General features: G+C 35.5%; 3 protein-coding genes, 1 non-coding gene and 1 pseudogene across 4 annotated transcripts; all 5 read left to right on the forward strand.

The window, feature by feature from the left end:
- The first annotated feature begins 13,863 nt into the window (after positions 1 to 13,863).
- Positions 13,864 to 13,971, forward strand: LOC148562668 (small nucleolar RNA R71). Its single transcript, XR_015887078.1, has one exon. It is a non-coding gene; the product is annotated as a small nucleolar RNA R71 (small nucleolar RNA).
- A 12,779-nt stretch (positions 13,972 to 26,750) lies between these two features.
- On the forward strand, positions 26,751 to 29,065 carry LOC107604949 (NADPH-dependent aldehyde reductase-like protein, chloroplastic). The gene is made up of 2 exons (XM_016306666.3): positions 26,751 to 27,213; positions 28,533 to 29,065. Exons 1-2 carry the CDS (start codon positions 26,846 to 26,848, stop codon positions 28,939 to 28,941), a joined length of 777 nt encoding a protein of 258 aa, XP_016162152.1. The 5' UTR covers positions 26,751 to 26,845; the 3' UTR covers positions 28,942 to 29,065.
- Positions 29,066 to 34,343: 5,278 nt separating this feature from the next.
- LOC107604948 (NADPH-dependent aldehyde reductase-like protein, chloroplastic) lies at positions 34,344 to 35,555 on the forward strand. The gene has a single exon (XM_016306664.3). The coding sequence runs from the start codon at positions 34,619 to 34,621 to the stop codon at positions 35,426 to 35,428; it is 810 nt and encodes a 269-aa protein (XP_016162150.1). The 5' UTR covers positions 34,344 to 34,618; the 3' UTR covers positions 35,429 to 35,555.
- A 5,562-nt stretch (positions 35,556 to 41,117) lies between these two features.
- On the forward strand, positions 41,118 to 41,725 carry LOC107647353 (uncharacterized). The gene is made up of 2 exons (XM_016351431.1): positions 41,118 to 41,397; positions 41,481 to 41,725. Exons 1-2 carry the CDS (start codon positions 41,118 to 41,120, stop codon positions 41,723 to 41,725), a joined length of 525 nt encoding a protein of 174 aa, XP_016206917.1.
- Positions 41,726 to 66,219: 24,494 nt separating this feature from the next.
- The window catches only part of LOC110263483 (protein CLP1 homolog), a 15,589-nt pseudogene continuing 9,719 nt past the window's right edge, over positions 66,220 to 72,089 (forward strand).

The following is a 72,089-nucleotide window of genomic DNA, read 5'->3' on the forward strand; positions in this document are numbered from 1 at the left end:
CTGCGAAAATCAGCGTATTAGAAATCACAACCAGCAATTTCTGGGCTGTTTTTGGCCTAGTTTTCAGCCCAAAACACACAGATTAGAAGCTATAAAGTGAGGAAATCCATCCATTCATTGATTGAACTTTCATATTCACAATTATTAGGTTTTAGATGTAGTTTTTAGAGAGAGAGGTTCTCTCCTTTCTCTTAGGTTTTAGGATTAGGATTTCTCGTAATTTTAGGATTGCTTCTTCAATTCCAAGTTCAATGTTCCTTTAATTTATATTCTCTTCTACTTTTATTCATTCTATTACTTTAGTTTGTTTATTTTTCCAAATTAGTATATGGATTCCTATGTTTAATTTGATTCAATACAATTCGAGGTATTTCAGATTTAAGATTTCTTTCTTTTATTTATGTTACTGCTGCTTCCAATTTAAGGCATTTTTATTCGAGTAGATTTTCTTCCCTTTTTGGCTTTGGTTAAGTAATTGGTGACACTTGAGTTATCAAACTCAGCAGTTGATTGAAAATTAGAATTCTTGATGGTTGATTTGGATCCCTCTAAAGCTAGTCTTTCCATAGGAGTTGGCTAGGACTTGAGGAATCAAATTGATTAGTCCACTTAACTTTCCTTTATTTAGTAAGGGTTAACTAAGTGGGAGCAATAAACAATTCTCATCACACCTGATAAGGATAACTAGGATAGGATTTCCAGTTCTCATACCTTGCCAAGAGTTTTTCTAATTAATAATTTATTTTCTTCCAATTAATCATTCTTTCATTCAAGGCTTTTTATTTTAATTATATAAAATCTCTTGTTAATTTTCATTGCTTTAATTTATAATTATTTATTTGCCCATTGCCCAAACTCAACATTCCCCAGAAAACTCATAACCAATAATAAATACACCTCCCTGCAATTCCTTGAGAAGACGACCCGAGATTTAAATACTTCGGTTATAAATTTTATTGGGTTTGCTTAAGTGACAACCAAAACTTTTGTACGAAAGGATTCTCTGTTGGTTTAGAAACTATACTTACAACGTGATTATTCTTATAAAATTCTTTACTGGCAGAAGTCCGTTCGTCAAAGCCACAACGGCGATTGCGAGGAACAGTTGATGGGGCCGACACAGGGGGCTAGTGGCACACGTGTTCGAAGGGGAGGAAGAAGGGGCTGTTGGACGACATCGGGGAGGAAGAAGGGGCGACTGGACGACATCGGGGAGGACGGAGGGCGCACGGGCGAGTGACAAGGCGGTGGAGGGGGCGCAACGGCAATGGACAATGTTGTATAAGGGGCGCAACAGTCACGGCTTTAGGGTGGGAGAGTGATTAGAGCTGGAGGTCAGATTAAAAGTTTATGTTCGATTGTGTGTATTTCTAAACCTAATCCTAATTTTTGGTATTTCAAAATCATGATTTTTGAAATGTTCAAGTTAGCTGCACGTTGAGTTAGTTTCATAGACTTTCTCTAGAAATAATAAAAGAAAGTCTTTGTTTTAGATATTTACAAAACAAAATGTTGAATGACCAAATGTTTATTATTGTAACATTGATTATATACATTGTAACCACTTTTCAAATTTTTATACTTCATGTGTCCTATTATTCAACCTCACTTTCACTCTATTTTACTTCCATCAGATTCATTTTTCCAAATCTTTAATTGCAATCCTTAGTTTTGGTTCTTATCAATTAATCCTACAACTAACGATCATGATAGTCACGTGATAGTTCTCTTCCTCCTTAATTTTGCTATTGTTTCTCTGAAACTTTTTCTTCGCAAAATTGTTTCTTCTTCACTATCATCTTCTTCCAAATTCATTATTGTAATCATTGTTCAAGTCAGAATTTGTCTATGAATTTTATCGCTATATGGATTGTACCTCAAGTGACACAAATTAAACTGCAAGGGTTTTCATCTTTGCCTAATTAGTTATTCTGATTTATTAGCGTGTTTACTTTACTTGATTAGTTTGTTTTGATATTTGATTTATGTTATTGCAGTTCGTTTCTTATGAGTTTAACAATTTATTTTTTATGGAAATTTTCGAGTTTGTATTTAACGAGTTTGTTTTTACTGTTGTTATTTTTCTATTTACTGGAAGTTATTTTTAGGATTAATCTCTACATACAAGTGTTTTGCATTTACAAGTTTTACAAGTATGAACGAAACCTACCCATTAAACGCGCTGCTTGTTACGTGCCTTTCTAACAGAATTTTAAATCAATTCAAATCAATCAACGCACAAATATATAACTTCCATTTTTCAAAAGATTTCGTTTCTTTTTTCAAGTTTCTTGCCAAATTTGTTGGATCTCCTTCATGCGTTCTCTCTTTGCTTCGTTTTTTTCGATTTTCATGGTTTTTGAAATCAAGCTTTGAAATTGTTTTGAAGATAATGGAACTTCAGAAATATACCCAAACGATTACATAAATACACCCAAACGGTTACAGAAAGGATTACAGAAATACACCCAAAGGATTACAGAAATACACCCAAAGGATTTAAGAAATACACCCAAAAGATTTAAGAAATACACCCAAAACAGGAGAAGACAGTATATTTCTTCTTGAAATCTTTTAATGTTTTGCTGGTTAAGGATGAGGCATATGGCAGAGACAATCTAGAAGAAAAACCTAGAAGAACAGTAAAACAGTACCTTGAATAATGTTTCTTCTCTTTTTTTGGTGATTTTTTATGGAGATTTGTATCTTTTTTTCTTGATTTCTTCTACTCTTCGCGATGAGTTGGAACGTTTCTGCAGAATCGTAGTAGTTTGTTTTGAATGTCCCTTGAATCTTGATGGTTTGCGTTTTGATTGAGGAAGAAGAGGAAGAGTGAACGTGTTGTGGAAGGGGCACGTGTTTTTTTCTTGATGGTTTGCGTTTTGATTGAGGAAGAAGACGAAGAGTGAATGTTGAAGGAGCGCGTGTTTTTATTTTTTTGGACTTGAATCAACTTGTATAACTTGTAAGCCAAAAAGGCTTGTATGTGTAGCAGGCCTCTTATTTTTATGTGTGCTGTTAGTTAACTTTGCATTTGGTAACTAATCAATTCTATGTTTAGAGGTTAGTTATTTCTGCATTTTCTTGTCTAACATTGTGTTTGAAGGTAAATACACATTTTTAGAGAGAGATATAGGAATTAAACTCAGAATTTTTTTGATGATAAATATAAAAAATTTACAACAATAAATTATATTTTTAAAAGTAAATTAATAGACTTTTTAAGAGAAACAACACAGGAAATAAATACAATTTTTTTTATGATAAACACATAAACTTCTAAGAGAAATGCACATAAAATAAATACAAAAATTTTTTTTTATGAGAAACACATAAAACTTTTAAGAGGAACAAGAAAAAATTACCGATATTATTTTAAGTTAAATACGAAATATTTTTTTTACGATAAAACACAACTTCTTTAAAAGAAATATAGAAAGAAAATACCGATATTTTTTAACGATAAATACATATTTTTTTTACGACAAATACAGAAATTTTGAAAGACTAACATAGATAAAAGGGTAAATCACACAAATAAAATGATTCCAGCTCAAAATTAAATAGATGTCCTAAACTAGAATTGGTTACACGCTATGTCCTGAACACTTCTATATAAATCGAATAAAATTGATTTGATTTATGCTATTTACATGTAAATCAAATTAAGTTGATTCGATTTACTATGTATGTTATGCACAAGTAGTAAATCAAATCAAGTTGAAGAATAGAAGTAACTCATAACGTCATCAAAGTGTTTGTTCTACACTTAATTTTACAAATTAAATGATAATTTAATTGACATAATATTTTAATTATTTCTCAAATTACATATTATATATATATATATAGTTGGTCTTTTTATATTGTATAACTATCTGTTACTTCTGGCTGGAAAATTTCAAGGTTTAATTCTTATGCCATCTAGGAGGGCTATATTTTATAATAACTTTTTCAACATCAAAAATTCCGATGATGATTATTTATATGCTAAAGAGTTAAACAATGATTTTTAATAATGAATTTTTAAAAATCATTTACTATTCCGTTTTAAATACATAAGTTTGTAAAAATATAAATTTTCTAGAATTTGAACAAAAACACAAAATTTGGATTTCTATTCTTATTTGTTTTGATTTTTTTTTATATTTTATTTGAATCCAAATGGAATGTATTTTCTTATTGACATTTATGTTTTAAAATTAATGAATAATAAATAAATGATTAACTTAATGTCAATAATCTATATAAGTACGAATCAAGTTTTGATTCGATTTACTGTGGTTATCCTACACAAGTACTAAATCGAATTAATTGATTTAATTTACTACTTGTGTAGCACATATATGATAAATCAAATCAACTTGATTCGATTTACTACTTGTGCATAACATACATGGCAAAATCGAATCAACTTGATTCGATTTATATGTAAATAGCATAAATCGAATTAATTCGATTCAATTTATAAGAGGTGTTTAGGATATGACATATAACCAATTCTAGTTTATAACATTTATGTAATTTTAAATTAAAAACATTCTATTTGTGTGATTTATCCCAAAAAAAGTTAGAGGAGAAAGCAAAAAAAAAAAATGTTTAGAAGCAAAACTTTAAAAATTTTAAATAAGCATAGAAATTTATTGATGAAAATATATCACTTTTGCATATTTTTTATTTTGCATTTTTTTCCTTCTCTCCTCCTTCTCATCTTTTTCTTTGTTTCTTTTATTCTTTTTTTTATTTTTCTATTTTTTTCTCTTTTCTCTCTCTCAAAAAATAAAAAAAAAGAAGAGAAGATGCAAAAAATAAAAAAATTTTAAAGCAAAAAAAAGAAAAAGAAGTAAGAGCAATAGAAAAGAAGAAAAAAAAAATGCATCCACAATAATAACAGAAAAAATATAAGTTTTTTTTTTTTGTCAAATAGATTGGACAATCTCTCGTTCTAGGCATTTCAACCTCACCCACACTACACTTAGTTGCTCACACGTACAATACTTAAGGATTTTATCCACTGCTTGGCCTAGCCAAATCTCCACTACTTGGTCTAACCAAATCTCGAAATCAGGTGCTGAGGTGCACTTATTGCAAGATATACATGATGATCATTAGACTAAGGCCTTGTGCATGAAAAAGAATGAAATTAAAATGTGTGATTTTTAAGCACATTTATTTGGATGGTTTTTGTTAGGCCTATAAGTTAATAAATTAACTTGACTCTACTTGGTTACTAAAAGGATTTAGTTATACAAAAAGATTCTTCTCCAAAGTACATTTTTTTCATGGACTTTAATTAAAGAATAAAAATCCAACCCAACTCTATCTATTTTTACAAAAAACAACGCAATTATTTATAAAAAAAAATCCTTCAACTCCTAATCTTATTATTTTGGAACAATATGAATTATTTGTTAAAAAAATTCATAAAATAATTATGAGAATTTATCTGTGGGAATTTTTTTGTAATATATGAAATTTTAAATTTTACAAAATTCTTTCTAACAATAGAACCAATTACTGCCATCACTATCAGTCTACCACTATCTTTTTTGCCCTCATCATTATAATTTCTATTTCTACTTTTTTTATTGTGCAGTCATACTTTATCATTATCATTATTTCTTCTATCACAATCAACGCCAATATCACCACCACCACCATCAACATTATCATTCTCTTCTCTCATGTTTTGTTGGAGGCTCAATTTTTTAATATTGTAAAGAAATGTGTGTTTTTTAACATTATTTTTTTATATGCGTGTTTAACACGGCTATGGATTTAGATTTTGCTTTTCAAAAGATGAAAAACATCATTGCCATATTGCGTGTATTAATATTTTTAATAAACTAAAAACAAAACATTATTTCCGCTTTATGAAGAAAAATAATTTTTAAAAAAAATTTGAAATTGAAAATGGCAATGTCGTTTGTATGACAAGAACAAATATAGGTAACACTTTTTATAAATGGCAGGAATCTATTTGTAATCAATGTCATTGAATCAAAATAAGATGAAGTGTAATAATTGAATGTAAAAAAACAAAAATGTATAAAAAATGCTGCACTTTGGAAAAGTAATAAAAATAAGAGTAATTCTCCACATACAAGTGATTTTCAATACAAGTCATACAAGTCATTTATATTCACGTCGTTTCACGTTTTTTTTTGTGCCTCCTTTTCTTTTTCTTCTTTCTCCGTGCTTCCTCTTCCTCTTCCTCTTTCTCTTGTTCTTCTTCTTCTTCTTCTTCTTCTTCTTTCTCTGTGTCTCTTTTTCTTCTTTTTCGTAATTTTTCTCTCTCGTTATCATCGTCATCAACACCACCTCTTCCTCCCTCTTTTTTTTATTGAAATTTCTTCTCCTCTTTTCGTTTTCTCTTTCTCCTTCATCAAAATCACCAAAAAAATGAAGAAACATTATTCAAGGTACTGTTTTACTGTTCTTCTAGTTTTTTTTCTAGATTGTCTCTGTCATGTGCCTAATCCTTAACCAGTAAAACATTAAAAGATTTCAAGAAGAAATATACTGTCTCCCCCTATAATGGGTGTATTTCTTAAATCCTTTGGGTGAATTTCTTAAATCCTTTGGGTGTATTTCTGTAATCGTTTGGTTTATTTCTGTAACTGTTTGGGTGTATTTCTGTAATCATTTGGATGTATTTCTATAATCATTTGGGTGTATTTTTGTAATCGTTCGGGTGTATTTCTGAAGTTCCATCATCTTTAAAACAATTTCAAAACTTGATTTCAGAAACCATGAAAATAAAAAAAAAACAGAAGGAGATCGAAGGCAAAGAGAGAACGCTTTTCCATACAAATCATACAAGTCATTTATATTCACGCCGTTTTCACGTTTTTTTGTGTGCCTCTTTTTCTTCTTCTTCTTTCTCCGTGCTTCCTCTTCCTCTTCTTCTTCTTTTTCTTCTTTTTTTTTTCTGTGTCTCTTCTTCTTCTTTTTCGTAAAAAAAGAAACGAAGATGAAACACGCGAAGATGGCTCAGTAACGCGCGTGTTAGGCCCAACTTGTAAGACTTGTAAACAAAAATGACTTGTATGTGTAGCACTCCTCTAAAAATAATTACTTGAGTGTCTTCTTTAGTCTTGACATTTTGATATAAGTAGGGTTTGAAGAAAAGTTTGGAAAAGTGATGGAATAAAGGGAGGGAGGACCAAAGAAGATGGTTTGTGGAGAAGAAAAAATGAAGGGAAGTGAACAGGATTGAGGTGTTTCAGCAACGAAAAGAAAGAGTGTCACACATGCATGAAAACAAAACGTTATTGACGTTTTGTGAAAAAACGGTATTGTGGTTCTACATCTCAACGGCGTCGCTGTTTTGGTCGTTAACTCGAACGCCTCCCACAATAATATATTACACGTCGTTATGATAATTTAAACATATAACTCCACACTTCTTCAAATATTTTAAAAAAAAGTTTTCCTTGTTGGATGCTATTTTTTTAAATAGTCTTTATAATGTAATTTTTTTTTATAATTGGTAATAATTTTTTGGTGTTTGCTACGGTACGATGATAAATTCATATGTATCGATACGTTTAAAATATAGACAAGTAATAACAAGCCACGTGGAATTTATTTTCCACATCAGCATTTAATTTATTTTGTTTAAAATATATATTATATCACCACTTTTACTAAAATACCCTTTTAATTAAATAAACATAAAAAATATTTTTTTATTTAATTTTATAAAAAAATTTTAAACATCTTTACTCTATTTGATTAGATAAAAATACTCTTTTAAATTAATCAAATTTTAAAATTCATCTCATCCTAATTTTATATTTTTAAATAATTTAAACAACAAAACAAAAACATATTTAAAAAACAAAAATAAAAAATAAAAAAATATTTGTGAAATCTGGGTTTCAGAGACCTCTTCATCTTCTCAAGTTCTTCACTCTTCTTCGTGTCTCTCTCTCCCCCTGGAGATCGGCCTCTCTCACCGTGGCGTCACTGTTGCTCTCTGTGTCGTCATCGTCTTGCACATAGTCGGGCGCCTTCGTTGCGCTCTTCGTCGCCGGCGGCAAAAGCAGCAGGTCTTTGGGCTCGTCGTCTTCTTGCTTCGAGTCTCGCCGTCAACCTCCTTCGCGCAATCAGAAGCTGCTTCATGATTTGTTCAGTTCTAACAAAGGTAGGATTTTATTGTTCCAAGTTAGTTGAAACTTGAAACCGTGACGCTGATGTTTTTTTCCCTTTTCATTAGAATCATCGAAACCAAAGCTACACACTGTTAAAACCAGTGTTCCTCCTTTGTAGTTTCCATCATTCATTGCAAGTTTTTCTCTATTTTCTCGCACACCATTCTCCATTCCTTCTGGTACGCGGAATCGTGATTACACTTTAATTATGTAAAGTTCATTGCTCTTTCTTTCCCTGGAAATGGCGCAAAAAACATGATGCCAAAACCACGGTTCACAACTCCGTGTAACTGACCAGCAAGTGCACTGGGTCGTCCAAGTAATACCTTACGTGAGTAAGGGTCGAATCCCACGGAGATTGTTGGTATGAAGCAACAATGGTCACCTTGCAAATCTCAGTTAGGCAGATATAAATTGATAATGGTGTTTTCGAAAATAATATAATAAAATAGGGATAGAGGTACTTATGTAATTCATTGGTGAGAATTTCAGATAAGCGAATGGAGATGCTTTTCGTTCCTCTGAACCTCTGCTTTCCTGCTATCTTCATCCAGTCAGTCTTACTCCTTTCCATGGCTGGCTTTATGTGATACATCACCACTGTCAATGGCTACTTTCGGTCATCTCTCGGGAAAATGATCCAATGCCCTGTCACGGCACGGCTAATCGTCTGGAGGCATCACCCTTGTCAATGGCTTCATCTTATTCTCTCAGTGAAAATGGTCAACGCACCCTGTCACGGCACGACTATTCATCTGTCGGTTCTCGATCATGCTGGAATAGGATTTACTATCCTTTTGCATCTGTCACTAACGCCCCGCAATCGCGAGTTTGGAGCTCGTCACAGTCATCCAATCATTGAATCCTACTCGGAATACCACAGACAAGGTTTAGACCTTCCGGATTCTCTTGAATGCTGCCATCATTCTAGCTTACGCCACGAAGATTCTGGTTAGGAGATCTAAGAGATACTCATTCAGTCGAAGGTAGAACGGAAGTGGTTGTCAGGCACGCGTTCATAGGGAATGATGATGATTGTCACGTTCATCACATTCAGGTTGAAGTGCGAATGAATATCTTAGAAGCGAAATAAGATGAATTGAATAGAAAACAGTAGTACTTTGCATTAATCTTTGAGGAACAGCAGAGCTCCACACCTTAATCTATGGAGTGTAGAAACTCTACCGTTAAAATTACATAAGTGAAAGTCCAGGCATGGCCGAGAGGCCATCCCTCAAACGTGATCTAAGATAGCATACAACTGATCAAAGATACCTAATACAATAATAAAAGGTCCTATTTATAATAATCTAGCTACTAGGGTTTACAGAAGTAAGTAATTGATGCATAAATCCACTTCCGGGGCCCACTTGGTGTGTTCTTGGGCTGAGCTTGAGTGTTGCACGTGTAGAGGTCCTTCTTGGAGTTGAACGCCAGTATTTGTGCCAGTTTGGGCGTTCAACTCTGGTTTTGGATCCTTTTCTGGCGCTAGACGCCAGAATTGGGCAGAGAGCTGGCGTTGAACGCCAGTTTGAGTCGTCTAAACTTGGCCAAAGTATGGACTATTATACATTGATGGAAAGCCCTGGATGTCTACTTTCCAACGCAATTGGAAGCGCGCCATTTCGAGTTCTGTAGCTCTAGAAAATCCATTTTGAGTGCAGGGAGGTCAGAATCCAACAGCATCAGCAGTCCTTCTTCAACCTCTGAATCTGATTTCTGCTCAAGTCCCTCAATTTCAGCCAGAAAATACCTGAAATCACAGAAAAACACACAAACTCATAGTAAAGTCCAGAAATGTGAATTTAACATAAAAACTAATGAAAACATCCCTAAAAGTAACTAGATCCTACTAAAAACATACTAAAAACAATGTCAAAAAGCGTATAAATTATCCGCTCATCACAACACCAAACTTAAATTGTTGCTTGTCCCCAAGCAACTGAAAATCAAATAGGATAAAAAGAAGAGAATATACTATAAATTTCAAACTATCAATGAAACATAGCTTCAATCAAATGAGCGGGACTTATAGCTTTTTGCCTCTTGAATAGTTTTGGCATCTCACTTTATCCATTGAGGTTCAGAATGATTGGCATCTATAGGAACTCAGAGTTCAGATAGTGTTATTGATTCTCCTAGTTCAGTATGATGATTCTTGAACACATCTATTTCATGTGTCTTGGCCGTGGCCCTAAGAACTTTGTTTTCCAGTATTACCACCGGATACATAAATGCCACAGACACATAATTGGGTGAACCTTTTCAGATTGTGACTCAGCTTTGCTAAAGTCCCCAATTAGAGGTGTCCAGGGTTCTTAAGCACACTCTTTTTTTTTTTTGCTTTGGACCTTGACTTTAACCGTTCAGTCTCAAGTTTTCACTTGACACCTACACGCCACAAGCACATGGTTAGGGACAGCTTGGTTTAGCCGCTTAGACCAGGATTTTATTCCTTTTAGGCCCTCCTATCCACTGATGCTCAAAGCCTTGGGATCCTTTTTATTTCCCTTGCCTTTTGGTTTTAAGGGTTATTGGCTTTTTCTGCTTGCTTTTCTTTCTATTATTTTTTTTCGCCTATTCTCTTTTCTTCTTTTTTTTTTCTGTAAGCTTTGTTCTTTGCTGCTTTTTCTTGCTTCAAGAATCATTTTTATGATTTTTCAGATTATCAAATAACATGTCTCCTAGTCATCATTCTTTCAAGAGCCAACATATTTAACATTCTTAAACAGCAACTTCAAAAGACATATGCACTGTTCAAGCATACATTCAGAAAACAAGGAGCATTGTCACCACATCAATATAATTAAACTAAGTTCAAGGATAAATTCAAAATTCATGTACTTCTTGTTCTTTTGAATTAAAACATTTTTCATTTAAGAGAGGTGATGGATTCATAGGACATTTATAACTTTAAGACAAAGTTACTAACTATTGATGATCATGTAATGAAGACACACACATAGATAAGCACATAACATAGAAAACGAAAAACAGAAGAAATAAGAACAAGGAATGAATCCACCTTAGTGATGGTGGCGTTTCCTTCTTGAGGAACCAATGATGTCCTTGAGCTCTTCTATGTCTCTTCCTTGTCTTTGTTGCTCCTCCTTCATTGCTTTTAGATCTTCTCTGATTTCATGAAGGATGATGGAGTGCTCTTGATGTTCCACCCTTAGTTGCTTCCAATAATTGTGTGGAAGAAAATGTATCCCCTGAGGTATCTCAGGGATTTCTTGATTTGCAGTCAAATGTTCTACCACTGAGCTATAGACCCTTGATGGAAGCTTTTGTCTTCCCTTTCCTCTTTCTAGAGGTTTCTTTGGCCTTAGGTGCCATCAATGGTTATGGAAAAACAAAAAAGCTATGCTTTTACCACACCAAACTTAGAATGTTGCTCGCCCTCGAGCAAAAGAAGAAAGAATGAAGAAGATATGGAGGAGATGGATGGGAGTGTGTATTCGGCCATATGGGTGGGATTGGGTGGGAGAGAGATGTTGAATTTTGAAGGTAGTGGGTGTATGGATGTGAGTGGTAAACGGAAAACAGAAGGGATGATCATGAATGGAAAGAGAGATGATGAGGTAGGTGGGGATCCTGTGGGGTCCACAGATCTTGAGATGATCCTGTGGGGTCCACAGATCCTGAGGTGTCAAGGCATTTACATCCCTGCACCAATTTAGGCATGTAAAATGCCCTTGCACACAACTCTGGGCGTTCAGCGCCAGGTTGGTGCCCATTTTAGGCGTTCAACGCCCATTTGTGTGCCATTTCTGGCGTTGAACGCCAGAACCATGCCTGTTCTGGCGTTCAGCGCTCAGAAGCTGCCCATTTTGGGTGTTCAGCGCCAGAACCATGCTCTGTTCTGGCGCTGAACGCCAGACAGATGCTCCTCCAAGGTGTGATTTTTCTTCTGCTGTTTTTGATTCCGTTTTCAATTTTTATGTTTATTTTGTGACTCCACATGATCATGAACCTACAAAGACATATAACTAAGAAAAATATAGTTAGATAAATAAAAATTGGGTTGCCTCCCAACAAGCGCTTCTTTAATGTCAATAGCTTGACAGTGGGCTCTCATGGAGCCTCACAGATGTGCAGAGCTTTGTTGAGACTCTCCAACACCAAACTTAGAGTTTGATTGTGGGGGCTCTGGTTGACTCTGCTTTGAGAGAAGCTTTTTCTGCTTCTTCTCCATGGTTGCAGAGGGAGATCCTTGAGTTTTAAACACAAGGGAGTCCTCATTCCATTGAAGGACTATTTCACCTCTGTCAACATCAATCACAGCTCTTGCTGTGGCTAGGAAAGGTCTTCCTAGGATGATGGATTCATCCTCTTCCTTTCCAGTATCCAGGACTATGAAATCAGCAGGGATGTAAAGGCCTTCAACCTTTACTAACACGTCCTCTACTTGTCCATAAGCCTGTTTTCTTGAACTGTCTGCCATCTCTAATGAGATTTTAGCAGCTTGCACCCTATAGATTCCCAGTTTCTCTATTACAGAGAGGGGTATGAGGTTTATTCCTGAACCAAGGTCACACAGAGCCTTAAAGATCATGGTGCCTATGGTACAGGGTATTATGAACTTTCTAGGATCCTGTCTCTTCTGAGGCAATGTCAGTTGATCCAGATCACTTAGTTCATTGATGAACAAGGGAGGTTCAACTTCCCAAGTATCAATGCCAAATAGTTTGGCATTCAGCTTCATGATTGCACCAAGAAACTTGGCAGTTTGCTCTTCAGTAACATCCTCATTCTCTTCAGAAGAGGAATACTCATCAGAGCTCATGAAGGGCATAAGGAGGTTCAATGGGATCTCTATGGTCTCTAGATGAGCCTCAGAGTCCTTTGGTTCCTCAGAGGGAAGCTCCTTATTGATCACTGGACGTCCCAGGAGGTCTTCCTCCTTGGGATTCACGTCCTCCACTCCCCTTGTAGGTTCGGCCATGGTGCTTATGTCAATGGCCTTGCACTCTCCTTTTGGGTTCTCTTCTGTATTGCTTGGGAGAGTACTGGGAGGGATTTCAGTGATCCTTTTACTCAGTTGGCTCACTTGTGCTTCCAGATTTCTAATGGAAGATCTTGTTTCATTCATGAAACTTACAGTGGCCTTAGACAGATCAGAGACTAAGTTTGCCAAATTAGAAGTATTTTGTTCAGAGTTCTCTGTCTATTGCTGAGTGGATGATGGAAAAGGTTTATTATTGCTAAACCTGTTTCTTCCACCATTATTAAAGCCTTGTTGAGGCTTTTGATCCTTCCATGAGAAATTTGGATGATTTTTCCATGATGAGTTATAGGTGTTTCCATAAGGTTCACCTAAATAATTTACCTCTGCTATTGCAGGGTTTTCAGGATCATAAGCTTCTTCTTCAGAAGATGCCTCTTGAGTACTGTTGGATGCAGCTTGCATTCCATGCAGACTCTGAGAGATCATATTGACTTGCTGAGTCAATATTTTATTCTGAGCCAATATGGCATTCAGAGTATCAACTTCAAGAACTCCCTTCTTCATAGGCGTCCCATTGTTCACAGGATTCCTTTCAGAAGTGTACATGAACTGGTTATTAGCAACCATGTCAATGAGTTCTTGAGCTTCTGCAGGCATTTTCTTTAGGTGAATGGATCCACCTGCAGAAGTGTCCAATGACATCTTTGATAACTCAGATAAACCATCATAGAATATATCTAGGATGGTCCATTCTGAAAGCATGTCAGAAGGACACTTTTTGGTCAACTATTTGTATCTTTCCCAAGCTTCATAGAGGGATTCACCTTCTTTCTGTCTGAAGGTTTGAACATCAGCTCTAAGCTTGCTCAGCTTTTGAGGAGGAAAGTACTTGGCTAAGAAAGCCGTGACCAGCTTATCCCAAGAGTTCAGGCTGTCTTTGGGTTGAGAATCCAACCATAATCTAGCTCTGTCTCTTACAGCAAAAGGGAAAAGCATGAGCCTGTAGACTTCAGGATCTACTCCATTAGTCTTAACAGTATCACATATCTGTAAGAATTCAGTTAAGAACTGAAAAGGATCTTCAGATGAAAGTCCATGAAACTTGCAGTTCTGCTGCATCAGAGAAACTAATTGAGGTTTCAGCTCAAAGTTGTTTGCTCCAATGGCAGGAATGGAGATGCTTCTTCCATGTAAATTGGAATTAGGTGCAGTAAAGTCACCAAGCATCTTCCTTACATTATTATTATTTTTGGCTGCCATCTCCTCTTCCTGTTCGAAAATTTTTGAAAGGTTATCTCTGGATTGTTGTATTTTAGCTTCTCTTAGTTTCCTTTTCAGAGTCCTTTCAAGTTTTGGATCTGCTTCCACAAGAATGTTCTTATCCTTGCTCCTGCTCATATGACAAAGAAGAGGGCACATAATAATAATAATAATAATAGAGATCCTTTATACCACAGTATAGGGATCCCTGTGTGAGTAGAAGAAGAGGGGGAGACAAAGAATGTAATATAATGGAAGAAACACAACTGTGAGGAGGGTTGAGATGTGAGATGAGATGTTAGTAGATGAATAGAATAAGATGAGAGAGAAGGAATTTTTTGAAAATAATTTTTGAAAAAGAGTTAGTGATTTTTGAAAATAGTTTTTGAAAAATGTTAGTAATTTTCGAAAATTAAGATTTAAAAATTAAAATAATTAATAAATTAAAAAGAAATTTTGAAAAAGGGAGAAGATATTTTCGAAAATGAGAGAGAGAGAGAGTTAGTTAGGTAGTTTTGAAAAAGTTAAGAAACAAACAAAAAGTTAGTTAGTTAGTTGAAACAAATTTGAAAATCAATTTTGAAAAGATAAGAAGTTAGGAAGTTAGAGAAGATATTTTGAAATCAAATTTTTGAAAAAGATAAGAAGATATTTTTGAAAAGATATGATAGAAATTAGTTTTGAAAAAGATTTGATTTTTAAAATCACAATTAATGACTTGATTCATAAGAAATCACAAGATATGATTCTAGAACTTAAAGTTTGAATCTTTCCTAACAAGCAAGTAACAAACTTCAAATTTTTGAATCAAAACATTAATTGTTATTGTTATTTTCGAAAATTTGGTATAAAAATAAGAAAAAGATTTTTGAAAAAGATTTTTGGAATTTTCAAAAATAACTAAGAATTTTGAAAAAGATTTGATTTTTGAAAAAGATTTTGAAAAAGATAAGATTTTCAAATTGAAAATTTGATTTGACTCATGAGAAACAATTTGATTTTAAAAATTTTTGAAAAAGTCAATCCAAATTTTCGAATTTGATGAGAGAAAAAGGGAAAGATATTTTTTTTATTTTTGAATTTTTATGATGAGAGAGAAAAACAACAAAAAGACTCAATGCATGAAAATTTTGAATCAAAACAATGAATGCATGCATGAATGATATGAATGTCAAGATGAACACCAAGAACACTTTGAATGTCAAGATGAACATCAAGAACATACTTTTGAAAAATTTTTGATGCAAAGAAAACATGTAAGACACCAAACTTAGAAATATTTCATGTTTAGACTCTAAGAAACGAAAAATGCACATGTAAAACAAGAAAAGACACAAAACATGAAAACATCAAGATCAAACAAGAAGACTTACCAAGAACAACTTGAAGATCATGAAGAACACTATGAATGCATGATATTTTCGAAAAATGCAAGATGCATATGCAAGTGACACCAAACTTATGATATGACTCAAGACTCAAACAAGAAACACAAAATATTTTTTTTTTTGATTTTTATGATTTTCTAATTTTTTTAGATTTTTATTTTATATTTTTCGAAAATTATTTAGAAAGAAAGAAAAATAAGGATTCAAAATTTTTAATATGAATTCCAGGAATCTTATGCTCTAAAGCTCCAATCAAAGGGTCAGGCATGGCTTAATAGCCAGCCAAGCTTTAGTATGTAACTCAAACATGACACGCCTGACATTCCTTACATTCAACAGTCAATTGGCTAAGAAAGATAAAGAAGCTCTTCTCTTGAGTATAAGAATTGAGACATGGCTTTACAGCCAGCCAGGCTTCAACATGCTTCATGAAACACTAGAATTCATTCTTAAAAATTCTGAAGCCATAGAATAATTTATTTTTGAAAACATTTTTTTTATTATATTTTTGAAAACTTTTTTTTTTCGAAAACAAAGGAGAAAATTTTGAAAGATTTTTGAAAAATTTTTGAAAATAAAATAAAAAGAAAATTACCTAATCTGAGCAACAAGATAAACCGTCAGTTGTCCAAACTCGAACAATCCCCGGCAACGGCGCCAAAAACTTGGTACGCGGAATCGTGATTACACTTTAATTATGTAAAGTTCATTGCTCTTTCTTTTCCTGAAAATGGCGCCAAAAACATGATGCCAAAACCACGGTTCACAACTCCGTGTAACTGACCAGCAAGTGCACTGGGTCGTCCAAGTAATACCTTACGTGAGTAAGGGTCGAATCCCACGGAGATTGTTGGTATGAAGCAACAATGGTCACCTTGCAAATCTCAGTTAGGCAGATATAAATTGATAATGGTGTTTTCGAAAATAATATAATAAAATAGGGATAGAGGTACTTATGTAATTCATTGGTGAGAATTTCAGATAAGCGAATGGAGATGCTTTTCGTTCCTCTGAACCTCTGCTTTCCTGGTATCTTCATCCAGTCAGTCTTACTCCTTTCCATGGCTGGCTTTATGTGATACATCACCACTGTCAATGGCTACTTTCGGTCATCTCTCGAGAAAATGATCCAATACCCTGTCACGGCACAACTAATCGTCTGGAGGCATCACCCTTGTCAATGGCTTCATCTTATCCTCTCAGTGAAAATGGTCAACGCACCCTGTCACGGCACGGCTATTCATCTGTCGGTTCTCGATCATGCTGGAATAGGATTTACTATCCTTTTGCATCTGTCACTAACGCCCCGCAATCGCGAGTTTGGAGCTCGTCACAGTCATCCAATCATTGAATCCTACTCGGAATACCACAGACAAGGTTTAGACCTTCCGGATTCTCTTGAATGCCGCCATCATTCTAGCTTACGCCACGAAGATTCTGGTTAGGAGATCTAAGAGATACTCATTCAGTCGAAGGTAGAACGGAAGTGGTTGTCAGGCACGCGTTCATAGGGAATGATGATGATTGTCACGTTCATCACATTCAAGTTGAAGTGCGAATGAATATCTTAGAAACGAAATAAGATGAATTGAATAGAAAACAGTAGTACTTTGCATTAATCTTTGAGGAACAGCAGAGCTCCACACCTTAATCTATGGAGTGTAGAAACTCTACCGTTAAAATTACATAAGTGAAAGTCCAGGCATGGCCGAGAGGCCAGCTCTCAAACGTGATCTAAGATAGCATACAACTGATCAAAGATACCTAATACAATAGTAAAAGGTCCTATTTATAATAATCTAGCTACTAGGGTTTACAGAAGTAAGTAATTGATGCATAAATCCACTTCCGGGGCCCACTTGGTGTGTGCTTGGGCTGAACTTGAGTGTTGCACGTGTAGAGGTCCTTCTTGGAGTTGAACACCAGTATTTGTGCCAGTTTGGGCGTTCAACTCTGGTTTTGGATCCTTTTCTGGCGCTGGACGCCAGAATTGGGCAGAGAGCTGGCGTTGAACGCCAGTTTGCATCGTCTAAACTTGGCCAAAGTATAGACTATTATACATTTCTGGAAAGCCCTGGATGTCTACTTTCCAACGCAATTAGAAGCGCGTCATTTCGAGTTCGGTAGCTCCAGAAAATCTATTTTGAGTGCAGGGAGGTCAGAATCCAACAGCATCAGCAGTCCTTCTTCAACCTCTGAATCTGATTTCTGCTCAAGTCCCTCAATTTCAGCCAGAAAATATCTGAAATCACAGAAAAACACACAAACTCATAGTAAAGTCTAGAAATGTGAATTTAACATAAAAACTAATGAAAACATCCCTAAAAGTAACTAGATCCTACTAAAAACAATGTCAAAAAGCGTATAAATTATCCGCTCATCACCTTCTTCGACCTCATCGCCACAAAGAATCCTTATATTCTCGCTCACCCACTTCGCTAGATCACACTGTCATTTGAGCTCAGCAGCTAAAAAAATCGATTTTCGATTTGTGGGGTTTGTTCAAAATGGCGTCTTTCACACATTTAAGATTTCTCTCTCTCAGAAACAATACCAAAATTCAGAGGCTGCCTGCTTCAATTTGCAAACTACTAAATTTGCGATCTTTGCTTCTTGATGGGTGCACAAAGCTTGAAGTATTGCCACAAGCCCACAAGAATTGAGAAATTTGATCAATCTCCAACATCTGGGGATAACCACAAAGCAATTTGTTTTGCCTGAGAGTAACATTGCAAACCTGAGCTCTCTTGAATATTAATGTATTAAAAAGTGTGACAAGTTGGAGTCATTGTTTGTAGGGAGAAAGTTGCCTAATCTTTGAACTTTGGAGGTTGATAGTTGTGAGAGGTTGAAGTCTATACCACTTGATATTAACCATTTTCCTCAATTGGAGACGTTGGTAATCAACAAGTGTGGTGATTTGGAATTCTCTGAGGAAGTACCTGAGATTAAAAGTCCTTTATCTTCATTCTTTGCCACAGCTGGTGGAGACCTTGCCTAGTTGTTTTCAAGGATCGGCAAGCACATTAGAAACTTTGGCTATTAAAGAGTGCATCAGGATGGAGTCACTTCCTGAATGGCTGTCAACTCCAAGTTCATTGAAATCTCTTCAAATAACAAATTGTCCTAATTTGAAGTCTCTCCCCAGTAACCTTCATCGCCCAGCAATTAAATCATTTCAAATCAGTGATTATCCTAGATTACAGAAGATGTAGGTTGGGTTTGGTAAAGCTTTTACTTTTTAAAAGCTGCAGCACTTGCGTTTGGTAAAATCAAATTAAAAATGACTTTTAATAAGTACAAGCACCACAATTGTGTTTAGTAAAACAGCTTTTAAAAGTTAAAAAAATTATAATAAACATGTTTATAACAAAAAATAATTTCTTTTTTCAAATTTTTTAAAAATTTATATAATATTTTAAAATAAAACAATGTTAAAATAAAAAATTCATAATAAACATAAATATAATAAATAAATTCTTTTATTTTTTAACTTTAAAATTTTATATAAGTATCATAAAAATTTATTTTATCCTAAACATCATTACTAAAAATACTAAATTACCTAAATCACTATAACCTAATTTTTTCCACCAATCAAACTTGATGCTATATTATTTCGAACCATCTCCATAGTTTCAAGAAACTCATCTCCAACTTTTTCAACTCCATTTTCAGCTTCACCTTCATCGCCATATCCATCTTCTTCTTCAAGCTCAACATCCATCTGATCATATTTTTTAAACTTACGATCACTTGTAGAATAACGTCTAATGTAGTTATGCAGAGCCATTGTTGCAATAACAATTTGAATTTATTTTTTATAGCTAAAACTAGGCATATCTTGTAAAATTTTCCATCTCTTTTTCCAAACTTCCAATGTACGTTCTATCACGCTTCTAAGTGAAGAATGAGCATAGTTATATATTTCGTAGTATCCAGAAGGTCCATTAACACGACGAAATTCTGGCAAATGATATGTTGCTCCTTTGTATGGTCCTAGATAACCTTTCTTTTTTGGATAGCCTGCATCTACTAAATAGTATTTACCTGTATATTATTAAATGAAAGAAAACATGATAAGAAATTAAATCTATATATGGAGTATATAATTTAATCTTAAAGATAATCAAGTATTACCTGGTGGAGGTTTTGGAAAGTTCAACTCAGATGTACCAATTGCATGTAAAAATACTCTTGTGTCATGAGCTGTCCCTTCCCAACCGGCCAAAGCAAAATTAAATTCCATATCAAAATTACATGCAGCCATAACATTTTGGGTTGGAATTCCTTTTCTACCAATAAATCGAATTTAGTCTTCAGTAGACACAATCACTGGCACATGAGTTCCATCTATAGCACCAATTGCATCCTATGATTAACATGATTAGAATATCAATTTTACAAATACTATAAAACAAATTTAATACGAACACATGCAATGAAAGATAATAATTTTTTTGTAATTATTTATAATATTTTTTAAAATAAATAATATATAAATTACCTTAAAGTGAGGCCAATATCTATCATCATTCCTTAATTTTGTAGGCACTTTTTTAAAATCACGATCCTTTGGTTGTATAATGTCTATGGCCATTTTGCACACAGCTTGTAGCACTTCTTCAAATTTTCGACTTATTGTTTCACCGAAATGTTGAAACCGCTCCTTAGTTGACTTATTTGAGTTTCCACCTCCTAGTACAAATAGGAACATTGCTAGCATTTCTGCAGCACTTATTCTCCTTGAGGCACATAAACCATAGTTTGTTTCCAAATCATAGCATAGTCTTTTGAAAACATCTTTTTCCATCCTAAACATGCTGCAATAACGACTATTATTCCCTTCTAATATCTCTTTAAGCCATTTGTTTCCTGTTTGTGTAGAAGTCATACATGGTCTTTTATAGATATACTTATTATAATATTGGAAGACCAAACATATTGTGGAAGTTAAAACTCGATCAAATTCTTCCTCTTCCTCTTCATCATAATCAATTTCCATATTCCAATGCACTGTATAATAACTATATTAAAAGAAAGAACACAAGGATTAAAAAAATAGAATAATATATCAAGAAATGAAAGTCTTGTAATTTTTATTTGCAATAAAAAAGATCAAATAAAATAAACAAATCCAAGCAAATGAATGTAAATAGCAGACACAACTCATGGTTTATAAAATGAATGTAAAAAAATCTTAAAAAAGCTTTGTAAATAAACTGTTCTCCTTCTCCTCTTGGACATTCTTTTCGTTCATTAACCACGCAACTTTGACTTCTTTATGCTTTAAGGCAACGAACAACTCTCTTTTATCTTTATCCAAGAAGAGTCGAGTTGCAAACATATAAATTTGTCCAAGTGGATCTATATCCGGTATAGCATCCAGTTCTTCTATTGCTTGAGTTATACTAGGTCCCAAAGTATCATTTTTATTGGAGCTCCTACGTTCCACAGCCTCACAAAGTCTATCAATTTGGTGTGATAATTTCTGAGCACCTCCAACTTTTTTTGCTTTCTTGTAAGTATTAGCATTAGTGAAATTTTCCCTTTTTCTTTTAATGTTTATAATACTAGACTCAGGCTCTATATCAGAATCCTCACTATCTTCAAGTTGTGTATCTTTCTCAATTGAAGAAGGAACTATTCCGGAAGATAGAGTCCAAACATCTTCTCCTGTTGCAGCTGTTCTTTGAAACATCCTATCCAATGTTGCCTCAAAATCTGGATGAATCCCTTCTTTTATAAATTTTTTAGCCTTTGGAATAACCTACATAAAATATTGATACATAGTACTAATTTTATATATATATATATATATATATATATGTATGCTACTATGCTTACCAAACTAAGCTTAAGAATACTAACCGCTAATTTTTTAGCCCACCACTCTTCACTTGCATCAATTGTCTTTTTAGCAGAATCCCATCCAAGTCCAGTCTCGTTCCCTTTCAATTGTTTCCAATTCTTCCAATCTACTTTCAACTTATTCCATTTGTTTCTCAATTGTTTTCTATTATATTCTTTTCCCGTAGCTTTTGTGAATTCAGCTATCAATTGTTTCCAACCTTTGGTATCAAAATGTGTGTCCGGTTTGCTATCAGCTTCAATACTTTTCACACACAAAGCACAAAAGATATCTACTAGATTTTTGTTCCATTGTGCAATTTCTTTTCCATCATTTTTTTCTTCAGATGTGATCAAATTCATTGTTGTAACCATCAAAACTTATCATATGATAACAAAAATTATTCCATAAGTTCATACAAAAATTGAAAGATTGAAAACAAAGTAAATCATAAAATTTTAAGTCACGTATATCTAAATACTTGTTATGTGTTACATAATAATAAACTTTATAAAATATTATTATCAATTAATAAGACTAATAAACATACAATATTATTCTATTATAGTAGGCCAATAATAACACAGGAACCAGATATATTATAAAAACAAAAGAATCATAGAATAATTAATTAACATTACTTGGAAAAAAAATCACAAGAAACAATAAACTGATAATATGATTCATGAATCAAATTTTGGAGTTCTAATTGAATTAATTAACACTTTATTTTGATACTAACTCAAATTTTAGAGACTAATAATTAACATATTTACTTGATTTATTCTCTGTACTAATATAAATAGATTTATCATTAGTTAATAATAAAATTTATATGTAATCCAATGTTAGTACTGGGTACGATCATTACCCACCTATATATATTGGCTCACCTTTACAGATCATAAAAAATAGGACACTTATCTCAAATAAATTACTCTTATGATTATATATCTATATTTATATATGTATATACATGTTGTTATTATAATTTGGACTAATGTTCATGCAAAGAAAATTTTATGATTGGTTTTCATAAACCAGATCAACCTCTTCCCGTTTCAAAGAACAGAGAAAAACAAATATAATAGATCTACTGAAAAAAAACAAAATTAACGCAAAAAAAAAAATAACATAAATAGATAGAAGTTCATACCTAATATGTGATAGAGATATATTTGTATTGAAATTTGTGAAGATTAGGTTGAAAAATAAAAAATATATAAAAATTGTGTTAGAATTTGTGAAGGTTAGGATGAGAAGTTAGAAATATACGAAGATTTTAATAGCAATATAATAGTGGAAAATATGTGCGGGAAAATAAAAAAAATTTGATAAGCATAAGCCAGCTTTGAAAAGCTCCCTCCTAGGTGCTTTCAAAAGCACCCCTAACTTTTAAAAGCCGTAAGCACAAGCACTTGGATTTTTTAATTTACCAAACGCAAAATAACGTGCTTGTGCTTTTAAAAAGCACAAGCACCTCTTGAAAAAGTTTTACCAAACCCAGCCGTAGACTATTGGCAGGAGATACCTAACATCAAGAAGACATCATAAAAGGAAGATGAAGAAAAATTGGAGAAAGATCTAAGACTTGATGGCCGAGATTAAACTATAAGTGACTTTGTTTGTTCATGTTTTCCATTTTGTATAGTTGTTGTTTTTGTTTTCCATAATGTACACTTGATCAGAACTGCACTTGGATTGTCTGTTTGATATACAACATTATGGCAACATCTCTTTTAGATTCGTGTCTTCTATTCCTGTATGGTTATTTTTCCATCAAACTCCAATTCAAACACTCCTGCTTGCCACCTTTGAAATTTGCTACTAATTAAATGTAAAGTTACAACCTCGGGGTCAGGGAGGGACATCTATGAGAAATCAAGCTTTTTTCTTAAAATTTCTTTTAACCAATATCTTCAACATGTTTGAGTAAATAGACCATGATCATTGAGAAATTATGGAAGAATTTGGATAGCACTATTTGATTTAATGAGAACTAATGCAGGGTACTAAGTAGTTGTAAATAGACGTCCCTCCCTATATGTGGAGGGTTTCGGCCGGTGCAAGTTAGCGGCTGTGCAAATTAAAGTCTGTGCCAGTTTCCTCAGTTAGAAACTTTGATAATCGGCAGTTTTGACAATAAAGAATGGCTTATTAGATCTGAGGATATGAATGTTGTCTTGAGGTTAAAAACCATTATTCTTTTTTATATGGATCCCTTGCCTCATTTTCTCCAACAATATGCAAGCACGTTACAAAATTTGGTGATTGGATGGTGCTACAAGCTGGTGGTACTTTCCAAATGGCTGTCGAATCTGAGTGCTTTAAAATTTCTTTATATCTTTGATTGTTCAAAATTAATGTCTCTTCCCAGTGATATCCACCGCCTAACAAGTCTCCAAGTTTTGCGAATCATAAGTTGTGCTGAGTTATATAAAAAATACGGGCCGCAAGTTGGAGAGTGCTGGCCCATGATATCTCACATCAAGCATATTGACATTATAAAGACATGGAGTAGCTAATGGAAGATGAAGAAGAATAGTCTTAACAACCTGGATTGAAGTCAAAGTGCCTTTTGTTTCTTCATCAGTTTCGAAGTGTACACTATTGTTCTTGTTTTGTTTTGAACTATATGTCTACTGATTTTTTTAAGTTTTTATATCTTCTTTTGTAATTCAAGATGGTAATTCAAGAAGTCTGGTTTAGTGTTGACTCTAATAAAATTCTGTACAAAGTAGACATTAAGTTACAATCTCAAGGAAGGACATGCATGCATGATATTATCTTACTTGCTGAAACATATTTGAGTAAATAGTTAGCACTAGTAATTGAAAATGTGGAATTTCTCAAGAACTTGGATAACATTTTATTTGGTAAGATGATTATTAGGTGGGTACGTGCACCGCAAAAGAATAGCAGCACAAGCAGAAACAAATTTGGCATGTGTTGCTATGCTTTATCTTTCCCCATTATATTGCACCGTTTCTAACTGTTAAAATTTTTATTTAGTATAAGATAGTAGACTGCATAAGTTTGCAACTTGAAAATTAAAATCTTGACATGAATAAATGAAAATCTTGGTGAAATATGCATTGGAACCTGAAGTTGTGTACTTAATTGACAATTCAGTGTCCTTTTTGGATTTGATGAATGAGATGCAAAAGATCATAAGTTCAAGCTAAACCAGATTAGTAGTGAAAAAAAAGGGGATGACAAATAATTAGCATTTAACAATTTTTTACTGGAGAAATCTTCAAAGTTCATCAAACAAAGCACTTTGTAGCAGAACTAAATTGGAGATCATGAAATTTCAATGTAATATATATAACTAAATAATGCAGTTTGGACTAAGAAACACTAATTTTCAAAAAGAGTCCATAAAAAATATAGTGCATAATAATTTTTTAAGTAAAAGAGATGAAACTAACAACTCTTAATAGTCCATATGCGCACAATTTCGATGCTTGTTTCATGGCTCTCCAAATGCTAGAAATGGATCTAAAATTAAGATGTATCAGATGCAGCAGAATATGATCACTAACAGAATTTGAAATTCACCACTACGGGGCAAGAAAAGAAAAAGAGTGTTTGCTGAATATGAGCAATGGTGCATAGCTGATCCGCAAAGCAGCGACGTTGAGTTGCAGGCAGCGCTGAATTGGGCTTGTGGAAGTGGAGGTGCAGATTGTAGCAAAATCCAAGTGAACTAACCATGCTTTCTCTCATTGCATTGAACGCAGCTGCAAAAGTTGTGTAGCTTTGGTTTCGATGATTCTAATGAAATGGGAAGAAAACATCAGCGTCACGGTTTTAAGTTTCAACTGACTTGGAACAATAAAATCCTACCTTTGTTAGAACTGAACAAATCATGAAGCAGCTTCTGATTGCGCGAAGGAGGTTGACGGCGAGACTCGAAGCAAGAAGACGACGAGCCCCAAGACCTGCTGCTTCTGCCGCCGGCGACGAAGAGCGCAACGAAGGCGCCCGACTATGTGCAAGACGATGACGACACAGAGAGCAACGGTGACGTCACGGTGAGAGAGGCCGATCTCCAGGGGGAGAGAGAGACACGAAGAAGAGTGAAGAACTTGAGAAGATGAAGAGGTCTCTGAAATTCAGATTTCACAAATATTTTTTTATTTTTTATTTTTGTTTTTTAAATATGTTTTTGTTTTGTTGTTTAAATTATTTAAAAATATAAAATTAAGATGAGATGAATTTTAAAATTTGATTGATTTAAAAGAGTATTTTTATCTAATCAAATAGAGTAAAGATGTTTAAAATTTTTTTATAAAATTAAATAAAAAATATTTTTTATTTTTATTTAATTAAAAGGGTATTTTAGTAAAAGTGGTGATATAATATATATTTTAAACAAAATAAATTAAATGCTGATGTGAAAAATAAATTCCACGTGGCTTGTTATTACTTGTCCATATTTTAAACGTATCGATACGTATGAATTTATTATGGTACCGTAGTAAACACCTAATTTTTTTCAACTTAACCACTATCCCTAAAAAAATTCTTTAAAAATAAACTTATTAATAATTCATAAAAATTTAAAATTTTCATAAATTATAAATAAAAAAATCTTACAAAATAAATTTTTATTATTATTTAATAAATTTTTTTTAAAATTCATATTATCTCAAAAATAATAAGATTAAAAAAAGTCACATTGTCTTCGGAAAAAATTGCCAAAAACCGTATTAAGGATCCGTTTGGGAAGTGTCAAAAGTAATTTTTTTGAGCTTTTGACTTATGAAAAGTAATAGATTAATGTCTGGTGTAATTTTCAAAATCAAATTATAGTTTTTTAAGAAGCTATTTAAGAGTTTATAGAGAAGTTAAAAAAAATGATTTTTCTCACAGTACTATTATTTTTTATCACATTTTTATAAAATAAACACTTTTAGAATTAAAAATTCAAATACAAAATAACTTATTTATAAGCTACTTTTAATATAGTCATTTATTATTTAATATATTTTTTTTAAATTTAATTAAATTATTTTTCCAAACTGAATAAAAATATTTACTGTTAATTTGACCAAATTAATTTAATATTATTTTCTCCAAAATAATATCCTTTAGGATGTGTTTAGATAAAATAGTGTCCTATTTTAGTCTTTAGAAACGTGCGAATTAATTCTTAACTGGCGGCGGGTTGGGAATAGCTGGGGAAATTAAAAACAAACACGGCTTCAGGCAAACAAGGCCACTGCAGAAACCCATGGCTACTCCACTTCAAGACCGAGTCGCAATCATCACCGGCTCCTCCCGTGGAATCGGACGAGAAATCGCTCTCCATCTCGCCTCACTCGGCGCCAGAGTACTTATCAACTACACCTCCAACTCCTCCCTAGCTGACTCACTCGCTGCACAGATCAACTCCCACGCCGCCGCCGGAGCTGTCCTCCCTCGCGCCATCGCCGTCCGAGGCGACGTCTCGGAACCGAACGACGTGAAGGCGCTGTTCGACTCGGCGGAGCGCGAGTTCGGCTCGGCGGTTCACATCCTGGTTAACGCGGCCGGTGTTCTTGATAGCAAGTACTCGACCATAGCCAACATTGCAGTGGAGGATTTCGATCGCATTTTCAGGTACTCTAACTGGTTATTGTTTCTGGCTTTCTATTCCTAAAGTGAAACTAAACAGTTAGGATCAATTGATAAGCCTTTTATAAATTGTTGGCAATTGATTGACAGAATTTTAGTTTAGTTAGTCAAGTAGCTGCATAGTATGAGTTGGGATTCGGAAAGTTGAAATAATTTTCCAGTATAGGTGTTCTTGCAATAAGCTTCTATTCACAACTTAACTGATTCAACAATGGGGTAAAACGTTAATTTAGTCACTGGAATTGCAAGGTCCATTCATTTGTTTCCCTGGTATCTTTAAGAAATGCTGGTTTAGAGTTTAGTCCTTCAAGTTGAATTTTGTGAATCAATCTAATACCTATTTTCTGTAATCACCAAATTACAAAAAGTTTTAATTAGTCTTGATGCAATTAGTCCCTGATGTTTTCTCTAAAATATCACAAATGAGACATCACATATCAGTCCTTGAAGTTTGAACTAACCTTACGGCGAGGACAAAATTGGTTGACTGAATTTAATTCGAGGGATAAATTGAGGTGGTTACAAGATAGATAAACCACATTTTATTTTATTCTAATTTTTTTTTTTTAAAACAAGCAGCTCTTACAAGTTACAACTTCAAATTGAGGTTTTACTCCCCATATTGTCTTGGTCATACTAGTAACACTACTTGCTATATGCAAAGCACAAATAAACCTGCATTATTATTTCTTATTTATTTTTTGGAATGGGCATTGTTCTTTATCAATATACCCAGTTTGCGAATGAGGTCATTGTAGGGTATAGCTAACTCTGTTCTTAGTTACTACTAGTTATACACCATTTGAGTTAGATGTCATAAATATGAACAAATGATTTTTAATATATTTTTTTGGGGATTGTTCTGGAAAAGAGGAAGTAGTGAACTTCTGGTTGCTCTTCTTTTTCCAAGATTGAATAATAGAAAACAACATTCAAAAGCTCCTTCTTGGGCCTGCATCTGGAAGTTTAAGCTTGAACTTCCATTTTCTCTCTGATAATTTCCTCCTAATAAATGTTTGTTCATGTGTCCTCCAATTTCTCGACAATAAATATAGATGGCAGGAGAATTGTAGTATTGTTTTTCTTTTGTACTTTTCTAACCTTATTGGTTGAGTTCGATCAAGAAATTTTCCTGGCATTCATGGAGATCATCAGTAGCATAGCATGTGCGGTGGAAGATATTGTTTAATGCTCAATTCATATTATCATAGGGCCTTACAAATTTAATATCAAATATACATGCAGAAACATCATAACTGATTGCATATAAGTGTGCTAAACAAGACCCATTGGATCTTTAACAGTGTAAATGCAAGAGGATCATTCCTGTGCTGCAAAGAGGCAGCAAACCGATTGAAACGTGGTGGTGGAGGTCGAATCATAATGCTAAGTTCATCGATGGTGGGTGCACTGAGACCAACTTTTGGGGCATACTCAGCATCCAAAGCAGCTGTTGAGGCCATGATTCATATTCTGGCAAAAGAGCTGAAGGGAACCGGGATTACAGCGAACTGTGTTGCACCTGGGCCAATTGCAACTGAAATGTACTATGCTGGGAAGACCGAAGAGCAAGTGAAAGCGAATATTGCAGAGTCTCCTCTCAGTAGGCTTGGTGAGCCAAAGGATGTAGCTCCTTTGGTGGGATTTTTGGCTACTGATGCTGGTGAATGGGTTAATGGGCAGGTCATTCGGGTTAATGGTGGCTATGTTTAGTAGCTCTTGTATACTGTTCTACATGATCTCTCTTGTACGTTGTTGCATAAGAAGTGAAAACCCTGTAAAAAGGAACTAAATAAATAATTGTCATAAATAATTTCTTGATGATGTAGTTGATCCCTTCTAGTTGAAGATACATAATGCTTTCGTGGTCTTCTTTCCTCTAAGTTCTTTTGAGTTACTCGAGTCCAGCTCTTTGTTATCAAATCAAGTTGTGCAGCATACCAATTAATTCTTACAATGAGTCAATGAGATTACTTTACACCTGATTCCTATTTGTTATGGGATATTTAGTTTTTTTTTTTTCCCTTTTTTTTTAATTTATAAAAAAATGGGACGTATAATTACACATATGATTCATTTAACTTGCTTCTTTTTCCACTTGAGTGTGGACATCTTTGGTAAAACAAGAAAAGTAAGAAGTCCTAAAACAAGTAAAGTATGAAGAAGTCTTTTCCTTCATGCAAGATCCAGGAAACTCTACCTGAATTTTACATAACGAGATCGACACTGCAACATAAACAGTTTCACTGAAATTCAATGACGAAGTGATCTAAACGTTGATGTCAAGTCATAACCACGATCCGCTTCTTACCATTTATAAATCTTTTAGCCTTTTGTGGTGGTCAGATTATATGACAAGCCCTCAATGCTATCCACTTTCTCTGAGACAAACTCGGATAAGTAATTGAGGAGCACTGGTTCTCACGAGTCTTGTATGCTCTACACTAATTAGTTCCCGTTCAATGGCATTTATCAGTCCCTTTTTGTCATTCATTTTGGTGTCAAACGTCAATGATCATTTATGGGACTAGTACTCATGATTAATTGATTACCAATAATTCTATGGTCGAGTTCCTGGAAGTCTATCAAATTGCCCTGGGGACTCTTGGTCATAACCATTTTGATCATCTCTATTACTTAGATTTTTCAAATAATTCTTTCACAGGAACCATACCAGAGAGCTTGGTCATGTTTTCTGGCCTCAAGTACAGGAATTTCTCATCTAATGGAACTTCTTGCTTTGCCTTTTACACGGGTGGGAATAAAAGAAAGTATCTTCTATGATGCCTAATATACACGAAGTCACTGGTACGGGTTGTGAGGTGGGTCGGTGATTCACCAGTCAAGGCGATGACGGGATTGGATTTTCGGAGCAGTGAGGGTGGTACCTGCAAAGACACTCTGACACTCAAATTAAAATGGATCTGAGAGATAAATGTGAGGTTAGGAATGAGTGTCGTACCTGAGGGAGTTCTTGACCCTCTTTATATAGTCTAACGGCGTAATTATCTTATCTTATCTTGTTGGCTAAGATAGAAAAAGTATGAGTTCGAATGATGGTTAAGGGTTTATGGTTAGTGGGCCGGTTTGGGCCCGGGTAACTGGGTCATGATTGTTTTGACGGGAGACCTGGGAACCGGGTCCAAAACAGTAGCCCCCGGAGTGAAAGAGCAAGTGGGCTTGGTCTCGCCGCTTAGAAGTGTCTGCTTGGCCGTGCGACCAGGTGTCCATGAGTTCGGCTCGGGGCAAAGGAATATCTTCTAGGGTCTATGGCCAAGGCCAGGGATCCGGGCTGTGCATTTTGACTGTTTCTGGGGGTCCACTTGTTAGGTCCGGGAGTTTTCCTGTGTCGTCGAAAATGGAGTGATGAGGTCTCCAGATCGGGGGCCCGTGCGAGTTCAGGTCACTGAACCGTTGTGCTCCTTTTAAAGAAGTTTCGTCCGTTGCATTTTCCAAGGCATCATAATGATGCTTAGCAGGAGGAGAGTGGTTTCGTTGTTTTTTCTTTTTTGCCCTCCACCTTTTGTGTTTCCTTTTTTTGAAACTTTTGTGGGAATTTTTTTTATTTATCTTTCTTTGTAATTGCTTCTTCTCCTTCTTTTGCTCTCTCGTTTTCTTACGAACATTTTATCCAGATTTTTCTGGCGCTGTACTCCATTTGTGTTTGCTGGTGGGCTTGTAGTGCTACATCACCCTGCTTTTGTTGCTTTATTTCTGTTACTCTCTGAGAACCAGGTCAATAACTTTGTCATTGTGATCATTTATTCTGTTCCTGCATTTCTGTTTTGTCTATTATTTGTGTTGTTGCATGCTTCTGTGTTTATTAATGGGAAAAATGTTTGATTGGGCTATTGCATTTAGTGTAGTTTTAGGGATTTTTGGTAGGATATTTCGATTGTGGTCTTAGTATGGGTTAGTAATTTCCTATATGTTTGTGTTTTTGGATAGTGGGCTGACAGTAAAAAAATCCTATTTGGATATAGGTATGGTGAGACAGAGGGGAGTTCAGGGGAACCTGGTTCTTATCTTCTCGGCAGGGGGTGTGCCAAATCTTTACCATTCGGTAACGTCCGACGTCTTGGGCATGCCCTCTTGTTTGGACGAGGGGGACCATCAGAGGCTCCGTGATGAAGGGGCCGTGTTGGGTGGTGAGACGGTGGGGCAGGTGGGCCGACTCTTCTTTGGTGGTTCAGTATTCATTTAGATATCAATGGAACCACGTTTCTTTGAAGTGAGGGTTGCATCCTTTGATTTACCTCTTCTTCAACCACCACAGTTAGATTTGGCTCTTGGTGGAGCTGTATGTTCATCTGAATCCCAGATTTTTTCAACTGAAGGAGGGTCGATAGCAACTCCAGTAATGATAGTCGGTCGAGCACCTGCATTAAAAGAAGTTATAATAAGAAATTTTGAAAGAATGATCAATCCAAAAGAGTAAGAAGTAGCTGGAGGATGTCTAAGGATCCTCGTCCGACCACTCACCACATGATGAGTGTCTCAACCATATTCGAGATTAGTTGTAGTTATTTCACATGTCCTTAGATCGTCTTTTTGAAGTTCTTAAATTACCCCTAAAGTCCCTTTAGGAGGATCAGGGAGTCCATCTGCAAGGCCAAAAGGGGCATTAAGAAAAGAAAGGAATTTGAAAGGACACATAAAAGATTTTTTTTTGGCCAAAGGATCTTTAGCGCAAGCTTTGAAAAAATGGTCAAGACACCTGTTAAAGTGTGCCTCTTTCTTTTTTCTTCTATACATCTAAAGTCTCGTTAAAAGACCCATTTTACCTTCCTAAAGTTTCATTTAACTTGATAGTATTTCTCAAACTTCACGATTTCAGTTATGTGTTTACCTTTGATTTTCTTTGATACAATAGCAGTCTGCACAATAGTAGGAAAGACCAAATTAGCAAAAGCCTAGTCGATAGACGCAGAATGTGAGTAAACGTACTTTGACCATCAATCATGAAAACTTGGAGTCGACAGAAAGTAACGATTGACATCCAAATGCTGATACCAAGTCGAAGCATAATGGCCAGGGTAAGTAGTTATTTTTCTGAATTTGGACCAACTTCGAACAAAACCCAAAAGAATTGAGGCAAAGGAGGAGAAAGGCTACATCTTTATTGTTGGAAACAGGGTCCCCTTCAAAATCCATGTTGTTTTGAATAAAACTTGAGATGGAATTAGACTCGAAGTTGGTATCAAAGTCATCTTTCAAATAGTCGGTCGACCATGAGACAAACTCGTCATCAATCGGCAAGCCGGTCAGGGTCAAAATTTCTATTAAAATCGGACCCATTATTCTGTATGGAAAATAAAATTTTTTGGTAACAGGACACCAAAAATATAGACTCCCTAGTAAAAGAGTTGTGTAGAAAAGGTCGAAAGTGGCTAATTTCAAAGTATGTATGATATTAATAGCTTTCCAAAAAGATTTATACAATGGTGCAAGTCGAGACATCCAATCCGAAAAGTAGGAACTCAAATATCTAGAGGGAGTAGTTCTGAAAACGCGACCAGCAAAATATGAGGTATTAACATTTTTACAGAAAATCAATGATAAATGCTCTGGGGGTGACGAAAAGAATGGAAAAATAAACTTAATTTGTTCTGGAGTAGCTATCAAACCTAGAAAAAAATGCAATACCCCATTTACTGAGAATGGAAGGAATACCTGGTTGCGCCAAAGATCAGAGGTCTCGACATTTGGATTTGGAACCCTCAAGGTCCCATCATCATTGTAAAACTCAGCCACTTCAATTACTAATTGAGAAAGAGAAATAATCGATACATCATCATCTTCTTCGAGAGGATGAGAAGGAGCAGCAGCAGTAGCAGCAATAGCTGATGGAAGAGAAGATGACGAAGCGGCAGTTGCAAATATCATTGGAAGCACAGTAGTCACTGTTACAGAAGTAGGAACCATCGAGACAGCCACTGCAACGGAAGTAGTAGCCATAGTCGTTGAGGAAGAAGAAGCATCAGTTCATAGCTGGCGTGGTACTCGAATGGAGAATGGGTTAAGAAGCCATGGGTGAATCGTCACTTGAAGGAGAGATATATGGTTTTCTGAAATTGGGGAAGGAATAATTATGAAGGCATTTATATTCAAAATGACTCATTAAAAACCCAAGGAAACGTTATGTATTTCCAAGAAAGGTGCACACCGCTCTACCATGATATAACTAAAATATCTTTTTAAAATTTAAAATGATATGTGCCGAGCACATGAACTCCCCGATATATAAAATTTGTATTTCTTTTTCAACAAAATAACAAATTTTAAAAGGACAATTTGTTGGTAGTAAAAATGGGTTCTTCGACTGGAATAAAGTCTCGACTATGAATTAGGTCGATCTTAAGGGACGTGACGATCAAAGAGAGTTGAAGACAATACAAAAAAAAAAGGTTGACTAGTGGCTACTTTGAGCACCAAGATTTTTGCTTGACTCTCATACTAAAAGTGAAAAATATGGTGCGAATTTTGGGAAACAAGTTGAAGGAAGAAGGTGGAAAAAAAAAAAGAATAACTGCTTCGAAAGGTTTTTATCTATGAAAAAAGAAGATTGAAATTAACACATGCGTGCATTCCAACCCACTAGAAGATTGAAATTAACACATGCATGCATTCTAATCCACTATAAACCATACCAAAACTCTACGAAAAAATTTCCAATCACACTGACGCATAGAAGAATAGAGTGTTTGTACATGTGAGTGTTGAATGTCATTATTTTTCTCTTATTTTTATTTTCTCTTCGTTTTTCTTATTTCCTTTGTCGTTATTTTGTAGTTTCTTTTATTACAATTTTTTTTTGTCATTTACAATTCTTTATTTTTTCTTGTACTTTTTCATTACTTCCAATTCCATTGTCAATTTCAATTATTTTTTACGTTCATATTGTTTTTAAGTTTCTTTGTTTCAAGTATGATCGATTGAAGTTTCACAATTTATCAATTCAACAAAGACACTGATTAAATAAATCTCAGGTAAAATTCACCTTTTAAAAGAGAAGTCGTATTTACTCTCTCCGAATAAAATTTTGATACAAACTTATTTCGATAATCGACAAAAAACCGTGTGAAACATCCATGATATAAAATGAATGAGTCAAAGTCAACCATCGATTATAATACTCTTTCCAAGTAAATGCACATGGCACGATGACAACGTATCTCACGTCACAAAAGACATTATGACATATGATCTCACCTAGCAATTACAAATTAGTAGTACCTGCTTCTGCTTGGATTGATTAGTATCATTGTTGTATTTTAAATTACGTGAATACAAAGAATTTTGATTCTTGCCCTTCAACTTTCCTATAAAACATACACATTCCTAGTTCACTATAACTAAGAAGTAAGAAACATATAAATATATAATCAACATGGCAACTCCAATTCCCGAACCCGTTTCTTATGACTCGACCCGGATTAAACCGCTCCAAGACCGAGTCGCAATCGTCACCGGCTCTTCTCGCGGAATCGGCCGAGAAATCGCGATTCATCTCGCCTCACTCGGCGCCCTAGTCGTCGTCAACTACACCTCCAGCTCGTCCCAAGCCGACTCAGTCGTCGCTCAGATCAACTCCGCCGCCGATTCTCCGCCGCGAGCGGTCGCAGTCAAAGCCGACATCTCAAACCCTGACGACGTCAAATCGCTCTTCGATTCCGCAGAGCGAGCCTTCGACTCGGAGGTCCAAATACTGGTGAATTCCGCCGGTATCCTCGAAGGAACATACCCAACGGTGGCGAACACCGACGTGGAGACCTTCGACAAGATCTTCGCGGTGAACACCCGAGGCGCGTTCCTGTGCTGTAGAGAGGCAACGAACAGAGTGAAGCGCGGCGGCGGAGGGAGGATCGTCCTGCTGACGACGTCGTTGGTGAAGGCGCTGCGGGCGGGGTACGCGACGTATACGGCATCGAAGGCGGCGGTGGAAGCGATGGTTAAGATCGTTGCGAAGGAGCTGAAGGGGACGGGAATAACGGCGAACTGCGTGGCGCCAGGGCCGATAGCGACGGAGATGTTCTATGAGGGGAAGTCGGAGGAGCTTGTGGAGAAAATAAAGAATGATATTCCGTTGGGGCGTTTAGGGGAACCGAATGACGTGGCGAATTTGGTTGGTTTCTTGGTTAGTGATGGTGGCGAGTGGGTCAACGGCCAAGTGATTCGTGTCAATGGTGGCTTTGTCTAGTTAAACACTTGCTAGTTTCTTGGTAAAGGAGGGGTCTGCTGTATGCAAGATCCAGGACTTCAAGCATATTTTATCCAATTCAGATTTGTTATTTTTGTCCATTTTTATTTGGATTTGGGTTATGTTTTGAGCGACTCAACCCGACGCTGTGTGTTATCATTATACTAGGATGGGGATCCATGCGGCATGAAATTAAAGTTGCCAAAAAAAAAAAAAGTTGCCTCAAATCTTCAATTAAAAAAGAAAGCATATAATCAGAAAAAAAAAAAGCATCATCCAATATAGTTTATAATTAACTTTTTTAAGAATTTTATTTTTTTTATAAAAAGAATATAAAATACAATTGAATACAAAATAAATATAAAACTCTTACATAAATAACATATATTTAAAATGAAATTACCAAAGATTTAATAACAATGAAAAATAAGATCTACATATAATAGAATCGGATAATTTCAATATTTCGTCATTACTGCATAAATACATAGTTTTTTGTTGAACAAAATAACTAAAAAAGACCATTCTTCTTGTTAAGAGATTGTTTACAAAGTATTTAAAAGTGAGAAACGAATTCTATTTTTTTTAACAAAAATAATTTATTTTTATTCGAAACTCAATTCTATGACTTAAAATACCTTTAACATATTAATAAAATAAAATTTAATTCTTTAATTTGAAATAGCTTTTATATCAGTTAATTTTTTTTATTTTTATAATTTTGTCCTTAATAAAGTTATTTTATTAAACATATACTTATTGTTAAAATATATGAAAAAATATACTAAAATCAATATAAAAATAAAATATACTATGACATTATATTTTATATTTTTCAAGAAAAAGTTCTAGCTTCATGAAATATTATATCTGTATATTATGTGAAAATTAAATATAAAATTTAATCAATTTGTTAAGCAAACAAAGTTAATAATAACATAAATAATATCGTCAATTTGTCATAGGATAACAAATATAACAAAATATATTTTAAAATGTAACTAAAAAGTGAATTTTTAGAGTCTATCTCACATATAATATTAAAATATTATTCAATCAAAATACTTTTCAATCACCAATAAATTTACAAAAATTAATATTCCATCTTTTCACTCAACCATTCGTCTATTTCAAGCGTCTTCTTCTAAGCTAAAAAATACTCCAACAAGAGTAGAATTGGCAACAAGCAATTCCATAGCATGAAAAAATAGTCGACCTTGCAAGCCTAATTTAGCTAATGCAGCCCTAATTTTACAAGTCTTCCAAACTTCAGCACTTGTATTTACAATAGCATTTGCAATGTCTTTTATTGTCATAGTCATGTCTTTTATATTTTGTGACAAATCAACTATCATTTGTGTTTTATCTTTTATCTTTTATCTTTTATCTTTTATCTTTTGTGGATGTGGTGTTTGATAACGATGGAATGGATGTAATAGATGACGGTAAAACTTGTTGAATCTGGAGTTGTTGGTCCACTTTTATTCTCGAAGAAATTAAAATTTTTCAAGTGCAACTCATTTTGGCCTATAGTTCATCAATATTTTTTTCAATAGTTATATCCGCGTTCTTTCTTTTCCATCTTCGCACCTTTTGTTTAGCACTCTCTATTCTAACTCCAGTTGCTATATCTTTATCATATATCTCTCTAAAAATGTTCAAATAATAATAATGATAATAATAATATTTTTTTCTAATAGATTTGAATTTGAAATTTGCCTATAATAAAAGTAGAAAATAAATTGAGAAAAATAATAATAAGAATAAAAACAGATAAGTACATAAAAGAAATAGAATATACATACCAAACATATTGATTTTCACACCTCAGTAGTAGCTTCGTTATATCATTCCATCCCACTCCACTTTTTCGTTCTATTACTTTTGCTAACACCGTTTGTTCTTTGAGAGTTTTCAAATGATTTAAGATCTTACTCTTGTTAATATTCACCAAGAATTTGTCTTTAATTTTATCTATTACTTTTTAGTAAACTTCAGATGAAAAGACTCTATCTTCTTTTTTACTCTTATTCTTTTATTTTTTAAGAACTTCAAACATTAAACCATGTATCTCCATTGTCCACTTAAAGTAATTATCACAATTATTTTTTTCTGTCACATCTACAATCTTCTTAACATCCATTGTACCACCTATAAATATGTATATATTTTAGAATAAAAATGATTGTTAACGAATACATTTGAGTACTATATGATACCATCAATAAGTTCTTTGGAATAATAAACATAATAATAACATCACTAAAAAAATATAGTAGATATAAAGTGCATACTATATAAATCTACTCAGAAATAAATTACAAATGTTATATAATGACAATAAATAACAAGAGTGCAAGTTGAATGTGATATAACTTCATTCAAAAGGTAGCATCATAAGAAAATTTTATAATTCTAATGTTGTTTACATATATAAGTATTTTACATTTCAAATGCTATAAAATCTCTAAAAATATCCCCTCTTCTTCCATTTTCACCTCTGTAAGGTATCAAAAGTCAAGGGAGAGATGACTAGTAATGTGATTAAAAAAGGTAAATCATGTAAATCATTCAGCGTGGGCTGGGTACTGATTGATACGTGCGTATTTGATATGATCAACGAGTGGATTCACGTTACAGTAGGTGCAAGTGGATTTGACGTCCTTGTCAGAGAAGTGGGGGGAGAGGTATATCGAGAGGAATTTTTCGAAAAACTGAGCAGGTGATAGGGTTTTTTGAGGTGATAGGGGATAGGAATATAGCGGATGGTGGAAGATTGCAGAATGAAAAATTAGGGGACAATATGAACAAGCATCATCAGTCATCGGAGGTTGCTTGGGATCAGACGGCAATGCTGTTAACGGTGGCGAATAGGCTCGTTGAAGAAGACAAGGACAAAATTGTAAATTCATGTGAATTTTTGAATGAATGGAACCCTAAAAATTCAAATACACAGTATAGAAACGGCAATTATGTGGCATTAAAGGAGGTAGAGGATTCTCAGGGATCTTCTCAAATTAATGGTGGAGCGGATTCAGAGGAAACAATATTTATTGACTATTATCAAACTAACGGAAAACAAAACTGTGTGGGCTCTAGGTATGCTTATGGGTTGGCAGATATAAGGCCCATTAAGTGTAACCAAGGGAGAGCAGCTAACGGAGCAAAGGGGGCAGATCTGGCCCAATGGATAAGGGCTCCCACGGGTACCCCAAACCGGGTAGGAGCTGACCCGGTCTCCCTGCTGACCCGGAAGGAGATGGAGCCCCTCTCAAACGAAGTCGTCCTCGCGGCACGCCCAGCTTCGTCCACATCCGACCCTGTCGCGTGACACATATGGGAAGAAGGCCACCACCAACCCGCTTCGGCGGCAGGGGACAGCACCGCCTTGTTGTCTCAGCAAGGAAAACAGCTGCAGCTCGAGGCTGCAGCGCGATGTGAGCCTGGGCCAGTGAGGGGGGCAAGGGATGGACCGAGGCAGGGCATGGAAGAGGGTTGCGGCCAGCAGCCCGAGCCAGAGGAGGCCGTATGGGAGGCGGTCGTGGAGAGACTTCTGGAAGGCAGGGGTAACATTGGGGAAGTCAAGATTGATGATAGAGAAGAAGGGCGGTGGAGTTAGGAAAGGGAGAAGGCCATAGAGCTGAACCAAGAAGAAAGAACCAGCGGGAGAGAGCAGGTCCATGGCAAGGCTGTTAGTAGTCTGCGGAGTCACAAGTCATCGGAGGAGGATCAGTTCTCGAGAGGAGGTACAGGGTCCAGATCGGAGGAGGGGGAAATCGTGAGAGGGAGAGAGGACCGGGTGCATGGCAGCGACAAAGAGGATGAGAGTGCTACCAGTAGACAGTCAGACATAGAGACGGGGGCAGTCGTGGATGGTGGCTCTGGTCTCCACAGTGAAAAACAAAGGCAGAGTTGGGAAGAGGAGATGGCTGAGAACAAAAAGGCTTGAAAACTAGCTGTAGAGTCAGGTGCTCAATGCAGTGATAAGGAGGATATTATGGCCATTTTACAGGAGCAGAATGAAGTGATTGCTCTGAAGAGGCATCAGGTGAAACAAAAAGAAAAAGCTCGACGGAGCAGGCCAAAATCGTGCAAGCAGGTGTGTAATAATTTTGTGAAATGATTTTAAGTTCCTGAAATGTTAGGGGGTTGAGAGGTAATGGAAAAATTAGTATGCTAAAGAATTTTATAAGTAAGTTTAGGTTGGATATGTTGGGATTGATAGAAACAAAGAGAGAGACTGTGACTAATTTTGATGTCTCTCGTATCTGGGGAAGGAACAGAGCTTGTTGGGAGTATGTAGGTTCATTTGGGGCCTCTGGAGGGTTATTGTTAATATGGGATGAGGCGGTCTTTAAACTAAATAATTGCTATAAGGGGGATAGGTGGCTGTGTGTAGAAGGGGTTGTAGTGAAAGATAATTTTTCTGTGCTATTTGTCTGGTGTATGGACCGCATGAGAGAGCTGAGAAGGCATCTGTTTGGGAAGAATTGAGTTATATCGCAGGGCTGTGTCAGGTGCCATTCTGTTGTTTGGGAGATTTTAATGAAATTTTGCATCTGGAAGAAAGAAGAGGAGCGAGTAGCTTGTCTGCGTCTGCGGAAGATTTTAGAGTATGGATAAATGACATGGAATTGATTGATTTGGCACTGAATGATCGAAAGTATACATGGTTCAGAGGGCAGTCGTGTAGTCGTATTGATAGGTGCTTAGTTTCTTTGGGGTGGTTTGACGAATACCCGGACTTGCGCCTTAGGGGAGGTCCTAGAGGCTTATCAGATCACTGCCCATTGATCATGGAGGACAGCAGAAGATTTGATGGCCCAAGACCATTCCGTAGCCTAGACTCCTGGTTCACACATGAAGGATTTTTGAGGATGGTGAAGGAAGAATGGAGGGATTTGGGTGATGCAAATTTCTTAGAAAAGATGAAAGCACTGTCAACACCTCTGCGTAGATGGCACAAGCATCATTTTGGGAATATAGCTAAGAAAATAAAGAGATTTGAGGAAGAAATACAGAAGGTGGATGATATGATCAGTAGTGGTCGGTATGAGAGTACCATGGAGGCAAGGAGGAGGGCGTTAGTGAGGTGTTGTGAAAAGTGGTATGTGAGATAGGATCTGCACTGGAAGCAAATATCTAAATCTCGGCATGCTACTGAGATGGATAGAAACACAAGGTACTTCCATAATATAGCTTCGGCGAGAAGAAGACATAACAGGATTGAGTCCCTGGTTATTCATGGGAGGTTAGTAAGGAATCAACCAAGAATTAAGGCTGCGATCCGAGGCTTTTATAAAGGCTTGTACCACCTGGAGCATTCCCCAAGTGTGAGTTTTAAGGACGACTTAGTTAATCGAATAGGGAGAGAGGAAGCTGAAGCACTAGAGGTGATACCGTCAGTGGAAGAAGTGAAGGAGGCAGTCTGGGAGTGTGAATCTTCTAAGGCTTCAGGGAGCGACGGGTACAACATGAATTTCATAAAAAGTGTTGGAATGAAATTGGAACGGAGTTCACTGTAGCTGTGATAAGCTTCTTCGAGACATCTACTCTACCAGAGGAGTCGAATGTCACATGGGTAGCGCTAGCCCCAAAATTCGTTGGGGCTAAGGAGATAAAAGATCTCAGACCTATTAGCATGGTCGGCTGTGTCTACAAAGTCATCTCTAAATTGTTGACCTGAAGAATGAGGAGTGTTATGCCAGGCTTAGTAGGGGAATCGCAGAGCGCCTTTATGAAGGGGAGAAAGATACATGATGGAGCTTTAATTGCATGTGAAACAGTGCACTGGTTGAAACTGAAAAAGCAAGCGTCAGCAATTGTAAAACTTGACTTTCAAAAAGCCTATGATAGAGTTAAATGGTGCTTCATCGATATTGTGCTAGAGAAAATGGAGTTTGACAGAACATGGAGGTCATGGATTAGGGAGTGTGTCAGAATGGCTTCTATTTCTATTCTGGTCATGGGTCTCCATTGAAACCTTTCAAAATGGAAAGGGGGCTCCGTTAAGGTGATCCATTATCACCGTTCTTGTTTGTCTTGGTGGTAGATGTGCTTAACAGGATGATCAGAGAGGCGGTCAGGAATGGTCGAATCTCTCCACTCCTAGTAGGTCGGGATAATATAGAGTTATCACATTTACAATTTGCTGATGATACTATATTATTCTGCCCGCCGTTGGAGGAGACAATCAGAAACTATAAGCGGTTGTTGAGGTGTTTTGAAATTATGTCTGGTTTGACCATTAACTTTGAGAAGTCCAACTTGATACCAGTGAATTACAGAAAGGAGTAGATTACCCAAATGTGTCAGCTATTGGGTTGTCAGGAGGCGGCTTTGCCAGTAAGGTATCTTGGCATTAGCCTAGGAGCGAATCCAAGACTGGTAAAGACTTGGAAACCGGTTATAGACAAGGTTGAGGAGAAACTCAGCTTGTGGAAAGCGAGAATCCTTAGTAAGGCTGGAAAGCTGGTACTCATCAAGTCGGTAATTAATAGCCTGCCAATCTATTACCTGAGCTTGTATAAGATGCCACAAGCAGTTGCACGGAAAATTATCTCGCTGCAAAGGAGATTCTTCTGGGGAAAGGATGATGGGCGACCGGGCATGGCTCTTGTGAAATGGGAGTTGGTCCAGGCACCAAAGAAGCTAGGAGGGTTAGGGGTGGGTGATGCAGTGATCCGCAATACGGCACTACTGTTTAAATGGTGGTGGCAGTTCTCAAAGGAGGAATGCCCTCTATGGAAGAAGATTGTATGCTCCTGTAATAACTTGAACCTGAACATTCTGCTTTCAACTCAGAAAGTTCCAGAAAGAGGTGGGCCGTGGAGGGACATATGTCAAATGCCAATAACAGAGCAAGATGTAAGACAAAAGATGATTGATGGGCTTACTATAGAAGTAGGGAATGGTAGGTCCACCAGGTTTTGGAAGGATACATGGCTCCAAGTGGGAAAGTTGAAAAACTTCTTCCCAAGACTCTTCATGATTTTAAACCAACAAGGATCAGTGATTGGGGACTGTGGGTTCTGGGACGGGATAGAGTGGGTGTGGTAATTTCAATGGAGAAGGGAACTGCGTCAATGGGAAACAGATACCTTAGATTAGATGCTTCAAGTCTTGCAATCTGTTAGATTGATAGCAGAAGTGCAAGATAGAATGGTGTGGAAATTTGATAAGGAAGACGTTTATTCCACTAACTCATTTGTGCAGATTATGCAGGAAGAGACTATGGATGAGGAGCTTCTGCGATATAATTTTACAAAAGAAATTTGGAAGGGGATAGTTCCACCCAGAGTGGAGCTATTCACTTGGTTTGTCTTGGTAGGCCGGGTCAATACAAAGGATCGCCTATGTAGGCTGGGAATTCTACAGCAAAATGATAATGTGTGCGTGTTGTGTAATAAAGAGGTAGAAAATTTACAACACCTATTTGTTACGTGTGAGTTCTCTTGGCAGGTGTGGTGTACCTGGATATCTGAGTTTGGACAGTAGTGGACTGCACCAGGTTCCTTGGAAGATCACTTTGAGAGTTGGAGATGGATGCCGGTGAGAAAAGAGGTGTGCAGGATTCGGATAGTTGGGTTCTTCTCAGTTATGTAGAATATCTGGCTAAGACGGAATGAGATTATCTTTCATAGTAGGACAATAGGAGTTGGAGATTGCGTGGCTCAATCATTTTCATGTGCTACAGAATGGTATGGTCAATAACTCATGTTGTTGATGGCTATGACAGAGATGACATAGGAGTTGTTTGGTTGTTTTATTTATCCTGACTAGTTGCTCCACTTTGGTGTTGAGCTCTTTCTTTCAAAAAAAAAAAGATAGAATGAAATTGATTCTACAGAACGTGACTTTGATTATAAGTTATTCAGATAAGAGGAGTCTTGCTATTTATATACAAAGACCTAACTGAATATAACCGACTTAGTCTAAACCAGTATTAATAACTAAAGGTAGTTACAGGCTTATTGAAAGAAGAGTTTTTGTTGACTAAGTCACTATAGGCACTAGGCGCTAGTGGACGTTAGGCACCAGATGGTGTTGGGCTCAGGTTTTCGGGCATTGGGTGTAAGAATCGGTGTTTTCATGAATAAAATAATTTAAATACCCAAATTAAGTTCCAGAAAGTTAGAATGAGAATTTGGGTATTTAAATATGATTTTTAGACTCAGTTGGTCTTTCCGAGTTAGAAAATGTGTTTTCTGCGAAAAACCGTAAAAAATCGGGAACCGGCAGTTGAACCGGTCGAACCGATTTAAGTCTGTCCGATACTGTGCGAGAAAAGTAAAAACGGTCGAAAACCCTAGAAAAATATTAGAAATGGAAAATCGGGCGTTAGTGTTAAAAGTTTGGCCCAAAGTTGGGCCGAACGAGCTAAAAATGCTAACGGGTTGGACCGGCCCAAGTTGGGCCCAAGCCCAACTCATATAAAGTAATAAATGAGCCAAAGAAGCTCATTTTAACACCAAGAGAGAGAGAGAGAGAGAGAGAGAGAGAGAGAGAGAGAGAGAGAGAGAGAGAGAGAGAGACAGAGAGAGAGAGAGAGAGAACTCCGATAGGAAGAAGAGAGGAAAAGGTAGCCATTGACACTATTCACCTCCTCCTTCAAAGCTCCATAACTTTTGATCCGGAGCTCCGATTGACCAGCCGTTTGTGGCCACGCGAAGCTCTTGACGAGTTCTTACTTTCTATCTAAAGAAATATGGTAAGATATCTCTTTTCATGCTCCAGTTTCCAGCCCTAAGCTTCTGCAAATTTTTGGGTTTGGTTTCTTAGCAAGTTTTGTGGTTTTTGCTTGTTTAGGTGATCTCTAGTAGCGGGTAATTATTGGATTTTATCCCTAATCTCATTGGGTAAGGTAAGGTTTCACTAAACCCTTGTGTTTAGTTGTTTTGTGTACCTTAGGTTTTGATTTTGGTGATATATGTGTTGTTAGTTTGAGCTTTGGTGTTTGTTGGAGTTGGTTGAGGTTTTGGATCAAGTTTGGTGGCTTCGTTTTGGTATTTAGAGCGTTTGGAAATTGGCCAAGGTATGGTTTCGATTTTCTTTATGTAATATATAATGTTTCTGGAAACTTAGGCTAGTTGACCTTAAGATAAGATTGAATGTTTTGGGTGTATGTTTAATTGTATGTGATGTTGATGTTTTGGGGATAACTTGTATGATAGTGATGATGAGATGGAGTTTTGGTATTAGGAATGTATGAGTTTGATGATGATTGTTGGTATTTAATGATTATGAAAGTTGATAATGAATATGTGATTTATTGTTGTTGATGAGGGTTTGTTGATATGGTTGATGATTGATGATGGTTATTGATGTTGTTGGTAAATTGAAGGTGAGAGTTGAGTTGTTGATAAATGATGTGGATTATGATGAGTTGATGATTTTTGGAATATGTTGATAAATCATGATGTTGAAATTGGTAAGGATGGTGTGAGAGATTGAAATTAAGATGACATGAGATTGATTTTGATGTTTAGTATTGATTGAGTTATGATTAATGAAAGTGTTGGTGGAGGATTGATTTTAGTGTTATATAATTTATGTTTGAAGTTGAGAATAATGTAATGAGTGGAAATTTTGGTATGAATAGTGGAATGTGACAAAAAGGGTGAGTTATGATGGAAATTAGAGTTTGGAATGGTTTGATTTGGTTTTGGATTGAGAGTTGGTTAAAAATTGAGGTTTTGAGGTTTTTGGGTAAAAATGGATTTTTGGTGAACTTTGATAGATCATAACTGGAGCCTCGGTTTTCAAAAATTATTGAAATTTGATTTAAATTAAAGTTCATCAAAAACTCTTCAAATTGATATAAAGTTTGTAAAATTTGAATTTTTGTAGAGGAAGTTATGATCATTCAAAGTTTGGTGTCAAAATCTGAAATTTTACAAAGTTGCAGAATTTCGGGATTTCTGGTATGTGCGCACGCACAACCCTGCAAAATTTTAATCCTGCGCACATGCACAGATCTGTGTGTATGCACAGGCAGGGATGGGCGTGCTGTTTGCAGCGCTAGCACAGCTTGTGCACGCACACACCAATGAGGAATTGCAACCTGTGCGCACGCACACGTTGGGAAGGTCAGTCTGTTAGGGGCGCTAGCACAGCTTGTGCGAGTGAACAGACTTGTGAATTTTTGTACCTGTGCGTACGCACACCCCTGTGCGTACGCACAATTTAAAAATCTTCCTGGGCGTGCACACGCACACCCCTGTGCGTATGCACACGCCCTGTTTCAAAAATTTAAAACTTGTTTTCAACTAGTTGACCTTCTCAGGAAGCTTGTAAGCTTCTGTGACACCATTTTAAGACTCTTGGGCTCAATTTTGGATATTGGAACATGGGAAAGGTCCTAGGAGGTTTAATTTGGTTTTACTTTGAAAAGTTAGCAAACGGAGGTTTAGGTTTCTGGTGTAGTGAGGATGAGTTGGTTGAGAGAGAACGAAGAGTGGTGAATATGGTGATTGCTGACAACGAATTTGAGAAACTGATGAACTAAGGAGTTCGGAATGGGACTTATGAATTGATGATGGTTGTGACGAGTATGAGTGGAAATGTGCTATGAGCAGTGGCCTCTGAGATTGAATATGTGATTACGATATGCCTTGTTCTCTGTCGTAGGGGCTGTGGCAGTCTTCCGCCTATGTTTGGATGTGAGAGTTAAAGCTGGGCTTCTCACTCATATTTTTCACAACCAGAGGAAGGTGGTAGGGCACTTTTCCCTCGGAATTATTCCTCCTGAAAATGCAATTTCTCTCTTATTGCAAGGTGGTAGGGCACTAACCCATGGAATCATGCGGCAACCAGAAGGTGGTAGGGCACGCTCCCTCAGAATGTTTTCCTCTGAAAGGAGAAGGTGGTAGGGCACTCATCCCTCGGAATTATTCCTCCTTATGCGCAATAGAGAGACTAATCCGGGAGTTGTCGACTGGATTTTTTGTCGGGTTTGGCATTATAACCGACATGTGATATCACAGCCAATAGGACAGACATTCATCATATGCATCTTCTATATGCTTGCTTGCTTTGTTTACTTGAGCTTGCCTAATTGTATAACATGCCTACTTGCTTCTTGAATTACTTGCTGTAAATGAATACTATCTGTGTTTTACTTGCTTGCCTTTATCTCGTGTTTGTCTGGTATTGAGGAGGTTAGGTAGGTGGTGGCGATGGGATCGCACGGAGGTTAGGTTGGCGAAGGCTGTGGGATACAGCGGTGTGATTAGTATTAGTTAGAATCCTTTAAGTTTAGAAAACCATGTTTATTGTTTAAGGTTTACATTAATTATATTTGTTCTAAGCTTGAATATCGGTTTGATGTGAAGTTCTAGGATTGCCTTAGGCATCTCGGAGCCTTACATCTTACATTATTGGGCACTGTTACCATACTGAGAACCTCCGGTTCTCATACCATATTTCTGTTGTATTTTTCAGATGCAGGTCGTAACCCACCTCGGTGAGTTGCTTAGATGGTGACAGAAGCGGAGGATCCAGATACCTTTTGGAGTCTTTTTGATTTATTTTGTTTAAACATCTCTCACTTTTGTATTTTGTTTTGCCTAGAGGCTTTTATTTGAGAGAACAAAACTTGTATAAGCCCTTTCGAACTACAGTCTTCTTGTTGTCTGTATATATGGCTAGCCGGCTTAAACTCTGTGAGCTGTGACTAGATTCTTATGATATTATGCTATGATATTTTGCTATACTATATTTATTTCTTGTGCTTTAAGTTAGTATCTTCGCTAGTACATTTTGCGCTTTTCAAATCCTGTTTTTGAGCTATATCCTTCATCAGGCTTTTAGAATATAATATTTCCTTCTATATATAAATATGTCTAAGCCTTAGGACCATTGTAACCTCTGATTAACCTTTACTTTACGGCTAGAGGTAAGGCTTAGGGTAATTGGGGTGTTATATTGGGTGCCGATCCACAGGCACTAGGCACCAATTCATACCTGACACCCCTAAAACTCAGGTCTTTTTAGATAAGACCCTGAGTTTAATTTTGAATTTCTCAAAGCTGTGAAGGGAGATAGTTTTAGTAAGGAGTCTGCTACTTGGTCAATTGTTGGAATATGCACTACAACAAGTTGTTTTCAATTGACCCTTTCTCTAACTGAATGAAGATCCAAATTAAAGTGCTTTGTTTTGTTGTGTAAAATAAGATTGGCATAATGTTGTCCTATAAATTACTGGAACATGAGTGCATTTGATCTGAGGTTCTGAAAATAGGTTAAGAATCCAGCGAACATCTATTTCTGGAGTTGTAATGCTCTTGAATTCATCTTCTGCACTAGATTTGCTGACTGAATGTTGCTTCCTATTTACCCATGAGACCAGATTGGATCCTAAATAGACACAAAAGCCTGTGGTTAATCTTCTATCATTTATGTTCGTGCCCCGATTTGAATCTGCAAAAGCAAATAATCTGAAGTCAGTACAAGGTTGAAAGAAGATCCCTTGATCCTTGGTACCAACCATGTATCTTAGAATTCATTTGATACATTTCCAGTATGTTAAGAGGGGATTGTGGATATATTGTGAAACTTTATTTATTGTATATGCTATATCTGGATGAGTAAGGGTGGTATATTGTAAAGTACCTACGATAGATCTATAAAGAGTGGGCTTATCAAAGACTTTTCCTACATGAGTTGAAAGTTTAGTGGTAGTAATCATAGGAGCAGGCATTGGTTGGGAGTCATGCATATGTGCTCTAATTAATAGGTCTTCTATATACTTTGTCTGAGATAAAATATATGATCCAGATTTAATTTTTGAGGCTTTAATGCCTAAGAAATAGTTAAATTCACCTATGTCTTTTAAATCAAACAAAGAGTGTAATTGATTCATGAGCACAACAATCTTGTTTTCATCATCACAAGTTACCAGGATATCATCCACATGTACAAGAATCTACGTACATTGTTGTCTTGGATGTTATTCGAATAAAGAGAGAAGGGTCTGACCTTGTACTTTTGAAACCAAAATGAGAAAGAGTTGTAGAAAGCTTAGCAAACCAAGCTTTTGGAGATTGTTTTAGTCCATAAATGGATTTGCGAAGCTTGCAAACCTGAGTTCTTGTCCTTGAGGAAAGGAAGGCAGTTGTTGCATAAACACAGTTTAATGAAGCTCACTATTGAGGAATGCATTATTAAAGTTATATTATCAAATTGGCCATGATTTTGAGTTAACAATGGTGAGTATAATGCGGATAGTTGCTGGTTTAATCACAGGATTGAAAACTTGATCATAATTGATGCCTTCTCTTTGATGAAATTCTTTAGGAACCAATCTTGCTTTATACTTAAGAATGGTGCCATTCGGATGTCTCTTGATGGCAAACACCCAACGACACCCTATGACAGTGCTATTTTTTAAGGGATCATTAATCGACTAAGTATGATTCCTATGTAGGGCTGAAATTTCTTCCTCTATAGCCTTGGTCCAATGTGATGTTGTAAGGGCTAATTTAACACTGGTTGGGATTTTATTTATCAAACCAAGGGGATTTTACACTAGTAGTCAGTGCCTTATGCTTTAAATTTCCTGTTTTGGATCTTGTAACCATAGGATGAAGGTTGGTAGCGGGATTAGAAGATAATGAGGGAAGAACTATCTCAATCTCTTGAATTGGAATAGGTGCAGTCCTACTAGAAGGGGGTTCTAAAGTAGAGGTTGTAATCTAGGTTAAGGTGTTTTCAGAATTTTGAGTTTCTAAAGTGAAAGGTGTAATATAAGGTGTTGAGGAATGATGCATTATTTGATTTCCAAGAGAAGAAGATAATAAAGGTTCTATGAAAGAAATAATTGGTGTGCTATGACAGAGTTGAGAGAGTAGTAGAGTTCTTGGTAGCTGAAGGAGTATGCGCTGCAAACATTGAACTATAGGGAAAAATAGTTTCATTAAACAAAACATAACGAGTAATAAAGATTTTACCTTGAAAATTCATACACTTGTAACCTTCGTGATGTGATGCATAGCCTACAAACACACACAATTCTGATTTGTATTAGAATTTTGTTGAATTGTAGGGTGTTAGAAGTGGATAACATCCACAGCCAAAAAACTTGAAGAATTGATAATCTGATACTTTATGATTTAACATCTCATAAGGGGTTTTATTAGCAAGAATAATAGATGGCAAATGATTGATAATAAACGTAGCAGATAAGAAAGCATCATCCCAGTATTTTAAAGGCAAACCAATATTAGCTAACATGGATAATCCAACTTCAACTAAGTGCCTATGTTTCCTTTCTACCCTACCATTTTACTGGTGGGTGTAAGGACAAGAATACCTATGTGTGATATTATTTTGTGCTAAAAATTGCTTAAAGGTATAAGACATATATTCTTGACCATGGTCAGTTTGTAATTGTTTAATGGAATGTCCAGCATAATTTTTCCATTTACAATTTATACTATTGAAAAGTTGAGAAATCTTAAGATTTTGTAGAGAGTAGGTAAATATATAGATATCTAGTATGTGAATCAAGAAATAAAAGATAATAAGAGAATCCATGATCTGATAGGACTGGAGAAGGACCCCAAACATCACTGTAAATCATTTCTAAAGGATGGTTAAATTGATTAGAACCAGAATGAAATGACAATGCATGCATCTTAGACATACATCAAAATTTACACAAGGAGGAAGAGGCATTATCATTGATATGTATTGGTGAAATATTACATTTATTTTGAGAATCAAAGAGACAATCTTAGGTGTACAATGCCAAACATCAAAATCATGACAAATAGCAGACAAGGCAATTGGATTAGATGTAATGATGAGTGATTTTGCTATTGCCACCCTTTCAAATTCCTAAATTCCTTCCTTAGGACATCCTTAGAGTAGAATCTGGTAGGTGTCCTGAGATTTGACATAACAAGCATGAGAATGAAATTTAAAATAGCAATTATTATCTTTAGTAAATTAGTAAATACTGATTAAATTGCTAGAGATACTAGGGGCATGAAAAAGTTGTTTGAGAATAAATTTGTTATTGTTATCAAGAGAAACTAGGTAAGAATGACCGATATGTGCAATAGGTGTTGAATTACCAATACCTAAAACTACTTGTTCTGTACCCTGAAAATCAGAGGAGGTTAGAAGACTGGAATGTTCATTTGTGATTTGATGAGAAGATCCAATGTCTAGAAACCAAGAATTTTCAGAAGATGCAACTGTGAAGTGAAGTAAGCTATGAGATTGTGAACATTTTTAAGTAGAGACAAACATCATTAAGTATATACCTTTGAGGTTGTAGTTCAAACTTTTTGAAGCTTTGGTGTTTCAGCTCTCGTCAGAATATCAATAGGACCGCCAACTCTTTGAGGTGGGGGTTGCACTACTCGACCTTCATTTACTTTGACCTTTCCCTTGTTTGGTCTTTGTCATCATAAGGGTTGTGTCTTCATCAGTATCCCAGTTCTCCTCAACTGGTTGTGGGTCAACAGCAATTTGAGTGATGGGTGTCTGTTGAGTAACTGAAGAAATTAAAAGGTAAGGTGAGTCGAGTATCAAAATGATGCCTAAAGAAGTATGAAGTACTTAGAAATTAAATATTTATTTTATATACTCACCTTTGGTTTTTTTCGTTGCTATCTGCACAGTAGATAATTGACAAGATGTTATAACGAAAGCCTGAATCTATGAGAGTATGTGAAAGGGAAATTAGTGAATACCATAGAGCTCGGAGGTGTCCAAATTCGTGAGGAATTGAGATCCCAAGTTGAAGAAAAAATTGAGAGGTCCAGATCGGGAATGAGGTCGGGAAGACGATAAACGTGGGGCCAATCTGAAAGAACAATTGAATAAGAGCTTGTTAAGCTCCTACGGAATAATTCTAATCTTTTGGTCTGGAAAGTCTCTAACATGTTTGGGATCCATCCCAACCTCATGAGCCACAAGGTTGCTGTTTACCCGAGCTCACGACCTGTACAACAAAAATGACGAAAGTTCAGCCCCGAAAGAGCAGAAGTTGTAGAAGAGCAAGTTCAGGCACTGTTAGAAGCTTACTTCATAAGAGAAGTAAAATATTCACTATGACTCGCTAATGTGGTATTCGTGAAGAAACAAAACAGAAAATAGAGGATGTACATCGATTATACCAATCTCAACAAAGCCTGTCCAAAGAATCCTTACTCTTTATCCAGTATTAATACTTTGGTAGACTTAGTTTTGGGCTATAAATACCTGTCTTTTATAGATGAGTACTTAAGGATAAAATTAAATTCTGATGTATAGACCGAATCAAGAGAAAATATCTTTCATCACTTCTAAGGCAAATTACTGCTATATAGTTATGTCCTTTAGATTGAAAAATACCGAGATTATATATCAATGGTTGATAAACAAGGTATTCTCATCTCACCTTAAAAAATTATTAAAAGTCTATGTAGACGACATATTTGTTAAGATCAAAGAAAGAGCCACATTGAAAAATTGATACTTTGATAGTAATAACACTCTTATCTGTACCTAAAATTCACATTGTTTTTTCGGTCCAAAGATTATTGAATTACTATTCTTATAGTGCTATCAACTACAAATAGGTTATCCTATATTGTCAATGAACACTTCTAAAGAGATAAACACTTCTAAAGAGATAGACAATCTAATCCAGTGGGAACTCGAATTCTAATAATACTGGCTTACTTCCTTCCTACCGGATAGGATTAGAATATCAATATTTCTTCTGCGAACGGAGTTTAACTCAATATCTCGAACTCATAATCTCACTGTGTGTGTGTAACTCTAAAAAGAAGATGCTATGTACATGTTAGGCTCTTGCAGCACAAGGAGTTCCCTGGGACATTCCATTCAAAAAGAGCAAAAAAAACCTTAGTTAAAAACAATAGGTACTAAATAGTGCTAATATTTTTATGCATACATGACATTTTTTATGGTTTAGTTTCGAGGATACCATTAAATTTATTAACTAAAAAAATCATATGAAGTATAAAATTTAATTTTTAATACATTTATTTATTAGGAAAAATATTATTTTTTATTGATAATAATTTTAATATATATTTTTAGGAAAAATATTAGCTAAACCATTTTCTTAATATCAAAACGAGTGTTTTGTTTCTTTAATGTTAGTGGTTTATTGTGTTAGTCATAATGGTGGCCTGTTCCCTAGGTCTCTTAATCCTTATCTGAGTTAAATTTTAATTTGGCCCCTGAAATTTGGTGCGATGCTCAGAATGACCTTCACAATTTCGTTGGTCCTAATTAGAACTCTCAAATTTATAATTGTAGCTCCAACTTGTCTCTGTGATTATATCCGTCACTGAAATATTGATTTGGCACAATTACATAACACGATGGACACTACTTAAACGACGGCGTATTGATTTTGTACCCAAACCTTTTAGAAACCAGGTCGTTTCAGTTTTGTGTGGATTAAAACTCTCTTTCTTCTCACTACGACGATCATAAGTTTTAACCCACACAAAATTGAAACAATGTGGTTTCCAAAGGGTTTGGACGCGAAACCAATATGCTGTCGTTTAAGTAGTGTCTACTATGTCTTGTCATTGCGTTAGATCAGCATTCCGGTGACGGAGATGATCACAGAGGCAAGTCGGAGTCACGATTGCAAATTTGGGGGTTCGAATTGGGACCAATAAAATTATGAAGATTGATGAACGGATTTTTGACGGTTTAGAATTCCTCAATGAATTCTCGTTGCAAGTATAGTTTCTAAACCAACAAATAATCCTTTTATGCAAAAAATTATTTGTCACAAGTAACAAAACCCAATAAAAATAATAACCGAAGTATTTAAACCTCGGGTCGTCTCTCAAGGAATTGCAGGGAAGTGTAGTTATTATTGGTTATGAAAAGTATATTTTTGGGTTTTTAAATGTTGAACAGGGAATTTAAATAACATGGAAATAAACTAACAATTAAGAAAAGTCCTAGCAAGGATTGATAATCGGAAGTCCTATCCTTATTATCAGTGTCAATTGTGATGGTAATTGTAAATTGCACTCACTTAGTTAACCTCTAACAAATGAAGGAAAGTCAAGTGAGGAAATCAATTTGATTCCTCAAGTCCTAATCAACTCCTAAGGAAAGACTAGCTTTAGAGAAATTCAAATCAACTAGCAACGTTCAATTATCAATCAACAAAGGAGTTTGATAACTCAAGAGTCTCCAATTACTCAATCTAAGCTAAGAACATAAAAGGCTAATTTAAAATCCAACTAAGCATTTTATCAAACACTTGGAAAGCACAACATAAAAGTATAGAAAAGTAATAAGAGATAATAAAATCCAAACAACCAATTGAAAGCATCAATGACTAACAAATAATAGAAGAAGCAATAAAAATGAAATACCTCAAATTGTATTAAATAGAAAATCAAATCTAACATGAGAATTCATAAACTAAAGTAGATAAATAAATAAATCACCAAGAGAAGAGAAACTAAAATTGAAAATAGCTAAACCTAAGAATCCTAAGAATCCTAAAACCTAAGAATCCTCTCTCTATAGAAAACTACATCTAAAACCTAAAATTATGTGAATAAAAGTTGTTTCCATGATTCCTTCACTCTACAGCCTCTAATCTGTATTTTCGGGATTGGAACCGGGCCAAAAATAGCCTAGAAATTGCCCCCAGTATTTTCTGATACGTACAGCACGTGGCTCTATCACGCGTATGCGTCGATGAACTTTCGCAAGGTCACGTGTACGCGTGTGGCAACTATAGAAAATTGCATATCATTTCGAAGCTCCAGATGTTAGCTTTCTAACACAACTGGAACCGCCTCATTCGCACGTCTTTAGCTCAAGTTATGATCGATTTAGTATGAAGAGGTCAGGCTTGACAGCTTAGCAATTCCTTCAATTTCTTGTATTGCTTCCACTTTTGCATGCTTCCTTTCCATCCTCTAAGCCATTCCTGCCCTATAAACCCTGAGAACACTTAACAAATATATCACAGCATCGAATGATGATAAGAAAGGATTAATAATTAGCAATTTTAAGGCCAAAGAAGCATGTTTTCAATCAAAGCACAGAATTTGGAAGGAAAATGTAAAACATGCAATTTATATGCATAAGTGTGAGAATAATGAATAAAATCCACTCAATTTAGCATAAAATGTACCACAAAATAGTGGTGCATCAAAGATCATTCTGAACATCAGACCAAATTTTAGAGACCAAATTGAGATTTAACTTATTCTTATCCAGATCTAAAAAGTATGTTAGACTTGATTCACTTGTTTCTCAATAATTATAGCATAAATCCAAGAGATAGTTGTAGTATTTGTGCTTCCCCTTGTTTGTAATGGGGTTTGATTAACAAGTGTTTTAAGTATAATTTTAAAAATTCATTTACCATTTTGGTTGAGAGCGAAATAATTAAGGAAATTTTTATGGATGAACTCTATTTGTATATAATCATGATAAAACTGAAAGTAATCCACGCTGCTCACCAAGTCCAACTTAATTATATTTTCAAAGTTATTATAAATTATAAAATTGAAATTAATCTACATTATAAAATCAAATCTAATTTTATTAAAATGAAAACTCGTTGTATTTGCGTGAAGTTAACGATTAAAAATCGTTAGACGATAATTTAATCAAACAAATTAAACTATCTAATTATTTTTAATTATCAATTTTTATGTAAAGATAATGGTACGTGAATCTCTAATATTTATTAATAGTTTAAGAATTTATTTTAGAAAAATAAAAGATTAAACAAATTTTAATATTTACTTATTTATTAATTACTCTTTATAATCAATTATGTAATAATTATTAGTTTAAATAAATAAAATATGGCTTAAAATTTAAAAATAAATTTTATCACTTCCTATTTACTAATGTCACTTTTATTATATAGTATTTTTAATTATTCTTATAATAAAAATTTTGCAACGAATATAATTTAAACAAATCATAGAAAAAAAAAGACATTATCAATTATGAAAATGAAAATACCATTCTCTTAAAAACAACCTATTATGTTTGGATTAAATGAAAAACATTATCAATTTGTATAACAACATGGGCAAGAAGGTGTAAAACTATTATTTATATTTATATTATTTAATACTGAGAATAATTTGATAAAATTATTACAAAGACACAAACAATTAGCTTTTTTTTTTACTTTAATAATAAACATTTAATTATAATGTGGGAACGAATATTATTATTCTTTCATTTTTATATTATTTTAGAAAATTAGATAATAAAAAAAGAGTAAAAAGACAATTAGGCATACTTTTCCTTATCAAAATCGAACTGATATAATCAAGGTTCTAAAAACCGGATCGATCATCAAATCCTTCTAATCACTGATTCATTGGTTTACTAGTCCAATCAGTTTAACCGTAGTCTAACCGAAAAAACTATTTTATAATAAAAATAATAAATTATAAATAAACACACTAAAATATCATTATAAATAAAACACTCTAAAGAATTATTGTCCAAGATTTCTAATTTTAATGACAAATAACTGAATGTTGTTAGAAAGCTTCTCTGGGATGTTTCTCTTTCTTTATTTACCGTCGAAAGCAATGATAGCCTCGTTGAGTTGAAAGTTGCTTCCCTGCCTCCAGCTAAATCAAGTTGTAACCAAAATTTAGAACAAACAAGAAGAAATAAAAACACAACAATTAAGAGAAAGGCTTCAATTTTGCTTTTTTGTCTCTTTTTTATTTTGTGATAGAAACTTGAAATTGTATTCCCCTACTTCTGGCTAGAAAAACCATATATTTTTAATTTAATCATAACTAGACCATGAGTTAACCCTAAAACTAAAGCTTGAATAAACAAACTATGTCATAACAGCTATTAAGTATGCAAATTGAATAAATAAATAAATAAATAAGCAAATTAATTTTTTAATGAATAAAAAGAGCAACTAATTATGGAAGAGAAACAGAACATGAATATATGATTACATGAAATGAATGAGGAAAGAATTGAACTGATCAGAAGAAAGTGTGATAGATAAGTGATTGTTGAAAGAGAAAGAAGAGTGAATAGCAGCAGAAAAAGCATTATAATTGAGCTTTAGGTTAAGCAAACCTATGATGCTGTTTCCAGAATTCAAGAGAAAGAGGAGATTCCATCGAAGGAAGTTAGTTAAATTGCTTCTGTTACAACCACTAGCAGTTATTCATCTTCTCTGCATTAAGATTAGCTGTATCGTTCGAAATGGGAAGATTAGAAGCCAAAATTATTATCCACAGATGTATATTCGCAAATGTTTATTGGTTCATACTATTATCCATAATTGAAATCAATAAATTACCAAGGCAGTCACAATCTAAGTAAAATTAAATCATAAAACAGTAAAACAAACACAACAACTCAGCAACACATCATTAATCAATAATCACAATACATTCAAAATCAATAATCAGGAAATTAAAATCACAAGTTCAAATTTTGCAATGTGAAATTAACAACATTCAAACTTTGCACACAATTACTTTCAAGTTAACATAATAGTGATTAATCAAATAATAGCTTAAGTGGATTTATACCTTATTTTTCTGATACAGCTACAATCACTAAAATTTTTATAAGTTAATCCCCTGTTTATATGATAAGTACAATTTATTTGGTTATAAAAGAGAAAAGGGTGTCATAGCAATTTTTATTTTTGCAGAAACTTGGAGAATAACAACTTCACTGGTTTAGTTCCCAGTGAACTCCTTAATAGATCAAAGAAATTAAAGGTTCACTATTATTGAGGCATGCATGCTTAGTTAATAGCAAATAGTCAAAAATCCAAAGTCTAAAGTTTATAATGACTAGTAATTAAAGATATTCTTAATTCTGGATCTAATTTTAATCTGAAAATACTATTGTGGGGCAAAATCCATACCTATGTAGTTCTACATCATCATGCAACCAACACATCGAAACAATTGAGAAGAAGAAAAACAATGTACCTATTCCTGTAGTAGCAATATAGCATTAGTTGTTGGAATTTTGGTGCTTCTAATAGTTTCTGCAGCAGCTATAATCTTCTTAGTTACCACAGTCCACGGAGCCACCACAGGAAGCCATATGAAGTGGGGCTGAGAAGAAGAAGACAACGTCGGACACCGAGCTCGAAGAAGAAGCTGCGAGAGTGAACAGGGGGAGACTTGGAGCACGACCACAACGCAGCGAACGATGGCAGTTTCTCACTCCTGCGGCAGTGGCCCCTGAGCACAATGGACGGCGGCGGCGCCGAGTCTCTCCTTACGGCGGTGGCGGAGGCTATAACCTAGGGTTGAGAGTTGAGAGAGGAGAGAGTCTGAGGAATTGGAGAAATCCAAAATGGCTTGAGTAGGAGGAGGATTTTATTGATCCCTAGGCACAGAACCTTAAACGGCGACGTTTGATTTGAATCGGTCGGATCTCGGTTCGGTCTAACTAGCCAGTTTTCGGCAGCTTTCAATGGTTCAAAAATGGTTTTAAAGAAAACGATTTTTGACAATGAACCGATTCGTATCAAAGTTTGGTTCACGGTTGGATCGGTTCAACTGACCGGTTTAATTTTCAGAACCATGGGACCAAAAAATCAGTAAGAATCGGATCGATCCAGCCAGTTTTTGTTAAAACCGGTGTTTATGAAACCGGGACCCATTCGAAACTCTTTGCAGTTTGCCCCCTTGTTCGAAGGAGTCCCCAAGTCTAAGACCCTAATCTCAGTTCTCAGTTCTCACTCCTCCTGAAGGATACCCGCGCCACCCCCATCTTTCTTTCTCTCCCATTCTCAGCTCACCTCGGTTCACCGTCACCACCGCGTCTCTTGCCGGATTCTCTGCGTCGCGTGCTCGTGTCTCGCCTCTCTCCTCCGTCTGTGCTTGGCTGCTCGCGTCTCGTTGCTCACCCTCACTGCTCGTTGTTCCCTCCCTCGCTACCCGTCGCCCTCACTGCCCATCATTCACTGCTGCCTCCCTCTCTACTCGTTGCCGTCACTGTTGGCCCTCTGCCCTCTTCTCTTATCTCCTCTCTGTCTCCCTCTGCCCTCTTCTCTTCTCTTCTCTTACCCTAAATGGTGTCGCATCCATTGCACCACCATCCACGCGTGCGCGCCATGTGCGCGTACGCGTGGATGCCCCTCCTTCACTCCACTTCTTTTCTTCTCCTCTTTCCATTTCTTTCCTTTTCCTTTCCTCTTCCCTTCTTTTATCCCTCATCTAACACTTCCAAACACCATTGATAACCATTTATTTTAGTTAGTTAATTACTTAGTTAGTTAGTTGATTAGTTAGTTAGTTTAGTTCTCATTTCATTTTCTCTTTTTCATTGTAAGTGATGGATTGCTAATCTTGTTTACAATTAATTGCTGCTGAGTACTAAAAAGGATGTTATCTTAACATCATTATTTTTATAATATTTTTTGGATTCTATTGTTGAGGTTATATTTTGCCACTTGATTTTAAGTTCTTCATGCTTACCTTTTAAAAATACCAAGTGATGAGAATCGCCTTCGAGCTCGTAACTCTTATTGAATTGCATGATTTGGCCACCATGTAATTTGAATCCTTTTTCCTCGATTAGGCAAGTTCTTGATGGTGGATGTTGTGCATTAACCTTAATGCATTATATTTCATGATCATATGCATCCATATGTTTATAGCTTGAATGCTCTCATGCTTCTTTAATGCTTGTTTTACCTTACAAAACTTAAAGCATCTCAAGCACACTAGAATAAGTGAAGTGCATGCTTCTTTTGTGACATCGCTTTTATGCTAATGTGTGTTCTAAACCATGCAATTTAGAATTTACACACCTTTTTGTCATAAATGTCACACTAATTTACTCACTCAATTCTAGTGATTAGTACCTCACTCCAACAATGTATGCTTCCTTTCTTTTGTATTTCCTCATCTTATGGTGTTATTTTCTACTTTTCATGATTGATGCACCGTAAGCAAAAATGGAAGCAAGAAAAAGAACACGCAGCACCGGTTGACCTACCAGTTGAAGGTAGCAATCCGGAGAGTCGCCGTATCCCCTTGCTCATCTTTGAATGCACCGAGGACAGTGCAAACTTTTAAGTGTAGGGAGGTCGTCCGACCGTTCGGCGATTTTGGGTGACAAGTTTCTAATCCCAACACTTTTGCATTTCATTTTAGGTCTTTTAGGACTTTTACTTGCATTCTCTTATTTTTGCATTATATACACAATAAGCTTAGTCAAAATAATGAAAATTTTCAAGATTTCTATCTATAGGGCACCAATTGATTTGAGTGAAAACTTTTCATTGAACTTGCTTGATTGTGAAACATGATTTTTGAGCTAAGAACACACAACCTAGTGAGTTTTGAGCCTAATGGTGTGGTTACATCTTATAACCACTTATCTTCCTTCTTGTGTGCATTATTCTCTTTCTATAATTGTAATCTTTGATTTGTTTGATTCTTTATGTCCATTATTTTGTGTATTCATGCATTTATATGATTGAGGCCATCATTTCATTTAGCTCACTTGCCCAAATAGCCTTACCTTTTATCATCCATTGTTAGCTGACTTTGAGCCTACGATTAACCCACTTGTTCTTAATTTTAGCACATTACAAGTCTTAAAGCGGAAAACAATAAATGTCTTTTATTTGGATCTTTGATTAGCTTAGGCTAGTATGTGTGTATCATTCAAGTGTGGGAAAACTTGGGACATTGGTTGAGTAAAAAGGGTAGTTTTGTATTTTTATTGAAATTATTGGGAATTGGGATGCTCATGTATTGATTAAATTTATAGACTTTATGCATTGATGTTCTTGTATATAGTTTGAAAGAAAGCAAAAAAAATTGAGAAAAACAAAAGAAAATGGAAAAAAAAAGAAAAATAATATGGAAAAGAAAAGAAAAATATAGAAAAAAAGAAAGAAAAAAAGAAAAAGAAAAGAAGTAAAAAGGGGACAAAATGCCCCAAAGTAGAGCGAAGCTCAATAAAATCAATGTATATGAGTTGTGAAATGAAAAGAAAATGCATGAGTATGTTAAAAAGTGAAAAATGGGTAGTTAGGTTAGTTTTGAATTGTATAGGATGTCATAGGTTAGGTGGGAAGTTTAAGCTTATCAAAGATTCAAATCTCAAGTCCACTTGACCAAAAATACATCCTACCTTGACCCTAACTCCATTACAACCAATGAAAAGACCTCATGATACTTGTATGCATGCATGAAATAAATGTTAATTGTTAGATGAAAAACAAATCTTAGAAAGCATGATTAGGAGAGAATTGAGTGAATCAACCCTAAACACTTGAGCAAATAGAATGCAAACACATCCGGTGAGGGTTTGATGCTCAATTACATGTTTTTCTCCTATAATCATCTCTTCTTGCAAGTTTGTAAAAATATTTAATAACTAAATTCAATTGTGGATTAGACTTGCTAGTCCTAGGCCCTTATGCATATATACTTCTTGGGAAGTGATTTATTTTGACCAAGCAAATTGCATTCATTTAGATAGTTACATATAGGTAGATTGCATTTAGTTAGATTTCATTGAATAAATGTTGATACCCTTTGTTTCTCTCTTGGTTTAAGCATGAGGACATGCTTGGTTTAAGTGTGGGGAGGTTGATAAACCCCATATTTAGGGTTTATCTTGTGTTGATTTTAAGGGGTTTTGTCACCTTTTACCCACATTTATTCAATGAAATAGCATGGTTTCGTGATTGTCTCCTAATTTGTGCTTAAGTGTAAAAATATGCTTTCTAGGCTCTTAATTAGCTAAATTTAATTCACCTTTGATTCCGCTAGATGCCTTGATTTGTTTGTTAAGTGATTTCAGGTTCAGAAGGCTAGGAATGGATCAAAGGGGTGAAGAGAAAAGCATGCAAAGTGGAGAAATCATGAAAAAGCAAGGATTTGGGATGCTGAGACCCACACGCACGCGCAGCAGACGTGCATGCGTGGATTGTGACGTCGCATGGCGATGCGTACGCGCACATGACGCGTACGCGTGGATGGAAATTTGTCAAGCGATGCGTACGCGTGAAGTGCGCGTACGCGTCGATGGTCGCACATAACTCACTTAAAGGCAAAATGTTGGGGGGCGAATTTTGGGCTTCCTAGGCCCAAATCCAACTCACTTCTGATGCTATTTAACCCAAGGAATGAAGAGAAATCAACATACTTTTACACACTAGTGAGGGAAAGTTAGTTTTAGAGAGAGAAACTCTCACTTCTCTCTAGGATTAGGATTAGGTTAGATCTAGCTTAGAATTTCTTAGATCTAGGTTTAATTCATGCTTTGATTTAATTTTCCTTTTGTAATTCTTCTTCTTCTACCTTTCCTCTTTCTAGTTTTGCATATAATTCATGTAATTCTCTACTTTTATATTGATGCACTTTTGTTTCTTCTATTTTCATTTCAATGCAATTTATGATTCATGTTCTTTTATTGTTGAGGATTATTGATTCATGTTCTTTTATTGTTGAGAAATTGCACTATTGACAAACCCTCTAAATTCAACATGCAATTTATGATTCATGTTCTACTTTTAGGATTATTGATTCATGTTCTTTTATTGTTGAATTACTTAGTTCATTTTACTTTCCTTTTATGCCTTCTAAGTGTTTGATGAAATGCTTAGTTGGATTTTAGAATAGAATTTTATGCTCTTGGCTTGAGATAGTAATTTAGGAACTCTTGAGTTACTAATGTCCAAGTAATTGATGATTGGGAGCCATTTTCTCTAGATCTCACTAATTGAATTGGTGGAGAACTAGGACTTATGGACTTGGATTGATATAGCTCATTTGACTTTCCTTTACTACTAGTTAGAGGATGACTTAATGGGATTGATCCTTGCCAATTCTCATGTTGTGGTTAGTGATTAGGATAGAGATCCTTGACCACCAAACCTTGCCAAGACCTTTTTGTTAGTTTATTTCCTTTGCCATTTACATTTCTTGTTTCTTATCCCAAAAACCCCAAAATATCTCATAACCAATAACAAGACACTTTATCGCAATTCCTGGGGAGAATGACCCGAGGTTCCAATACTTCAGTTTATAAATTTAGGGGTTTGTTTTAGTGACAAACAATCTTTTGTATGAAAGGATTATTGTTTGGTTTAGAAACTATACTTGCAACGAGAATTCATTTGTGAATTCTAAACCATCAAAAATCCATTCATCAGTCCTCCCCCTCTGCGTGTAGCCAAGGTGAGTTTTTTTAATTTTTTAGTTATTCAATCATTATTGTTTAATGTTTTGGGTGATTGTTGCTGCTGATCCTGTTTTAATGTAACTGCAATGGTTGATTTTCTTACTTTTTTTTCTCTAATTGTTGCTGGTTTTTTTTTTTGCTGATTGTTTTTTTGTGATGGTTGCTGTTTAGGTTAGTTGATGCTGTTTAGGATTGGTTGACATTTGCTCTTTAGGATTCTTTTGTGATTTTTGTGATTGCTGGTTCTTTCTGATTGATGCTTGCTGTTTTTTTGTATGTTTGATGCTTGCTGTTTAGATGATTGGAATTTGCTGATACTATAGTTAGATGATAGGCTCTGTGAATTAATTAGGTGATGTACTAATGTGATACTATCATTCATGGTTCTGAAAACCGGACCGGACCAGCCGGTCGAACTGGTTCAATTGGAAACCGGCGATGCAAGCGGTCCGGTCCTACCCCTATAACCGCTCGAAAAAAACTGGTGGAAAACTGTCAAACCAGTCGAGAACTGGCCGGTTGTGCCGGACCGATAACCAGCCTGTTCGGATTAAACGACGCCGTTTTTTAATTTATAAAAAAAGGAAACGGATCTAGGTCATTCCCAAACCCCCCATCGTGACCCAACCCCCCCTCTTCCCCCAATAATTCATTCATTCATGTTTTGAATCAAAGAAACCCTAGCCACCTAGCCCTCCATCGTCGCCGCCTAACCCAGGTCCTCAGCGCCGCCGCCGTCCCAGGTCGTCAGCACCGCCGCTTCTTCCTCCATCATCGCCGCCTAACCCAGGTCCTCCATCGTCACCGCCTAACCCAGTAACTCGGCAGGTCCTCTTCGGCTCTTCATCTTCGCTGGCTTCTCGGCATGGACCCAGGTTAGTGGCTTCTCGTCTATATCTTCACTGAGGGTTTCAACTGTTTCAAGTTTGGTTCGGTCTTGGTTTCAACTATTTCAAGTTTGGTTTCATTTTTCTTCAAGTCTGCTTCGGTCTTGGTTTTAACTGTTTCAAGTTTGGTTCTGAAGGTTAGTTCTTCAATTTTTCTTTTGGTTCTATCTTGTATTTACTGGTTGCTAATGGTGGAAATTTTACAAATTTTCAAATTTGTATGTATGGTTCTGATTGTATGGTGAAAATCTGTATGTATTAAAATTTGTTTTACCAGTTGCTGATAGTGTTTTACTAGTTGCTGATAGTGTTTTACCAGTGGACTACTTGCTTGTTGGCATGAGCTTGGTTGCTATCTGAATATAAGTATGAAGTTGTGTAACTAGTTCTTGAGAAGAGAATTTTCCTAAGATTTAAAGCATTTGGCAACACTCAGATGGATTCTTTTGTTTTCAAATACTATTTTTATCTTATAGTTGACTTCTGATTATATATATAAGATGATTATGTACTTTTCTTACCTTCAGAAGTTTACTTCATTATTGGGAATGTGTGAAATGTTACATACTTGCTTGAATGAACAATTCTAATTAGCAATAACTAAATTGGGTTTCTTCTCTCATAAGAAAGAAGTTATTTTGTTGGGGCTATGTCAAATTGGATTGTAATGTTGAAAGCTTAAACTGTAGTATACCTGACCACTTGATTTTGGTCAAGGTCAAGCAGCTTCTGCTCTAAATTCAGATTCAAGTCTTCAAGCTAGACTCTTGGATAATAGTAGCCCGGATCAACCTTTAGACTCATATACTCACAGCACTGCTCAACAGTTATCAGGAGGAAGGTATGAGATAGTGTTGAGCATACTTGATAACTTATGGTGGTTGTTTTATAAGCAAAATTTCAATGTGCTGACTGCAATTATTTCGTGTCAATACTAAGATGCTTATGGTGTTAAATGTTTGATAATTTTAATAGTTCCGTTTACTCTCAACATGAACAATTATGAATGTAAATGGGAACTATGCCAAAATCAAATTACAATATTTCTCGCTTGGGCCAATTAATGATTACTATTCTATATTGGGAAGTTTGTGTTGTTGAGTGTTGACCTGTTAGAATGTTCACTTTATTTTTCTGATTCAATTCAGGAATTCAGCTGGTAATGTAGCAACAGTGGCTGCTGGTGTTCCATAGCATCAGGTCCCTTTACATTCCATTGTTACTAATCCTATTTTAAGATTTATATTAGACTATAATTATATTTTAGGATGTTTATTTATAATTTATTTATTATTCTATTCTAAAATGGTTTTTCCGGTTGAATCACCGGTTGGATCGGTTGGACCAGTGAACCAGTAAACCAGTGACTAGAACGGTTTGATGACTGGTCCGGTTCTCAGAACCTTGCTATCATTAGATTAGATGATAGGCTATTTTTATTGGAGCTTGCTGTTTAGCTTATTGAATTTTTTTTGTATTAGTTATTTGTAGAATTCGAGACTTGATTATTGTTAAAATGGCAGTAAAGATATATATTTTAAATTTTAATTTTAAATTTTTGATTATTTTATATTTTTATTTAAATAAGATTGGGTCAATCGGTTTAATTCTGACCTACTGGTTGAACCAGAACCTAATGACTCAGTAATCTGACTGGATCGGTTCTGACAACTATGGTAAATTGTGATTGAACTTGGATTTGTTGCTGAAAATATCACGGAGCTAATTTTTTTGTTGATTAAAATCATCAGTTGAATTTGTTGCTGAAGTTATGTATTTCAAATTTTAAATTTAAGTTTTTGATTATTTTATATTTTTTATACGTAAGACCGAGTCAATCGGTTCTACCAATGATCCACCGGTTAAACCAGTGATCCAGTAGTTTGAACGGTTTGATTATCAGTTCAGTTCTGGCAACTATGCAATAAGGTTCTTGAAAATTTTGACCTCAAACTTATTAGCGCTTGAAGAAAAAAAGTAGCAATTTGGTTTTCCACGATAGCAAACAATGGACACGTTATGTCCTTCTATCAATTCATCGTGTAAAATTTAACGGTGGTACTTATATGTACCGTTAACTAATATGACATGTCTATTTATAAAAGATAGTCACATTGGTAATAATTTTGGAGCGAAACTTTACATGTTTTGGTAAGATTCGAAGTAAATAGAAAGTAGTTAATAAAGATTATATAGAAACTCAAAGGATAATAAATACTTCACTGTCTAAAAATATGTCGTTTCTATGTTCATGTGGCAACAACAGAACACACACTATTATGTAACAAAATACATGGACAACTTCGTTTCGTTTCGCTAATTATTGATGGAAGGATATACATGTCCACTGTTTGCTTTCATGGAGGATCTAATTGGTACTTTTTTTTTCTTCAAGGTCTAATTAGTCCAAAGTTAAAATTCTTGAAGATCTAGTTGTTACTTTACTCAAAGAAGAATAATTAAAAAAAATACACAAAAAAAATGAATAATAATAATATCTTCTTCTATTTTTCCAAAAATGGTCTTCTCTTTAGTCTTTGCCAACGCTCGTAATGTTAACAGTTTCCAAAAAATGTGTTAGGGACTTGGAGAAGAGTGAGTGAATAATTGATGAAGCAAAAACCCTTGATTTTCTTTTTGTTACTGGATATTTGAGTTGTATCGTTTGATATAAATAGTGAAATAGAATTCTCTTTCTGAACTGGGAATTGTGATAGCGTATCGATGGCAATAGCGCACGGTGGCGGGCAATCGAGCTCAGGGGTGAAGCAGCAGGTGAAATTGGAGAAAGAAAGCGAGTTCCGGATTGAGGTTGGAAACCATGCTCCTCTTTGCCTTCGTCTTCTCAATGGAAATGCCGAGATTTTTTATGATTAGACTTTTGTGTGGTTTAGAATTTCACAAAAAATTCTCGTTGTAATATAGTTTCTAAACCAACAATAGTCCTTTCATACAAAAGATTATTTGTCACTAGTACAAACCCCTAAATTTATAAACCGAAGTATTGAATCTCAGGTCGTTCTCCCTAGGAATTGCAATAGAGTGTCTTGTTATTGGTTATGAGGTATGTTTTAGGATTTTTGGGATAAGAGACAAGAAATGTAAATGACAATGAAAATAAACTAACAACTAAAAAGGTCTTGGCAAAGGTTGGTGGTCAAGGATCTCTATCCTTATCACTAACCACAATATAAGAATTGGCAAGGACCAACCCCACTAAGTTAACCCCTAACTAATAGTAGAAGAAAGTCAAGTGAGCTATGTCAATCCAAGACCATAAGTCCTAGTTCTCCACCAAATCAATTAGTGAGATCTAACGTTAATGGCTCCCAATCGTCAATCACTTGGACATTAGTAACTCAAGAGTTCCTAAGTTACCTTCCCAAGCCAAGAGCACTAAAATTCTACTCTAAAATCCAACTAAGCATTTTATCAAACACTTAGAAGGCATAAAAGAAAAGCATAGTAAAATTACAAGGAATGTAAATCTACACTACTCAATTGCAAGGAATTAAATAACAACAAATCAAATCAACAATAAAAGAACATGAATCATAAATTGCATTGAAAGAGAGATAGAAGAACAAAAGTGCATCAACATAAAAGTAGAGAATTGCATGAATTAAATGCTAAACTAGAGAGAGGAAAGGTAGAAGAAGAAGAATTGCAAAAGGAAAAGTAAATCAAAGCATAAAATTAACCTAGATCTAAGAATTCCTAATCTAGATCTAACCTACTCCTAATTCTAGAGAGAAGAGAGAGCTTCTCTCTCTAGAAACTAACTAAAGCATGTGAAAACTAAAATAAAACTAAACTAATGGCTTCATGTCTCATCCCTCTTCAATCCTTGGGTCAAATAGCATCAGAAATGAGTTGGATTGGGCCCACAAGGCTTTAGAATTCGCTGGCCACGTATTGCTTTAAGTGGATCATATGGCAGCAACGACATGTGCACGTACAGTGCGTGTATGCGTCACCATACGTGTAGCAACTATGGCAAATATTATATCATTTTGAAGCCCCGGATGTTAGCTTTCTAACGCAACTAGAACCGCATCATTTGGACCTCTGTAGCTCAAGTTATGGTCAATTAAGTGCGAAGAGGTCGGCTTGACAGCTTTTGCGATTTCTTCATTTCTTCATGAGTTCTCCATTTCTACATGCTTTTCCTTCATTCCCTTGATCCAATATTTGCCTCCTAAATCTGAAATCACTTAACAAACATATCAAGGCATCTAATGGAATCAAAGGTAAATCAAGATTAAACAATTAAGGACCTAAAAAGCATGTTTTTACTCTTAAGCACAATTAAAGGAGAAGTTATAAAACCATGCTATTTCATTGGATAAATGTGGGTAAAAGGTTATAAAATCTCCTAAATTAAGCACAAGATAAATCCTACAAATGGGGTTTATCAACCTCCCCACACTTAAACCAAGCATGTCCTCATGTTTATACCAAGAGAAAGTAAAGGGTATCAACATTTATTCAATGAAATCTCATCTAAATGCAACCTAAACTATATGCAACTATCTACATGAATGCAATTGCTTGGTCAAAATAAATCAATTCCCAAGGATACATATATGCACAAGGGCCAAAGGTATTAACAACGGTGCCAAACCACAATTGAATTGAGCTATTAAATATTTTTACAAACTTGCATGAAGAATGATGTTCATAGGTGAAAACATGTAATTGAGCATCAAACCCTCACCGGATGTGTTTGCACTCTATTCGCTCAAGTGTTTAGGGTTGATTCACTCAATTCTCCCCTAATCATGCTTTCCAAGATTTATTTTTCTTCTAACAATCAAAATTTATTCAATGCATGCATACAAGTATCATGAGGTCTTTTCATAGGTTGTAATGGGGCTAGGGTTAAGGTAAGGATGCATATTTGGTCAAGTGAGCTTGAAATTTGAATCTTTGATAAGCTTAAACTTCCCACCTAACCTATGACGTCCTATACAATTAAGTTCTAACCTAACTACCCATTTTTCTCACTTTTTCACATACTCATGCATTTTCTTTTCACTTCACAACACTTATGCATTGATCTTTATTAAGCTTCGCTTTGCTTTGGGGCATTTCATCCCCTTTTTATTTCTTTATTTTTTTTTCTTCTTTTTCTTTTTTTTTTCTTTTTTTTTCCATATTTTTTTTCTTTTTCTTTTATCTTTCTCATTTTTCTTTCTTTTGCTTTACAATATATAAAAAAACATTAATGCATAAGGTTTTACATTCGATTAATACATGAGCATGCACCCAATTCCTAATATTTTCAACAAAAATACAAGACTACCTTTTTATTCACCCAATGTCCCAAGGTTCCCACACTTGAATGATACACACACTCTAGCCTAAGCTAATCAAAGATCTAAATAAAGGACATTTATTGTTTTTTGCTTTAAGGCTTGTAATGTGCTAAATTAAGAACAAAGTGGGTTAATCGTAGGCTCAAAGTTGCTAACAATGGATGATAAAGGGTAAGGCTTTTTTGGGTAAGTGAGCTAAATGAAATGATGGCCTCAATTATATAAGTGCATGAATACACAAAATAATGGATATAAAGAATCAAACAAATCAAATATTACAATCATAGAAAGAGAATAATGCACACAAGAAGAAAAATAAGTGGTTATAAGATGTAACCACACCATTAGGCTCAAATCTCACAAGCTTGTGTTCTTAGCTCAAAAATCATGTTCCACAATATATATATAATTCAAGCAAGTTCTATGCAAAAGTTTTCACTCAAATCAATTGGTGCCCTATAGATAGAATTCTTGAAAAAAAAATCTCATTATTTTGACTAAGCTTATTGTGTATATATATGCAAAATTAAGAAAATGCAACAAAAATCCTAAAAACCTAAAATGAAATGCAAAAGTATTGGAATTAGAAACTTGTCACCCAAAATCGCCGACTGGTCGGACGACCTCCCCACACTTAAAAGTTTGCACCGTTTTCGGTGCATGCAAAGATGAGCAAGGGGGTATGGCGACTCTCTGGATTGCTACCTTCAGCTGGTAGATCAACCGTTTACTGCGTGTTCTTTCTTCCGCTTCCATTTTTGCTTGCGGTGCATCATTCATGAAAAACAAAAATATAACACCATAAGATGAGAGAACACAAAAACAAGGAAGCATACATTGTTGGAATGAGGTACTAATCACTAGAATTGAGTGAGTGAATTAGTGTGACATTAGGAAAATAGGGATGTGAGTTCTAAATTAGGCGCCTTTTAGAACACACATTAGCATAAAAGTTATGTCACAAAAGAAGCATGTACATCATTCATCCTAGTGTGCTTGAGATGCTTTAAGTAAACTTGTAAGGTAAAACAAGCATTAAAGAAGCATGAGAGCATTCAAGCTAAAAGCATATGGATGCATATGATCATGAAGTACAATGCATTAAGGTAAATGCACAACATCATCCATCAAAAAGTTGCCTAATCAAAGAGTAAGGTTCAAATCACATGGTGGCCAAGTCATGCAATTCAAAAGGATTTAAAAGCTTGAAGGCAATGTCATGTACTTGGTATTCACAAAAGTGAAGCATGAAAAACTCAAAACCAAGTAGCAAAATATAACCTCAAAAATAGAATCCAACAAAGTTTATAAACATAATGATGTTGAGATAACATCCCGCTTAGTACTCAGCAACAATTAATGGTAAACAAGAATAACAATCCAACACTTACAATGAAAAAGAGGAAATAAAATGAAAACTAACTAAAATTAACTAATCAACTAACTAACTAACTAATTAGTTAACTAAAATAAATGGTTATCAATGGTGTTTGGGAGTGTTGGATGAGGGGTAGAAGAAGGGAAGAAGAAAGGAGAAGGAAAGAAATGGAAAGAGGAGAAGAAAAGAGATGTGTTGAAGGAAGGACATCCGCGCATATGCGCGCATGGCGCGCGCGCGCGGATGGTGGTGCAATGGACGCGACGCGTACACGTACATGGCGCGTCCGCGTCGATGGCTTATTTCGAGAGTGGCGCGTACGCGCGAGTTGGTTTATGCGAAAGGCACAATGCGCGCGCAATATTCGCACAACTCTCGGGTTTTTGTCTTGGGGGTGGAATTTCTCAATCCACACGTACGCGTACATGGCGCGTCCGCGTGGGTAGGCGAAAATGCTTGATGCACGCGTACGCGCGGATGGTGCTATGTTTTTTTTTTTCAAAATTTTTCTATGTTTTTGCACCAATCCAAGCATTCCAAACCTCCAAACAGCCACCAAAATACCATAAAACCTTATTTAACATACTAAACTATCAATTATGCTTAACAAATCAACCAAAAACATGAATTTAAACTAATTACCAATATGTACAAAAAGAGAAAATGAAAAGAAGTTACCATGGTGGGGTGTCTCCCACCTAGCACTTTTGTTTATTGTCCTTAAGTTGGACTTATGGGGAGCTCCTCTCAAGGTGGCTTGTGCTTGAAACCATCCTTGAATATCCACCAATACTTGCATTTCCAATGAGCTCTACTCTTCAAGTTCAATTCTCCCAAGCTTTGATGGAGTTCTTCATAGACTATGGGCTCCCAAAGTTGATCCTCATGTATGCCGGGATCCCATATCTTGTTTCTACACCCATCTTTGAGTTGATTATCATTATTCCATTTGGGTGGCATAATCTTGGAATTCTCATGTAAGTGACCAAACAACATCCTAGACCCAAGTAATCTAGTTCTATACCAACCGTTGCAATTAAGCTTTGAACATGTAGCCATCATGAACCTAGAATGATATTTCCAACGATTAGCCATCTCCCTTTTGCTCTTAAAGCCACAAATATATCTAAGTTGACCATCCATCTCAAGTAAACCATATTCAAGGGGAATAATAAAACTTAAGTATAAGGAATTTACCCACTTGAATGAAAGAGTGGATGGTGATGGCTTGGGGAGAGGTATCTCCAATGTGCTAGCAAGCTTTACTCCCTTATGTTCTTCCTTGTCAACCTCTACTTCTTCACAAACTTCTTCACTTTCAATCCTTTGTTCATCATTTTCATCCAACTCTTCTCCATCACTCAAATCATAAATGGGAGGTTGAGAGAAATCTACCTCTACATCACTTTCTATCTCATTGGGAGAAGGTTCTTCAAATTCAAAGGATTCACCACCAAGAAGGTTGGATGCATGATCTTCATCACCAAGGGAACTCAATTCTTGCTTCATTCCCTCCAAGTCTTCATTCAAAAGTTGTTTTGGAGGTTGTGCACTCTCCTCCTCAACATCAAATTCAACCTTCTTGGAGAGGTTTTCTTCAACTCTAGGTTTCCAAGGAGGTTCCGCATCTCCTAAGTCTTCAACAACTTCTTCCTCTTCTTCAATGATCATAGGCTCCTCCAATTGCTCTAATACAAAATAACATCCCTCATTCTCCACCGGAGTTTCCAATCTCTCCTTCATGCTATGCTTTTCAATTGATTCTCCACATGTGACCATGGAAGTGCTTTGAGTGCTCAAATATTGGGAGACTAAAATGCTTACTACCTTGGTCAAGGTAGCCACAAATTCTAGTGTCTCCCTTTGTATTTCTCCTTGCCTTTGAAGTATAAGGCTAA

Source organism: Arachis ipaensis, chromosome B6 (genome assembly GCF_059453495.1).
Source record: "Arachis ipaensis isolate K30076 ecotype BB chromosome B6, ASM5945349v1, whole genome shotgun sequence".
Taxonomy (NCBI): domain Eukaryota; kingdom Viridiplantae; phylum Streptophyta; class Magnoliopsida; order Fabales; family Fabaceae; genus Arachis; species Arachis ipaensis.

Coding starts and splice junctions, on each gene's coding strand:
- LOC107604948 (XM_016306664.3), top strand. CDS start 34,619: ATGGCAACTCCAATTCCCGAACCCGTTTCTTATGACTCGACCCGGATT.
- LOC107647353 (XM_016351431.1), top strand. CDS start 41,118: ATGAGGAGTGTTATGCCAGGCTTAGTAGGGGAATCGCAGAGCGCCTTT. Junction 41,398..41,480: donor TATTTCTATTCTGGTCATGG/GTCTCCATTGAA, acceptor TCTTGGTGGTAG/ATGTGCTTAACAGGATGATC.
- LOC107604949 (XM_016306666.3), top strand. CDS start 26,846: ATGGCTACTCCACTTCAAGACCGAGTCGCAATCATCACCGGCTCCTCC. Junction 27,214..28,532: donor GATTTCGATCGCATTTTCAG/GTACTCTAACTG, acceptor GATCTTTAACAG/TGTAAATGCAAGAGGATCAT.